The sequence below is a fragment of the Mesoplodon mirus genome (assembly GCF_964341445.2).
Source record: "Mesoplodon mirus genome assembly, chromosome: 2".
In the NCBI taxonomy this organism is placed as follows: Eukaryota; Metazoa; Chordata; class Mammalia; order Artiodactyla; family Ziphiidae; genus Mesoplodon; species Mesoplodon mirus.
Window position 1 is genome coordinate 41,560,194 of NC_138977.1, and position 72,089 is coordinate 41,632,282.

A 72,089-nucleotide genomic window follows, 5' to 3' on the forward strand; every position below is an offset into this window, starting at 1 on the left:
AAGATGTGTGAGTTTGTAATCCTCCATGACAGTGGATTTTTGCTAATCTGAGGAGTGAAAGAAAAAGATATCTTAGTATAGTTTTAATTTTGTCAGTATGAGTCAAACTGAGCATCTTTCATTTGTGTAAAAGCCTTTTCAGATACAAACTGTGTGTTCATATCCTTTGCTGATTTTCTCTTGGACTGATGATGATTTTCATTCAGAACAAGTACAATTAAATAAGTGTATATTCACTATTTCCTAACTTTGCTATGGGATAAGCATCTTTGTTAGGAGAAGGTGGTCATTCTTACCTCCTTTGTATTTGAAGCTATAGGTGGTTAGTTTCATCAAGCCCTAACGAACTCTGCATCTTTTCTCTCTGTTTTTAAGATTTGGCCAAAGTTGAATTTGAACAAATAGAAGCATAATTATCCCCAAAGTCCTTCTCTTTCTATTGCACTCCTCCACATGGTTGAAATCTGCTCAATATGTTTGAAAGAAACAACCATTTCAACTAAGACAAACTCCCAGTCTTTCTTCCTCTGTAAGTCATTTTAAAACCATTTCACCCGTTCTAACAATAAGAACTGGAAGAACTGATAATGTGAAAAGAAAAACAAACACGGAACTGTCTACAAAGAATGAATCTAATACTATCATTAAATGACTGCTTGCTCTTTTTTCCTCCCTTAGAAGTTTGGAAACCAATTTCTTTTCAATCGATTTACAGTTTTTAGAAACTTGGAAAAATAATGGCATGTTCTGATTTCTCTAAACATGCTGTAAAAGTAACCTATTGGCTTCCTAGTACACCACGTAGAAAACAAGGAAAAGCTGGAGTAAGAGAGGAGGATGAGGTGGCCTATGTGCTGAATATTCAGTGATTGATTGATTGATTGATTGAGCATGTATTATTGAGCATTAATTATGAGCCACCAGGCCTTCCACTGAACACTGCAAATATGTAAATAAGGAAGGTATGCCCCTTGCCTTCTCAGAGCTGGTGTCCTAAACCCGTCTCTCTTTACCCTGATTACAATGAGAATCATCTGGAACAGCTTTACAACAATACCAATGCCTGGGCCTGAGACAAGAAATGCCAGGGATGCAACTCAGGAAGAAATATTTCTTAAAATTCCCCAGATGATTCTAAGTGAAGCCGGAGTTGAAAACCACTGGTCTAACCATACCCCCAGAGGTAGCTACGAAACCACAAAATATTTTGAAGAGGAAGTGGTCATGGAAATTTTGCTGTGATGTAATATGAACTACGTAGCATTGACTTTGAAGCATTCTTGCCATGTTTAACTTAAAAACAAAGCTTTAAGACCCGCTTTCCAATTTATGGATAACTTAGAGAATAGAAGGACAAGTTAAATGACACCTTGAGGAAAAATATCAGACAATTCCAGAAAGTAGTTCTTTCCCTGTGACAAATTGATTGGTTTCTTCACAAAAGGCAAGGTCAAGAAAAGCAGAAAGGGCTGGGAGTGGGGTGGGGACTGGTACAGATTAAAAGAGAATAAAGAAACAGCAACCAAATACAACACTTTGATTATATCCTGGTTCAAAGAATTCTTGGGGATAATTTTGAGGGACAATTTAGGAAATTTAAATTATATACTAGAAATTAGATGATATTAATTAATATTTCTGATTTTTCTTAGGAGTTTAGATATATCAATATTTATGCCAAGAATGTCCTTATATTTAAGAGATGCATAGTGAAGTATTTAAGAGTGTCAGTAACTTTCAAATGGTTCTTCAACAACCCAAAATGGAATCACACATACAGATAAAAAAATATAGTCATATCTTTTTAAGAAGTTTGGAAGAGCCTGAGGTGTTACAGATGAAAGAGGCTGCTGTATAGTGATGATAATTATATTCAATTAACTACTTTTTATTGACTTCTCTGTTCTAGATACTGTATTAATGACTTTATACGTATGGTATTATTTCATTTTTAAAGCAAGCATTATTTTTTAAATTTCACAAATGAGAAAACTGAAGGTTGAATAAACAGCTTGTTCAAGTTCACACTGAGCCAGATTTGGAACCAAGCTCTTCCTGTTTCCACTGCGGGTGATCTTGATCTTTACGCAGCATTGCTCCGCCCCCAAACTGCACCATAACCACTTATGTGGTAAAGGAGAGTGCACGCGCTTTGTATTTACTTCCGTGACAGCACTGACTAAAATGCAAGCAAACCCACCTAATACTTATGTGTCTACCCTATAGACTCTGTCCTCCTTGTCATACAAAGACCATGATCTTTGGAGTCAGGCCCACCTGGATCCAAATCTTGGCTCTGTCATTTATTAGATGTTTGTTCTCAGGCAATTTTTAAAAATTTCTCTCAGTTTTGGTTTCCTCTTCTATGAATATGGACATAATATTAAGTGCCTTATAGGATTGTTATGCAGATTAAATAAATATCTAGAGAAAGCACTTAGCACAGTCCTGGCATGTAGTAAATGCTCACTAAATGTCTCCCCTGTGGCCTCTCCTGCTGCGGAGCACAGGCTCCGGATGCAGCCCACGGGCCCAGCCGCTTTGTGGCATGTGGGATCCTCCCAGACCGGGGCACGAACCCGCGTCCCCTGCATCAGCAGCATCAGCAGGCGGACTCTCAACCACTGCGCCACCAGGGAAGCCCCTCCCCTCTCCCCACCTTTAAAAAAATTTAATTTAGATGGCCACAAAGGACTTCTGCTTATACAGAGAAACCCCTGATGCTCCATGATTGCCAATGCTGGATCCTGCAATTGTATCCATTACCTATCAACTTGGCATCAGGGTCCATGGCTTTGAATCCCTAAAACCTACAACAGAACTCAACTAGTGTTAAACAAAATGTGTTTGTTAGTATTAAATTATCAGTATGATAGCCATTGTGACTTTATTAGGTTGTGTCAGGTATTAAAAGTTCCCTCTAGGAACTTAAGATTAAGATATTTTCAATGGGTTTCTAAAATTCAGGCAGAAACAGTTATTTGTAATATATTTGGGGACTATTAAAGTTCAAATGGAACTTTCAGGTAAATGGAACAGTGTGAGAAAAATCATAGAAATGGGAAAATGAAAAATTTTTTTCCAGAGATAGGCAGTGAACTCAATTGGATCCTATGTATATAAAAGCATAAATAAGAGGTAAGATTGTTGGGAGATTGGATTGACATGTATACACTAATATGTATAAAATAGATAACTAATAAGAACCTGCTATATAAAAAAATAAATAAAATTAAATTTAAAAAGAGGTAAGATTGGAAAGTTTGGTTGAAAGCCTTCATGCTTCAATATAGCAAACCACCATCAGTTTTGGAGCAAGTGAACAACTCAAGTTCCTGAGAGACCACATATCAGGGCTAGTCTAATCTAGAAGTATATTGTATGTGTATCTGTATGTGTCTTGTTGGGCAGATGCAAGGGTGGCAGTCAAGTAGGTGGTCATTTCTCTAATCTCTGAATGCAATGGGACTGGAAATGGCAAGGGAAAACAAGGGAAATTTGGGGGGTACAAAAACAACAGGATATAGCCGCTGACTGGATATAGGCAACAAGCCTGGATAAAGAGGCCAAGCTGGCCTTGAGGTCTCAAGCCTGAGTAACTGGGAAAATAAAGGTACCATGATCAGAAGTGAGAGAGTCGTTAACAGTGAGCTGTTTCAAGGGATGTGAGAAATGTCCTAATGGAAAAGGTGAGTTTGCTAGACCTCTGCTTTCTTTTAATTAGTACCACCACAACCCACCGATAGAAGCAGGTCATCATAAAGCTGAAGCCTTAAAACTTGAGATGAGACCTCTCTCTCCTTAACTTAGGTAGCAAAACACCTAACATCCTATGAGCTGATACCTCGGCACAGAGCAAAGGAAAGGGCTTGAAAAGTCTCTCTTGGAGCCAGTAGGCACAGACTGGCTTAGAATAGCCCTAGCCTGAAGCTTATGGGTGTTTCCATAGGATCTATATCTCCATCTGCTTTATGGACTGTCTGGTTGAGAAAAAGGATATAATTGGGGGAAAGTAAGTTTCAGGGAGCTACATTGTAGATCGAAATATTTCACTCCTTTATTTATTCAATAGACATTGAACACCTACTAAATACCAAGTATTGTGAATACTGTTGGCATTATAGATTGGGTCTTTGCTCGAGTGCATTTTATAGTTTAATTATTCTATTAGCATTTGTATGCTAAATCTAATTCTAATAATAAGCACATAAATAGATAAATAAGATAATTTTAGAGAGTGATAATATTCCCCTAAGGTTTTCTTGAAGTGCCTCTTCATTCTTAGAAATGACCTAGAACTTACCTGTCCTGCCAATACTCATGACTGACTCCGAATCCTTCAGGGCTTACTTAAGAGGAATCTTCCCTGACTCCTCTAAGCAGAGCCCCACAGCTCTTCTCCATCCCAGGACTGATCATCATCTGTAGTGATTGGTTATTATTTATTCCCTTGTTTAACGTCTGTCTTGCCCACATGGATGGTAGCCCCATGATGATAGGAATCTTGTCTGTTTCCCTTTCTTTGGGTTTCCTTTTTCCAGGGCCTGGCCCATAGAAGGTCGTCAGTAAATATCTGTGGAATTAGGGTGAGCAACCATGCCAGTTTGCCAGGAGCTGAGGGTTTGCCCAAAACATAGGATTTTCTGGGCTAAAACCAGGTTAGCCCCGGGCAAATTGAGATGGTTGGTCACCCTATATGGAATGCATATCCATTGGATAAGAAATTAGTCCCCAAAATTTATCACAGACTTTCCATCACTGAAGCTGAATATCAAGTCTTATTAAACCAGACCCAGAGCAGAGGTATCACTATGCCATGGGATGTTTAGTTGCAGTTATTGCCTCTAATGTAGGCCGAGCCTTAGGGGAAAGTGAAAGCAGATCCCTAGGGACTCTTTCAAGCATCATAATCAGTATAATAAGACAGACATTGAACTCCAGGGAAAGATAGCCCATAACCATGACCATAAGCATAACCAAGTCAGTGGAGTTGGGTCAAGTCCATCACTTCTGGGCCATCTCAAGCCTCTTGGCCGGCTGCTGAGGTATCCAGATGGAACCAGTCTAAAAGCTGACAATTAAAAACAGTCTTAATATGAAGTAGCATTTGCCAGCTAGAAAACACCTCTGAAATCATATCTCCAATCCCCTCCTTTTACAGTTGAGGAAACTAAGAATCTGAGATGTTAACTTCACCAACAGAGAACCAAGTTCTATAGGATCCTTGTTATTTGTTCCTACACTGACCAGGGTCCCTTTGAAAGAATGGTCACTGCTTTCACTCTACAGGTGAGAAAATGAGTCACTTCCATTGCTTGCTCTCAACAGGCTGTCCTGCTTTGCATTTTCTTCCTCATTTTGTGTGCTCTGGAACAAGTTCTGCTAGCCTTTTTGCAAATGACTTATTGCAATATACTGGTTGGTTGTCCCTAAAATAACTGTCTAACAGGTTCAAACATTACCTTTTTGTTGAATCATGGGTTGGTTACTCTGAGATTTAGAGTAAAAAATTTCACCACTATGTAAATTGCAGAGAAAGAAAGAAAGAGAGAGAGAGAGAGAGGGAGGGAGGGATGGGGAGGAAGGGAGGGAGGGAGGGAGAGGAAGGAGGAAGGAAGGAAGGGAGCAGGGGGAGGGAAATAAAGAAAAAGAAGAGAAAATAAAAGGAAAGAAAGTCTAAAAACTCCAATATAAATTTGTGAAGCCTAATATAGGCACCTCATCAGGCTAGATGTTCCTGGATTTTATGTCACTGTGACATACTTTAAAGTCTTGGTTCTGGCAATATATATGGGTTTTCTCCTCACCAATGGAAAGGCACAGTCCAAAATTCACATTCATTTTTATTTTGTTCTATGTTCTGAATCAAAAAATGACAATTGTCTACATTAGCCTTAATGCAAGAGCAGGGGCAGGGCTAACCAAAATCGCATCTATTTAGAAGTATTTTCAAAACAGTATGTCCTAGTTCAACTATTTTGGGTGGAAAAGTACAGCTTGTTAGTATCTTGGAAGTTAGAAAGTTTGGGCTCACAACTGCCTTTCGTAACAGCTGGTGTTTGACTTTTAACTTAGGAAGGCAGGGCGTTTCAAAGAGAGTTTGTATGAGTTCTTACTGAAGACAATTGTTTTATTTATCTGGGGAACTCTATCCAGACTAAGACATTTTATTTGAGCTTCCGTTATGAATTTCTTGCTGTGAGAGGTGTTAAATTTATACCTCCACAGAGAAGGCCTTGGTCTTTCTTTGGCTTATTTCCTTACTTGCTTTTCCTTCAGAGATAATCTCTTTAAAGTCACAGAGCAACACAGTCTGGGCCAGAAAATTCCCATTTCTTCCAGTTCTTTCCAAACTGCACCTCTACAGGCAGCAGACATGTCTTTCCACCTCATTTACTCATCCAAACACATCTCATAAGCATACACCCTGACTCTCAACAGACCTGAAGTAAGTGGACTATTCCACTAATAGGGATATATTTCCATATATTCAACCTCCATTTTCCTTTAGTTCTTTTTTTTTAAATTAATTTATTTATTTGTTTTTATTTTTGGCTGTGTTGGGTCTTCGTTGCTGTGTGCGGGCTTTCTCTAGTTGTGGCGGGCAGGGGCTACTCTTAGTTGCGGTGTGTGGGCTTCTCATTGCGGTGGCTCCTCTTGTTGCAGGGCACGGGCTCTAGGCGCGTGGTCTTCAGTAGTTGTGGCATGCAGACTCAGTAGTTGTGGCTCGCGGACTCTAGAGCACAGGCTCAGTAGTTGTGGCTCATGGGCTTAGTTGCTCTGCGGCATGTGGGATCTTCCCAGACCAGGGCTCGAACCCGTGTTCCCTGCATTGGCAGGCGGATTCTAAACTACTGTGCCACCAGGGAAGCCCTTTCCTTTAGTTCTTGTCCACTCTTCAGTGATAGCTAATTGGAGATAATTATGTAGGTAATTGTAGATTCCAAAATGATCACTAGTTAATTCCAAGCCCTAGAAATATTAGTCATACACTAATGGTGTTAGGCCGTGCAAGATTTGACTTTAGGCTTCCCTGGTGGCGCAGTGGTTGAGAATCTGCCTGCCAATGCAGGGGACACGGTTTTGAGCCCTGGTCTGGGAAGATCCCACATGCCGTGGAGCAAGTAGGCCCGTGAGCCACAACTACTGAGCCTGTGTGTCTGCAGCCTGTGCCTCGAAACAAGAGAGGCCACGACAGTGAAAGGCCCGCGCACCACGATGAAGAGTGGCCCCTGCTTGCCGCAGCTAGAGAAAGCCCTCGCACAGAAACGAAGACCCAACACAGCCACAAATAAAAATAAATAAATAAAAATTTAAAAAAAGATTTGACTTTAAAGCAGTTTTCAGTCAAAAATCAAAGCTCTTTTGTGTGTTTACTCATAATACACATCACAGTCTGAGAGAGTATACACAGCATCACATCAAAAAGCAAGAGGAGGCTAATTTTGGGCTTCCCTGGTGGCACAGTGGTTGAGAGTCCGCCTGCCGATGCAGGGGACACGGGTTCATGCCCCGGTCTGGGAAGATCCCACATGCCACGGAGCGGCTGGGCCCATGAGCCATGGCCGCTGAGCCTGCGCGTCCGGAGCCTGTGCTCCACAATGGGAGAGGTCACAACAGTGAGAGGCCCGCGTACCACACACACACAAAAAAAGCGGAGGCTAATTTTGATAAACTGTGAGATGCATAACATTTTTCAACAAACTTTCCACATATTATACTTTTGTATAGTAGGACAAAATCAAATTCTCCGGACTTCTGATGAACAGTCATACTTTATAACTGTGATTTAATCAGTGAGCAGGAAAAGGTAAAACAATAACTTTGCCAGTATATATTGCCTTAAAATGTAAGCTTTAAATATAGAAGTTTAAGGTTGTATAATATAGTTAAATGACAACATCCAATTTTGACCAGAAAAATCTTTTGGTTTTTTTGGAGAAATTCCCCCCCACCAAAAAAAAGTAATGACACCTGTGTACCCACCACTTACAAATGATAATGTTGAACATTTTGTCATGTCTGCTTTATGTCTTTCTTTATGAAAGAAACAAACACTACACATAAAGTTGGAGTCCCCTTTGTCTCCCATCCCCAATCCCACCCGGACCCCTTCCCAGAGACGGATGTTCTAATTCAGTGAAATAGTTAAACTATGTGATCTGCTCCATTTGTTTTTGTGCAGAAAAATATACTTAGCATTATGTTTATCCACAGCAATATCTACATATATTGTACCGAAATGTTGATTTTACTATGAAAACAATGATTAACCATGAATCAAAGTGTTTGGACATTTTACAAAATTAAACTTCACAGAATTATCTAGAAGTCACAACAATGCTATAATATTTATAAAAGATGATACAGTCTTATGAAAGTCAATTATTTTATTACATTAAACAGAAAATACCTTAGGTATATGTTTTCATGATGACAACAGCAAATACTGTTTTTGATCAACATAATTTCTTTTGGGCCTCTCACTGTTGTGGTTTCTCCCGTTGAGGAGCACAGGCTCTGGACACGCAGGCTCAGCGGTCATGGCTCATGGACCCAGCCACTCCGCGGCATGTGGGATCTTCCCGGACCGGGGCACGATCCCGTGTCCCCTGCATCGGCAGGTGGACTCTCAACAACTGCGCCACAAGGGAAGCCCAACATAATTTCTTGAATATAGTTTATGAAGTCTGATTAATAGTCTAGACTATGGTTACTTTAATGATAAAGCAACCAAGATTTTACTATCTTGACTATTAAATAAAATAAATGATATTAGCAATATTTAGAGAATTCTAATAAAAGCTATTAACAACACCTAAAGAATTCTCCTTTATCATTTCATCAAGACGTATTTAGTAGAGAATATTTGTCATAAATATTTGAAAACAAATTGTACTTCTATAACGTCAAAGTAGCTCCATAAATTTCAGCCCTGCAGGAATAATTAGGATGCAAAATCATAGTTTTTGAAGTTTGGGGCTTATCATTCAGGCTCTTTGACTTGTGTAACTTTGCTGTTATCTTGCTGGATGGCCTTAGAGAGATCATTTAATCTCTCTAGGATTCAATTTCCTCACCTCAAAAATGCCTTGGTTGGTGGCATTGGGGTGGGGAAAGACGAAAAGAGATGATCATTAATATTTCTCTCAGCTCTAAAATTTTATTATTCTATTTTTCATTTTCTCCCTCCCACTCAGTGTTCTAGGACATAGATTGGTAATTAGTCAAAACTGAGAGGACCTTCTAGCAAAATAATCAGACTTAACATTGAAGGCTATAAGAATCTGAAACAGAAAAACCTTTTCTTAATTCATTATAAGATCAACTCACTCACAAGAAACCAGACAAAAACCGCTAGAAAGAGAAAGGAGAACTAGAGAAATATATGTGTATTTACTATTCCCTGTAAGGATTTTACAGGATAAAGAATATTTATACAAAGAAACTCACGTTTATAATTGAATTTCCACTCAAAAGAATGATACATTGTGGGCTTCCCTGGTGGCGCAGTGGTTGAGAGTCCGCCTGCCGAGGCAGGGGACACGGGTTTGTGCCCCGGTCCAGGAAGATCCCACATGCCGCGGAGCGGCTGGGCCCATGAGCCATGGCCGCTGAGCCTGTGCGTCCGGAGCCTGTGCCCCGCAACTGGAGAGGCCGCAACAGTGAGAGGCCCGCATACCGCAAAAAAAAAAAAAAAAAGAAAAAAAAAGAATGATACATTGCATCAAAATGTGTTTAAGGTTATGAAATATTTCTTTGTCCGTATAGAAAAAATAAGTCACTATGCATTATATAATCAATGATGATAAGACTGTCTCATAACCTTATGATCAGGCCAAGTACTATTACTTCTCAATATCAATATCCCTCCTGAGTTTATTACAACTAATTACTTTGTAAGAGTAATAAAAATTGGCAGATGAGCAAAACAACGATGCTTATAAAGGAAAAATAATAAATTTTCTGGTCAACAGTTCTTGTCTAGTATAAATGAGCATATGGTAACTTTGTACATCTTCTTAGGGGACGTTGAAAACCTACTATATCTGTTGTGGAATTTCCCATGCAGTTGTTACATTCTTTTGTACAGCTTTAAGATCTGGTAGACAAAAAGTGACAGTGAAAGAGGCTCACCTAGATGTGTGGAAGAAACTTCCCTGAAGTTATCTTTTCTAGTCAATTCCCTTCTATTTAGTGGTATCTTCTTAGCAAATCTAAATGAATGGTTCTCTGTAATATTTTTAGCGATCCCAAGAAAGGAAAATATATGCCTCTGTAAAGATTACCATTAGACTTGATTGACCCTCACAGACCCAATATTCTCCCTAAATGAGACAATGATGTGAAAGAACACTGTAAATGATAACAATTGTTAGGAATTATTATTGAGGAGACCATTCCAAGGCTGAGCCAATCATGTGTTTCATCACAAAAATTCCTCCTAAGTGGCAGGATTCATTTTGTATTTATGAAGGGCCCGGGACTCAGAATCTTGAATATCTAAATTTTCATGTCTGTTGTTCATCATCCTTCTTTCAAGTTCCAGGGAAAGGTATGAATAGAGGTCAATGTCAAACACATACATGCTTTATTACTATGAAATTCCAACATGGCCCCCTCATAAGCTAGGTTGGTGCATGGGCAGAATCCCTTTTACTCAGGCTAGAATGAGGAAGGGGGCATGAAACCAAAGCATGCCAAGCAGCTTCCTTCCCCCTTTCACTCTAGGCTCTCAGAGGATGAGGAAAGGGAAGTCAGGGAAAATCATGCTAAAAAGCAAGGTAATATAAGGAGTTTTCTCTAAGGTCTAGAGCCAGGCTGGTCTAACTGACCTGACTAACACCCCATCATACCATTGCAGCCATGTGGGAGAGAGAGTCCAAAGAGAGAGGATCCCAAGAAATGGAACCCAGATCCCAAGAAATGAGACCTCTGGCTCCAAAAAATCTTTGTCTCTACCTAGCCACACCACTACAGTATTTCCTCTTCCTCTGTGAAAGGGGTAGGGCTGGGGGGAGAATCATGTATTTTTTTTTCTTCATCTTCCTTTAAATCTATTCTCTGTGCAAAAGCAATTGCTTTTTTCATTCTTTTACATAAAATAAATACTTTGGTATCTGTGCAGTACTTAGGTATTATAGGGTTTATTTCTTACCTGTTTAAAAAAAATAATTGGGTTTGTGTGTTCCAGAGAAGCTGTGATTAGTTCAGAAATGCTAAAGGGCAAGTTAACCAGCTACAAAGTTATATTTACATACCTTGCTTAGGAATTGTTCAATGATTTTCTCAAAATTGCATCTGATCATTCTTCATGTTTTTGCTTTATGAAATTCTTGTAATCTTTTATTGAAATACACAAGAGGCAATATACATCATACTTATAAAAAATGGGTTTGTCTTCCTTGGCTTTGAAAGTGAGAAGTTTGAGGCTGCGGTCTAGATTGGCTGTTGATAACTAGTGTGACCAATGCCTTCATTTCCTGCCATTTATAAACTGGGGCTAAGATTCAGTATTCTTGGACTCTTCATCTTCATATTTCAGAGTGACACTAAGAAACTAAATGAAAGAGAATACATGGAAGTGTTTTGGAGAGTTACTTGGCCATTTCACAAGGCCCTTTATGATCCAGAGAGAAGGAACTCAATACGAGAAAAAGCTGCTATTCTACTTGGAGCATTGTTAATGTTTTTCTTACCCTGAAGCCTTGATCCATTCCCTTATACTTTTCCCTCTTTAGTCCTCTCTGGTGTTCTGGAGCCTCATTCCTCTTTGATAGGACAATTTTTAAATATTTGAAGGCCGTTACGCTTTGTGAGATTTTCATTTAAAGTTCTTGTGTCTTCAACTGCTGAGCTGGCACTCCACAACTACTAAGCCCATGCACCCTGGAGCCCAAATTCCCAGCAGGAGAAGCCACCGCAATGAGAAGCCCACCCACCGCAGCAAAGAGTAGCTCCCACTCACAGCAACTAGAGAAAAGCCCATGCGCAGCAATGAGACCCAATGCAGCCAATAAATAAATAAATAAATAAATAAATAAATTAAATTAAAAAGTTCACACTGACCTTTAAAAAAAGTCTACAACAATCTCTTAAAAAAAATAAAGTTCTTGTGTCTTAAGAAGATCATAAATCACAAATAATGATATTAAACTTGCATCTGAGACATAATAAATGCTGCTTTGCAATGACAAGAACTGATCTTGGTTTAAATACATATATCTACTAGTTTTAATAGCAATGAAAAGACTCTGGTTTAATTTAAATACACATATCTACTAGTTTTAACAGCAATATCTTGGACATATAAAATGACCAAGAGGTAGAGGATTTTTTTTCAGACATTATTTCGAAAATCTTACAGTAATTAAATCCATTTTGTAGAGTGAGAAGACGGGAACACTGGAATCAGAGAGATATGGATTTAATTCATGGCTTCTCCAGCTGAATGGCCTTGGCAGTTATTTACCTCCCTAAGCCTTATTCCCTTATCTCAGAAATGGAGAAAACAGTACCTATATCTCAGAGTTTTAGTGAGGATGAAAGAACATGTAAGCAAAAACCGTAACACAAATATGGTGAAATACTCAACAGTGAGTAAACGGAGCGAACAACATCAATATATGTCAACATGGGTGGACGATCAAAATCAAAAGTTAGAGAGAAAACAGTGAGAAACAGAATGAGACAGATTGCACAATAACATTTAGATAAGTATACTCTTGTGCTCACATAAAACAATACGCCATTGTTCATGAAAGGCGGATCGAAAAACTCACACTAAATACAGTGTGAAGGAGTAAGTGCCTTTGGGATGGTGAAAAGGATCTTAGATGGGAAATGAAAGAAAGTGAAATAAAAGGAAGAACGTTGGACATGGATCAGTCATGACAATTGTTCTAATTTTGTGAACCTCAGGTCCAAGAGGAAAGGAGAAGAAAAATAATATTCAGCACAAAGCCGGCCACATAGCAGAAGCTCAATACAAGTGGCTATTTTTATTACTGGAGTGAGGTCTTACTCAGCAGGGGTTTATTTGCATCTATTTGACCAGTATTACTGAGCTTACCAAGATTTACAGAGACAAGCGTTGAGCCAATGGAGTCAAAAGACCAGAAAGAAACTACGACAAGTAAAGAATGGACAGAATATATTTTCATGATAGAGAATACGTAATACATACTCATAACAGCTATTATTTACTGAGTGCTTACCATGTGCTAGGCATTAATTAATTAATTAAGTAATCCAACCAACATGTACTTATTGAATGTTTATTGTGTGTGAGACACTGTTCTAGACGTTGGAAATACAGCAGGAAGACAACAACTACAATGACAACGACAGACCCGGCTCTTCTGGAGTTTATATTCCAGTGAGGAGAGGGAGGAGGGAATGATCAGTAAAATAGACAGTATGTTAAATGGTGGTATAAGGCCCATGGAGGAAACAACACAGCAGGGAAGGGAATGACAAGATGGAGTGGGGATGATGAGATTGCTTTGTTAAGTAGGAAGGTCAGGGAAGGCTTCTCTGAGGGACACTGGTCCAAAGTCATTTCGTGTATTATCTCTTTTAATCTTCTTCTGTGAAGAATTTGCTTTTCTAAACCAGGACTGCTGTTTCTCAGATGAGTAAACGGGGGCCCAGAATCTGTCCGCGCATTGTCTAAGGTTTGATCGCTGGCTAAGTGATAGAGACAGAGTTAGGGTTTGAGCCACCTAACTCTGGAGCTGTCTCCGTATATATTATTTCTCATATAGGGAGATGGAAGGGGTCCTGGGGGATTGGCCAGAATGCGGAGCAGGAATGTGGTTTGGTAAAGCATTGAATGAACAGTCTCACTGTATCCATTTTATATTTTTGAGAAATTAAAATAAACATCTTTTCTTTTGGTGGGAAAAAAAACTTCAGAATGTAAAACTGGGCAAAATCTTCTGGGCTGGTGGGTGTAACCGGAGGTTACAAAGGATATGTCAGATATTTCCATTAAGAAATCATGATTTAGTCCAAGTCTTAATTTATTGCTACAGGATCTTCAAGATTGTCAATGACTTGCCCAACCTCATACGGCTTGTTTGTTGCAGAACCAGGGTGGAAAACTGAGCTTGAAAGACTAGCCAACCAGCACAACCACAACAGCTGGGCTGGGCCGGGCCACCCAAGCCTTGGTGCTTTACTCTGAACAGCTGGACCCGCCAAGCCTTCTTGGTCTTAGGGCTCCTTCTTCAAACTGCAGAGAAGCTCAGATAGGTGAGAGTAGACAACGGAGTCACAGGAGACCCATTTACAGAAGAGAAGGGGGGAGTATAATTAGGCAAAGAGAAGTGAGAGGAGGCACAGATGAAGAAAATAAGGGGAGGAATCAGCTAAGAATAGGCAAGGTGAACTTCATGCTGTTTCCAACCCTGCAAGGAGGAGGCGGGAGGGAAGATGACACAGGGACAAAAAGAGTTCCTCTATCTCAGTAATCTTAATTATAGCCCTATAGGATAGGTATGAAGAGTGTTTTACACATGGGAAAACTGAAGCTCAGAAAAGCTACTTTACTTACTCAAGGTCACATGGCAGGCAAGAGAGGCTCCTGATGATTTCAGATTTTGTTCTTTCCTTGCATCTCTTCCTTCCCTTATTTGTTTTCATCGTTTCTTCCCTCCAGCCTCTTTTTATTCGTACAAATTTTTATTAGAAAAAAAGCTTTACCGTTTTTCCTGAAATAGTTATCAAGTATCCAATGATAGAGCATGTGGTTACCATGACAGCACAGCCTTTACTGAGGTCAGACCTCCCCTCTTTGCCTCCAGAAACATATTTCACAGCAGTTCTCCTTTCTTTGTGGAACTTGTAACAGCCGCAATTTTACATTTTGTTTGGGTGACCATTTGCTTAACGTTTGTCCACCACTTAACTGTAGGCTTCCTAATGGCAGGGACCAGCCTGGAGTGTGCCCCCAGCGTTTGGCACAAAGCCTAGCACTCAGGTTTTCTGTAAATATTTGCTGAGCGAATGTTCTTGTCGTTTCTCTCAGCTCTCTTCTGAAAATTAGACGGACAGTAACCTCTAGCTCATAATTATGTTAATAGATACTGTATAACAGGTCAGGCCGGTATTTACAGGTAGCACACAGGTAAACGAACACACACAGGAATACACATGACTGCACAAACAGCCCCCGGCAGGTGCCCTCAGGAGGAAACGCACGCCGTCCGAGCGAGCCGAACCAACCTAGTTAAACACGCCTGCGCCGGGCTCCGCCGGCCTCCGCAGCGTGGGAGGACAACCGGCAGCCGCGCCACTGGAGTCCCGGGCCCCCGGGGACGCGTGGGCTGGCCGCGGGCGCCGGGGGCGGTGGCGGAGTGGGCGGTGAGCTGCGCCGTGATTGGTCCGCGGGGGCCGGCGGTGGGCGGGGCTGGCGGCGGGGGCGGACGCTCGAAGAGAAGGGGGTGTGCGCGGCTGCGGCGGCGGCGGTGGCTGCGGCGGCAGTAGTTTCAGTATAAACCAGGCACCCGACTGGTTGGACGGAATTTTTTGCGCGCTTTTGCTTCCTCTCCTTTGGTTGCGTTGGTGGGCACGCGGAAAACAGCCGGGAAGCCGAGGACCCCGGGTCCATCTGCAGGTGGGTTGTTCCCTGGTCAGCAGTTCTCACGGGAGAAACCGGAGCCCGGCAGCGGGAACGCGCCACCCTGCTACGCGCTGCGCTCTCCCAGGCGGCCCGGGAGCCGCGCGCGGAGCAGTCAGGATCTCTGACTGCGCCCCGGCTGCCGGTGCCCCTGGAGGCGGCGGGAGATTCTGGCCAGCGAGCGCTCGCTGGTGCAGAGCGTCCCGCAAAAGCGGGGGAAGTGGGGAGTCTTCCTGCCTGGCCGCTGAGGGCGTCTGGGGCCGCCCCGGGAGCGGACACGGTGCCAGCAGGTGCGGGCCCCAGCCACTGGGGCCCGGACGGGGACAGGCTTGGGTTTTGCTTTGCTTCTCTCGCCCCGATCCCGCAGCCAGGCCTTCTGTCTCGTGATCTTGGTAGTTTTTGAGGATTTGTCTGAGTTCTAGTCGCTTTCATCCTTTCTTCAACCTTTCTTCCCTTCCTGTGCACAGCTCGGTTGTTTCCTTCTACTTCTTGGCTAGTTTTCGTGAGTGTGTAGAGGGGTGGGTGGGCAGGTGGGGGTCCTGCTTATTTTTGGTGACGGAGCCTTATAATCTAAGGTCTGACTCTCAGGAAGAGACAAGGGAACAGAGGTCACGTGCTCGCCACTGACGAGGTGATATTCTTTCCTTTCTCCGTTCAGCTGGTAACTTGGGACACAACGTGTCGCCTTGCTCTTGCCTGAGCTCAGGTGAGTCGTCTCGGGTCACCTGGCCGGGCGATAATAACGTGAACTGTGTGTACCTGGGGGCCTCCCGGGCTGCTAGCGGGGGGAAGCTCCTCTCTCTAGGGGAACGGTGGAAACAACTTCAGTGCTGTACAAGCGGAACAGGGCGGAACAGGGGGGCTGGAGTGAAAGTGTGTGTGTCTGTCTGCGAACCACTAGAGTATTGATTCCCACCTCACCCCAACCTGATCCGCGCAGCTCAGGCGAAAGCAGCGTAGCTAGGTCCTCTGACAGTGCGGGGGGCGGCACAAGTGTAGTAAACCGCAGGAGGGGATCTCTAGGGAGCCACTTTCTCTTCTGAATGTAGATGTGTCCGTCTTCGCCGACGAATTTGGTGGGTATAGTGTGTATGGATGAATATGCACAGAAATTTGTGTATGTGTGTTTGGGCAGAAGGCGTCTCCAAGGAGTTCTTCGTCAGCAGCACCATGTGACGATGGCCAGGGACCGCTGGTGTGCGTAGATCTATATTTAGCCCTGGATGATCTCTAATGGCCGAGAGAGGGTCTCTGAACTGAGTGCATAAAGGGGAAGAGTTCAGGGATCAGGGTTTTGCACTCTTGAATAATGTCTGGTACAGTCAGACTCAGATGGGGTGAATAATTTTTCTTTCCTCCCGAAAACAGTAGCTAGAGCTTGGCATGTGATAGCTGTGTCTTAGTTTAAAACATGGACCATGGTGATAAGCCTGTGCTAAGAAACAAGGAGGTTACAGTTAACCAGAGTATATGCCTGATTGGAGATTTGGAAGGAAAACAACTAGTCAGGTGAGGTTTAGAGCAAATGTAGAATTGACTTCTAAAAGGAAAGAAAAATTCTTGGCTGTCGAGATTTTCATAGCAGATTAAAAAGTGTGGCAGCTTGTTAGGTCCTATCATTAATGTTTAGTTTATGGGGGGGGGCAATTGTTGGGCCAAGGAGGACCTAAGGCACTTGACAGAAGTCAGGGTTCACAAGCGGTGCTCTGTTATGCCTTTCAAGCAGGTTTTCTGGCAAAGTGGAGAAGATCGGCTACTGATTAGCAAGTATCTTGTTGGCATTCTTCCAGGACATGTGGGTCAATCCTTTGTTTTCCTAGAGGTGGCAATATTTCTGGCTACTAAGTGTAGTACTTTTCAGTGGTCTAATGGAGTGTTAAATTCTTAGAATTGATTTCTCCCCTGGTACATTTTCAGTCTTGCTCCATTTTATATGCTCCACTAGACATTTAATCTGATTCCTGAGATCATTCTGTCTTTTGGAACAGAAAATCACCATAAACTATTTATATTTACTGTTTTTTTAAATTTAATTTATTCTTAGGCATATATTGTTAAATATTTTAATTTTTTATTATTTATCATAATAATTCACATTTCTTATATTATTACTAACATTACATTCTTACAGTCTAACTACTGGCCAATAAACTACAATAGACCAAAAAAAAAAAATCAATTGAATAACACCTATCTAGGAAAAAGTAAGAAAATTGAAGGGGCAAAGCTAGGTGACTGTTTATGTTGGTAAGTTACCTAATATGGCACCGGAAGTGGTGGGATCAACTTTATCGATCTCCAGAGGTGGCCTGGAAGAATTAGACTTTGGAGGAGCATTTGGATGACCCCAAAGAGAGTACCTGCTTGGACAGGAGATGAGAAAATTAGGGTATCCTCCCTTACTTGGGAGAAGAATCTGGAATCCCTGAAGCAGGGACTTAGAATCTTGATTCTGGTGCCACAAATAATAAATGGAAAAACCATTATAACATTTTGTAAGGTCTTAAAGAGACAAATTGTACTGTTGAAAATACTGCTTAAGATTGATGGGATTTTTGTCTTTAGTGGTTGAATTCAGGTGTTACCCCCCCTTTAGTTGTCCTTTTTGGTTTTCCAGTTAAATCTATAAAAATTAGATTTGTGCAATGCTTGATTATCCTAGGATGACAGATGTAGCCTGGAGCTGTGGGCAGATTTCTGCCTTGGGAATAGAGCCTAGGGTTCTAATCAATCTGGAGCCCTAACAAGTCACTTACTCTCTCCCTATACCTGCAGGATCTGTGAAATTGACAAGGTGTTGAACTAGATGATTTATGAGGCTCTTTTAGCTCTGTGTTAACTGATTTATCTTGCTGTACTATCACCTCGTTCATTTGCACCCTTTATTAGCTGTGGAACAATGAAGGCTGAAGAATGGTCTGCAGTTAGATGTTCAGCTACTTGGTGTGTGGAAATGACGAGAGGAGAGTGAAATTTCTTCTTATTGGTGAAAATTATGTAGAGATTTATTATCTGCTTGAGCTGTTTTTTGCTCTTGTTTTTCTCCTACAAGTGTATTTAAAAATGCTATTTTCAAGAAGTTTGAGTCAGGAAAATTTTTTGGACTTTTTAAGTCAGTGTTACTATTTTGTCATTTTAAAACCAGTCTTTTGGGCTTCCCTGGTGGCACAGTGGTTGGGAGTCCGCCTGCCGATGCAGGGGACACGGGTTCATGCCCCGGTTCGGGAAGATCCCACATGCCGCGGAGCAGCTAGGCCCGTGAGCCATGGCTGTTGAGCCTGCACGTCCGGAGCGTGTGCTCCGCAACGGGAGAGGCCACAACAGTGAGAGGCCCACATACCACAAAACAAAACAAAACAAAACAACCCAGTCTTTTGACCAATCATTTTTTTCTCAGGTTTGTGTGTTTATTATTTCATTTCAAGGTACATTTATATCCGGAAGTCATTCAATTGATTCAAATTTTATTAGGAAGCCCTGGTATGAAAATGAGTTTAACACAGGGAGAGTACAAATTAGTCTTGTAAGAAAGGAAAGCACTTTATAGAATGCTAGTATCCTTCTATTTATCTAAAAGGGAAGAATGGAGGGGGGTGTGGGATAAGGGTAATTTTTCAAGAACTTGCAGCCAAAAAAATAAAATTCTCCCGGTAACCATGTTCCACAATAAATTGTAAATAGAAAATTCTACTTGTTTACTGAATGTCCTCACTAAGTATGCTGAGGTAAATGGGGTTTAGAAACATAAACCCTTTTAGTAAAGGATGCTCCCCATTTGATATCCTATAATTTGGCTTGAGATCTATCATGTATAAATGATTCAACTACTTATATCTGTGCTGTTCAAGGTAATGGCCAGTGATGTTCAGTAAATAGCCACATGGGGATATATGAACTTAAGTTTAACTAAATTAAAAAACGAAAATTGCCCTAGCCCCATTTAAGTGTTCAATAATAGCTACGTGTGGTGAATGGCTGCTGTATTGCACAGAAGAGGAACATTTCCAATATTCCAGAAAGTTCTTTTTTGACAGCACTTAATTAGATAATGGTGATTCTGATTTTCCAGAAGACCGCTTTTATTCCTCTGGGAAAATGACAATTATTCTCATCATAGACAGGCACCCAAGACATAAGGAAATAAGACTGGCTTTATATGTTTTCAACTGTATATCATGAGCAATGCCACTTTCCAAAGTTCAGTAATATTCCACGATCCCAAACACCAATTTCTCAAATTTTTCCCCCAGAACTCTAATTATCCTTTGACTTTTCTAAACCAGCACCTACTGTTACTGCTAGAAAGCACTAATCCTTTCAAAGACAAGGCACGTGGAGCCATCTACTGTTAAGCTCAGGAACTGCATGGCAGTTGTAGATTAAAAACGTTGCAGGAAGAATGTCAACATGTGCTGTGATCAGTTCGTACAAAAAAAAATTAGTAATGATTTATCTCATAGAAAAGTTTTAAATGATTCTTCAGGCCCATTTCTAGTTGCCACGTACTGAATTCTTGTTTTGTGTCTTAATAAACTGCTGACAAGATATTCCCAAGACAAAAGATGACAAATTTTAGCTTTGTTTTTCTTCCAGGGAAACCAAAGATGGTAATTATTTGAATCAGAATCCCTTTCATCCATTAATTAGGAATTAGTGAAGAAAAATTTAAGTAGCATCTAGGACAAATCAAGCAAAATGCACATTCATTTTTTAATGTGGAATCCTATAATAAATCAGGAAATACCACCATTTCATCACTGTAGAGAGAAATAGGACCTTCTTTCCTCAAAAATACTGACTATTTCCCCTTGACTGTGAAATCTACAAAGCATTTGGGGCTCAGTTCCAAAGAATGTACTTATCTGGGAGTTACTTACTTTTTGTTCACATGCCAAAGAAGTGAGTTGATTCTGAGTCGTCTACTCTGTTTTGTTTGTAATCGCAACACAATACCTCTTTTTTCAAGGAGGTTTGCAGAGGTGTTGCATTTCTAGTGTCCAGAGATGCTACTAGAAAGAAATGAGAAGATAATCTTTGAGACTTTTTTCAAGCTCAAAATAAGCATGTTTTATACAGTGTGGGAGACTTGACTTTTACTTTCCCCAACTTGAATCCATAGTTAGAGAAACACTCTCTGAGCTGACAGTCAGCACTTGTATTCTGAGATCCAGCCGTGCCAAAAGTAAAAGTACTTGAGATCCCAGCTGGAGTAAAGTTGAAATATGTGAACTCTTTCTCATTCCGATCTCTGGAGCCTTAAATGAAAAAAGGAAGAGGCTGCATCTCACCAAAGTGCAAAGTTCCTTTGGAATTTAGATGGGAATTTGGGAACCAGTCATTGCCGGATCTTAAATTAAGCCTCTCCTCCCTAAACAAATATGCTTTCAAAGTTCAACTGTGATAGGGAGGGCTTCCTCTACCTCGTTTGGACACATGCCCAGCATTTGAACAGAAGCGAAAGGATAGCAATCAATATAAAGACATTGGATTTATTAAATATTTCACTGAGGTGCTCTATGATGAAATAGGGGCTGAAATAAACCCTTTTTTTTTTCTTGGACTCCTACCTTTGCTATCTCATTCTCCTGAGTGTAAAGGAAATGCTGACTTGACATCCTGGCAGAGATTTACCAAACACCTAAAGCAGATGTTGAAGGATGGCTTTTGATTTAGTTCCCACACCCATCTTTTCCTGGCCCTCTTCCAATTTGAATTGTCACCTGAAACCACCTTAGACTGATGCACCTGCCTCCTCATAAATAACCTTGTGCAAAAGCAGTCACTAATTCAAACACAGTCTGTTGTTTCGAAAAAGGCAGCTTTTCATCTGGTGCTTTAGTTGGTTTGAAACCATTAGGCATGCCTTTCAAATCCATTCATCCCTTAAATCACCTAGAGCTTGCTTCCTTGCTGCTGGATCAATGTCATGCTGAACTTTTGCAGGGTCCTTGGAAGGACATGATATATCTTTGTGACTGAATTAGCTGCCCCCGTAAGATGTCTTGTCTGTCAACCAACTTTTCAGCTTCCCAAATTAAATTTAAGAAAGAACATTCATCTTGTATACGTGTGTTGGATATCTTTTACTTCCCCTTGGGAAGTTTTCCAGAAGAACCACCAAAATCTGTTTCCCATTGTCTCATTGCCTCCCCCTTATCCCAAAGTGCTCCCTCAATGTCTGTGGGGGGGAGCTATTTAAATATCTCTACGCAAAAAAAAAATCTCTATGCAAACCAAAAGAACTGTCTTTTTCATTCTCTTCAACGCCACTGGATCAGTACTACTAGAAAATATTTACATGTATTGGTTGATTTCTAAGGAGCCAGTCTTCAATGTGTTAAACCAAGGTTCCCTTCAGAACCACTATGTTCTCCTTCTTTGAGGAAGTAGATAAATACGATCCAGGTTCTGTACAGGCCAGCACATGTGCTTCCTAATCTGGGGTCTGAACTCCCTGAAAGTATATACAAACCTGTTGGTCGATTTCTCTGGGGGCAGTGTGTGGAGAAGTTTGTGATCTTCCTAAAAAGTTAAGAGCTACCGGCCAAACAATACATTCTGAGTTTCCAGCAACTGGCTTACAAATGAAATTTTGCAAGGTGAGAATTGTTTGTGAGATTAACCTGTCCTCTGTCTTACCTTACTGGTAGTGATTTGAATAGAGTCAGCAGCTTTTTCAAGCGTCTCATATAAATCTCACCTTTTCCAAAGGAGTTAGCTACTTTGAAGTTTGACTTAACAGCAAATTAAGGCCAGTACTGAATGTTGTCACATATTCTCATTTTGGAAATAGTCGTTTTTCCTAAACCAGAGTTTTGGTCAGCAGGTCCCCATAGCAGGTACACTGGGTTGGGCAAAATTTGTGCTAAAGAAGGATGGCAGACAGTGGAGAAGTTGGTGTTGAGATTATGTTGGAAAGGGTAGAGAAGAGTAAATTGAGAGTTTACAGAACCCGACAGGCAGAAAATAGTAATTGTGAGAGCTGTAAAGAGAAGGTTTGCTGCAGATAAGAAGTCAGAGCTACGTTGAGATTAAAGAAAATAAATGGAAGCTGTAGGGTAGGAACCGCCTTACACTTAGCCCTTCTTCCACCGGGGAAGCTTTAGCAAATGGTTCCTGGAGTTAATAGCATCCGGGGCTAAATGCTTCTCTGGATTCTCATGTGCAGCACTTGGATATTCTATGAATTTGTTTTCTTAAACAAGAACCAAGCCAATATTTAATATTCTGAACTTCACTTCCTTTTATTTCAGAACTGAAGCAGGTAGAACTAAAGTCTTGGATGTCAAATTTGAGTAATGCTGAACAAACAGTGGTTCTTGATGTGGGTAATAATAAGAAGAAATCTACTATGTTTATCTGCTTAGGTGCTTAAAAATCCACTCCACAAGCAGTACTTTCTGTGCCATTCTGCTGACCTTTCCCCTCGTTTATCAAATGCATCTATTACACAAGGCAGTTGATCTTTCTTGAAAATGGTTAGACTGGCCATTTGCTAGAGATTGTCCAGAAATTAGTTACATGTACCATGATCTCTCTTTTGGTCATTTGTCTCATCAGATCTTTTTTACTGGAAATCTGTAAAGTACGTACAAGCAAGTATTACTGTATATCGTTGAATCTAAGATGGCATCCATTGTAAGATGCTCTTTTATTTTATATATTGCTAAAAAAAAGACTGTCAATTAAACAGGTTTTCCTATCACTCAACTATTTATGTGCATCCCAATTTCAAAGAAAATAAAATATGAAGAAGTGTATATTAGAATTTCTGAAGTCTCTTTCTAGATAGGACTATGCTTTGATTGCAAAGGTCAGTAGCTTAAATACTTTTGTTGATAGTGTTGCTTTTTAATAAGAGTAATTAATGACGTTCGTACATCTTTGGGGCAAGGATTTATGTAGAACATGTAAATTTTTCTAATAGCATGCAATTTGGGACAGACTGACAGGCTTTTCATTTTATGGTTAAACATTAAAAGTTCAAAGAAGACCATTTGCAGTATAACATGATGTAGTGTAATAAATTTTGAACCTGGAATCGGAAGACCAGGTTTGAAACCCTGCCTGTTTGTCCCTTATCCGATGTGTAACCCCAGCTGAGTAATGAAGTTTTTCTGAACCTGTGCTTATGCAGTCAAACAGAGTAAGGATCCCTGCCAAACAAGGTAGATATAATATCCGAAAAGGTGTTTGTAGGCAGTAAACCTTACACAGACGGGAGCTGCTGACATTCTCAGAGCCTTGCATACCGTGCATCTAGGCATTTCTCAGGGGAGCAGCCTTGAGCAAGAATCAAAGGGCTGTGAACTGTGGAGACCTTTTCCAGCACACAGGATCCCATAGTGTAAGGATGCACACTGAGGAAGGTGGAGGCCTAAGGAGTTGACAGTATATGGCAAGGTGGGAAAATAGGACCATTGTGCATGTAAGTGAGGGGCTGGGTCTCTTGGAGTGACTTAAATCTCAGCCATTGGTTGTTGCTCTACGCAAGTTCAACAGTCAAGTTTGTTTGTGGTCAACCAGCTGATTGGCAACAGAACTTTGGGCTAATTAGAAGGCAGAAAACAACCTATGATAGATTCTCTTCTTAAATTTGATTTTTAAGTATAATAAACTATAACCTCAATTAACTTGTCTCGGTTTGGTGTCCATTGCTATTTGTGGTATTTTCTTGTGGTGCCTGGTTGGAGGGGTTTTTTTTGTTGTTGTTGATATTTTGTGCGTCCTCAAAGAAATCCTGTGACACATTTCCAAGGAACAATACAAAGCCTTTTGCCATTGCTCTAAAAATGCTCTAACTTCGCTGTAAAGAAAATTGGTAGTTTTGTTATCATCTAGAATTTCGGAAGGAGTGAGCAAATTGGAAATAATTTTCCAGATGAAAAACATACCTGGGGGTAGGGGCTGAGTAAGTGACTTTCCGAAGTTTTCACAGCTCTTAAGCCCTAGATTAGGGCTTCATTAAATCTGGGCCCTTGTCCAGATCTGAGTCCTTGTCCACTTTATGGGAGTAAATAGTTATAAGTACATATATTTGGTGGCTTTTGGTGCTGATTCTTTGAAAGGGAACTCTGAGTGACTTGTGACTATTTTGTGGCTAGGGCCTCCTGTCAGTCAATCAAAGGCAGCAGGGGTGCAAGATTTAGAGGAGTGCCGTAGGGCTCACGTGGTGCTGTAGCCACGTGGCTGTGTGGTCCTAGCCTGGTCACTTCACCTCACTGCCCAAGGTCTCAGTTTGCAAACTGATGGACAGAGGAGAGTGGACCTGATTGTCATGACTCTTGGGCCTTGGCTTCTTCTGTGACTGTTTTGCAGTCATTGCTAATCCCTTAGCACACATTCCCCACCCGGTTACAGGCTTTGCATCCTCACTCTTCATCCGGCCTTTTGGCAACCACTTTGGATTGATTGCCGTTAGGAAGTGAAATGAAATCTATTTTCCATCTTCGACCATTTGATTTCTATGGTCCTTTTGAACTTTTAACATTTTCTGATTTTTCTGAAATTCCCAAATCCTGGCCAACCTTCTCCCCAAAGCACTTAATATTAGGACGGTTTCAGTAGTCATGAGTAAGTGGAGAAATCAAGGAAAATTCATGGTTCTTGGCAGAAAAAAAAAAGAAAAACAACTTCAAGGGCATGAATAGAGTGAGTTCCACTTGTCATCCTAGATACCAAGGATATTGTATAGTTTTAACCATCTAACACTTTTTTAAAGCCAGAGGCAGGAAAACCACATCCAGAGGGAAGGTTCCTTCCAGGCTGGAAGAAGTAATTTTCAGGTGTTTCTCATCTCAGATCCTGGCGTCCCAGTTTAGGACATTTTGAGTTTCTCAGGGCAAAGGTAGACAGGCTCTTGTTTTTCTTCCCACCAGGGACAACCCATTTGCAAAGATGATATTGCACATGAAACATACTCATAGAAAACTGGCAATTTGAAGAGGATAGAAATATACTTTGTCCGTTGCCTGATAAAATGTTACCATTGAGTTATTCATCTAACCATGATTCCTATGTGTGAGGTCTTACCAACTGAGTGGGGAGCATTTCTGTTAACATTTACATCCTCAGTTCCTGCTCCTTTGGCCATTATGACCATGTCCTTCCCAAGCGAGAGGGATGGCAATGATGACTCTGGTAGTGACAAGTCTCCCCAGACAGAGTGATTCTCAGTTCTCACTTTCTTCCCATTTGTAGCTATTTTTTGAAGTATAGTTGGTTTACAATGTTGTGTTAGTTTCAGGTGTACAGCAAAATGTTTCGGTTATACATATATCTATTCTTTTTTGGATTCTTTTCCATTATAGGTTATTAGAAGATAGTGTATATAGTTCCCTGTGCTATAGAGCAGGTCCTTGTTGTTTATCTATTTTATATATAGTAGTGTGCATCTGTTAATCCCAAATTCCTAATTTATCGCCCCCACCTCCGCTGCCACTTTCCCCGTTGGTAAACCCAAAGCATTGTTTTCTATGTCTGTGAGTCTGTTTCTGTTTTGTAAATAAATTCAATTGTATCATTTTTTTAAGATTCCACATATCAGTGATATCATATGATGTTTGTCTTTCCTTCTCTGTGCTGGATCCTTTTATGTTCTCCCTCAGCATTGGTTTGTGGATGGGACAGGGCACAAAATACTGAAGCTTTTTTTAAATTCTACTTCTCTTTCCTGATGCTTCTTTCCCTAAATGCCACTTTCACCTGCCAAGTCGCCTTATAATGGACGTTGTTTTTTCCCAGCACCCCACCCCTGGCCACCCCCTGCCCAGGCGTGCGCACACATTGTGATGCTGTGGCCCCCATTAGTGGGAACCGGAACAGATGCACTTGGAGTAATGGATGTGCCTCCTCAGACAGGCCCCACGCCCCTCCCCCTTTCAGATGCAGATATCTTTCAGCATCTTGAAAAGAAGGATTAGCCCAGGTTGTGTCCTCCTGCAGCTTCTGCACACCCTGTCCCCGTCAGTCCAAGCCCTGGAGTTTGGCTTCCCCTCATTGTTTGCCACTGAAGCCCCCACTCTCTGCAGCTTCTGAATTCTCTCCATTGTCCAGACATGCTGCCAGAAACTGGAGTCTGTTTTTGGGGCCGGGAGCTCTGTCCCTAGGAATCCAAGTAATAACTTAATAGCCTTTGGCCTCTACCAAGCATCCTCTGACAAGGGCTTTGTGAGTTGCAGAGCACACAGATGAAGGCAGTGCCCCTTGTTCCCAAAATCAGGTGTTTTCTCAGCCTGTGTGTTTACTGAGAATTGAGGCTTTATAGAGCTCTCCACCCCAAAAGAATTTGACACAAAGGAGTAAAAATCAATAGCATCCAATCTTCCAGTGAAAGCTGGGGAGTCAGCATTAAATCTCTTGATATATGCGTGCATCTATACACACACACACACACACACACACACACACACGCATACTTCAGTCCTACACCTCTTTTACAATTTCATTTTTTCAACTTCTGTTTTGGTTATCTCCTCCTCATACACCCAGTGCTAGTCTGGTTTTTTTTTTTTTTTTTTTTTTGCTGTACGTGGGCCTCTCACTGTTGTGGCCTCTTCTGTTGCGGAGCACAGGCTCTGGAGGCGCAGGCTCAGCGGCCATAGCTCACGGGCCCAGCCGTTCCATGGCATGTGGGATCTTCCCGGACCGGGGCACAAACCCGTGTCCCCTGCATCGGCAGGCGGACTCTCAACCACTGCGCCACCAGGGAAGCCCCCATAGTCTGGTATTTCTTAAGTGTTATGTAATTCTTCCCATCCAACTTTCAAGGCCTACACATTTCCACCTTAGGTTAATACTTGATTCAGGGGATTAAAGCAACTTAAAGCTCAGTTCCCCTCCCTGACTTCATAACCGAATGTGAAGGAATGATATCTAAACACGGCAGCCAGAGACTTGAATTTAAGTACAGATTGGAGCCTTTGATCCAAGTGTTTTATGGTTTATTGGATGACATTGATACTCAAAAATATACATACATGTGTTTTTCAAAGAGCAATTTGCTTCTTGATGGGTTCTCAGATTGTATCAGAACCTAACCTATTTTAAAAATTGCCTGTTTCCTCGTGATTATGAAAGCCTAATGCCTATTAAAGTTTACTTTCACTTTGCATATTACTGACACTGTTTTCTCCTTTTTTATTCATTTTAGGAAAGCATGCCTCAAACTCCTCCCTTTTCAGCAATGTTTGACAGCAGTGGTTACAACCGAAACCTCTATCAGTCTGCAGAGGACAGCTGTGGAGGGTTGTATTACCATGACAACAACCTCCTCTCCGGATCTCTGGAAGCACTCATCCAGCACTTAGTACCTAATGTGGATTACTATCCGGATGTAGGTATCCATGTGCCCCTGAAACACGTCCTCGGTATCCAGCAGAATTTACAATAGAATAGACAGGGACCCTAGATGCTTCAGAATTCTATCTGGATTACTAAGAATTTTTCTAATAAGAAATTGCATATTGATTATTGAGTGCTTTGAGATCAGATTGAACCTGGATATGATATGTCTGTGTATCAGTTTTCCTTTCAGGGTTAGTATCACATTATAGTCAGTCAGAGACCATCTAAATGAAATACCTGTAAGGTTTGACTCATGCATATACCTTGGTCCTTAAATAGAAATGCCAGAGAGCATTAGATGCTCCTAGAATGGTTAGTGCCTTTTTGTCTTCCAAAACTATGCTGAGAAAAGTGAAGTTACACAGGGAAACTTCACAGAAAAGAGAACAGGAGTTACATTCAAGATGCAATTCTTTATAGATTCGACATCAGATGACAGGTTAGCTTGTTTATGTTTTACTTTGATAACTGACATTTGTATGGATAATCCTTTCTAATTTAAGGAATTCGTTTACATTTTCTCAGTCTTTACAGCAATTCCAAGAGGCTAGAGAGGAAGAAATTGAAATTCAGAATGTTGAGGAATTTGCACATGGTCTCACTCCCAGCATCAACATTCAAACCGAGGTTTTCTATTTCTGGGGCACGTGATGTTTCTTCCCCCTGCCCTTGTGCTACGGCTGCCCCTGTTATGCAACAGCTGCTTGTTGATAAAGATTTCATGAACATATCCAGACAGTAGATTCGAATGTTTTTATAAATATAATAATGACCTTGGTGTGCAGAGGGTAGTTTGTGCTTGCCACTGTAGTTCACCATAATGTTTCTTATTGAGTTATCTCTGTGTGTGTGTGGTTTGTTACGTAGCATTTTCAAATATGTTGCCACACAGGGAAAACTTCTAATCAAAGGAAAAGGCATCCCTTGTTCAGCCCTGTAAGTGTTTATGAGCTACAAAAGGCACCTAAGGGGGAGAAAAACCCATGGAATTTTTCTTCTTATTGGGAGTATGAAACTATTATAACAAATAAGCTTTACTTCATTACTGGCTTCTGGGAAGACATTGTGGTTAAAGAAAAGTATATAGCATGATATTATGTTTTATTAAATTGCTTAGCCTTTGAGCAAGTAAATAGATTACTTGAAAGTCTCTCTTTGAATGTTCTGACACAAGCACACAAATGCTCCAGTGTGTCATACTGGACCCACTGGAGATTTCTTGAGCTGATGTGGGTTGGGTGATTTTTTGGTTTCCATTGAGTTACCATAATATTTGGACACAGAACAAGATTCTGTACGGGTGGTATATTTAAGTTAGATTGATCTCCCTGGGCTGAATTTCATTCTTTACTAGACTGTTATATGCCCTGGTATCCTGGCTCCCAGAGGATGGATGTAAAAATGTACTGTAAATAATTTAGTAGCTAAACTTACCCTGTACTTCTGTTATTTTTAGTATGGTTTAAGGGAAAATATATATCACAAAGTAAAGGAGAAATCCATCTTAGGTTGTTTTACTACTAGTAAGCATCACTTTTGAAACTGTAGCATTTTAACTTTGCTAAAGAGAACTTAGTGATATGTATATTATATGTATATAGTGATATGTATATTATATGTATAATATATAGGAAAGATACTAGTTTCAGAGAGAATATGACCATGATGACTTTTTTTTTCTCTTGCCACAGAGAACGTACATATTTACCTTCCTACTGAGTTCTCGGTTATTTATGCATCCGTATGAGCTAATGGCCAAAGTTTGCCACTTATGTGTTGAGCACCAGAGACTAAGTGATCCTAGTGGTGATAAGGTAATGATACCTTATTTGAACTTAACGTTTTTTTCCATTAAGTTTGGTAGCTTTATGGCTTAGATTTTGTGAAGTTGGTTTCCTTCAGTAACCATAGCTTTTCCCCAGGCTGAGGTCCATAAATGGTACCATGGCTATGCAGAGGGAATTGGAAAGGTATAAAGAACAAATATAAATCTAGAGCCATGGAAGATCCCTCCGTCCTGCCTTAAGTTGGTAGCACTTGACATTGACTTGGGAAAGGGGGACAAGAGTCTTCTTTAACCCCAAAGACCAGAGTCTTCTTTAACCCCAAAGACTTTGCACTAGAAGTTTACCATTAACCCTGTTTGTACTGATTTATTTGATAGATATCACTGAATTTGATTTGCTTTTTCTCCCTAGAATCAGATAAGAAAAATTGCACCCAAAATTCTTCAACTCCTGACAGAATGGACAGAAACATTTCCTTATGATTTTCGGGATGAAAGAATGATGAGAAACTTAAAAGATCTGGCTCACCGAATAGCCAGTGGCGAGGAGGTTGGTAACCTGAATTTAGTACAATTACTCGAATTTCCAGGCAGGGTCTTGGTGAGAAGTGGTGCTAAATTATGCATCGGCATCTCTACTGTTTCTTTTCTGTTGTTGCCTTTGGGAAAGTCCTCTCCATAGCATACTGGTCTGTTTAGTGTGTCAAAGGGGGATGATTATACAATCCCACTTCAAAGGGATGTGATCTAGAGTTTTATGTGAGTAATTTGGGGGTATGTTCATGTCAACTCAAGCACAGGATTCATGATGCAAATGTGTTTTCATTTTATTTTATTTATAACTTCCTTCCTTCCAAAAAGTTTTGACCTAGCAAGTTAGATTATAAATATCACATTAGGAAATATAAACACTAATACATGTAAAATAACATTTATATATTAACAGGTAATAAGTAATATATTAATAAATCAGAAATAGAGAGTTTGTATCATGGAAGGGAGAAAACAAATGTGCTAATACTGAGAATCAGTAGAGTAGGACAAGATTGCTGTATTTTAACTGTAAGCTCCAGGTAAAAGGGAAATACAGTTGGTTATGTAATTTTCACTGTCAGAAAAGAAAAAGCATAGTAATCCTTCAAAGCATTAAATTAAGTGAAATTTGTAAAAAAATTTCCTGCAAGAACTTTGTGAATGAGATCATGGATACTTCTCTGTATAGTGTTTATAACAAATGCTCCTTGATAAAAACTGAGGCTATAAGATTAGTATATAAATTAGCAAAGGTAATTCTTTAGGAGTGGAGAAGACAAAGAAAAAAGGATCCAAGTCTTGTGCCTGGAAGTTGATTCAAGGCTTAGCACCTAGACTTAGGTGGAGATGGAAAGTAAGTCTGCTAGATAATCTTTCATAAATATCACTTCCCTCAATTGAGCTACCTAGCTGTGACAAATTCAAGGTTATCCTCTTTGAAGCAGGCCTGGAAGGCTGTTACTCTGTTTTGAGGCTTGTTGGGCAAGGATATCTTTGTTTCTGAACTTAGGCACAGATACAGTGTTAGAAAAAGGTAGATGAAGCATTTGGCAAAGGCTGTGATGTCTTGTTTCATCCATCTTAAAATGCATTTTCCCATTATGAATAACCTACCTGGAGAAATCATTCTTACAGTGCTGTGCTGTCAAGATCATGGAACAAGACACCTATCTAGTCTGTCTACTTCTGGTGAAAACATTTTAATACTGTTTCCCCTAACTTTAAAAAAAATCAGACAAATTATATAAGATTAGCACTTGAAAAATATGCACTTGCTTCCCACATTATGTTTTCATGAAAATGGAATTAACCCTTTTACACTTCCCCTATGACATTATATTGAAACTGGTGCTCAAGAGAGCCATTACTTCTGCAAGCCTGAATGAGTGGTTCCCTGAGTCCTTCTGCAAGTTATGAGTATTCTTATCATTTTGCTAGTTTGCGTGTAACAGGTTCTAGCAAGGTATTGGTAGGTCCGTCACTCACAAAGGCAAAAGTTAAGCATCACAGTTTTGTAGTAAATCTTTTCTTAGAGGGGAAGCTGTTGTGTTGCTTGGCAGGGTCAATGCTGGCTCTGTGACCTAAGTTTATGGCAAGCTGCTCAAAAGATTAGTGGCATCATAAGGGCTTTTCCTTGTGTGGAGGCTGAGCTCTGAGTCAGGCAGTGCTTCACTTCAGTTAAGTTCTGTTTCTGTACTTAACTTGATGTGGCAGTCAGCTTCCCTTCCTTCTGTTGCCTTTTTAAAAGGTAGAAATGACGACTTGTTTTTCCCAAAAGGAACACCTTAAAAATCTTTTTCAGATACAATGCCACATGGATGGCTTTTTGTCCTTCTTGTCATGGGAGTCCATGGGGGGGGGGGTCACTTCTATCTGTGTTGGCCAGATTGGTTCCGATCTCTTTCTAACAGGATCAAGCCACTCAAGAATTGGATGGAACCAAGCATGGGGACCAAATAGCCTTGTGCCTGGGCTTCTTATCAGCCATCCTGTGTTAATAACAAATCCTTGATAAACCTGAGATCTTCAGACGGTTTTGAGTGTGAAAAGAGATGAGAAGATAAGCCTAGGGCTTGAGTGGAGAGATGTCACCTGCCGTGATCAGGTTGGGTTTTCCAGTGAGATTGTATTCCTTTAGTCACTTCTAGACAGTATTCAGAATCAGGTCCACGTTTGGCAGTGGTTGATTTGAGTGCTTTGGCAAGTCCCCTAAAGTCTCTGCTCCTTCTTCATTTCTACATCATAGAGGTAACCTCCCTGTAGTAATGTCCCTTTCAGCCCTAAAGTTTTGTGGTGGATGCTCTTTTCCTCAGCTCTGTGCTTGGGAGGCCACTTATCTGCCATGTGCTTAAGTGTCTTTCCTTGCAGACACCTTCCCTGGCCTCCCCAGCCATGGTCATCCCCCATTCTTGGCTTTCATCACGCTTTCCTTCAGAGCACTCTGGGATTAGTAATTACTTTCTTTATGACTTGTTTTTCCTGACTGTGCTCCTTTTGTTCAGATAGCATCCTTAACTCCTAGCCCAGTATCTGGCAGTTAATAGGCACTCAGGAGTGTTTGAATAAATGAATGAATGAACGAATGAGTGAACAAACTAATCGGTTACTGGAATAGGAAAAAAATATTTCCCTCCACTGAAAAGTTATCTCCCTCCATGGGAAGGAGTGTGCACTTGGGTTGGGACTTGCTGCTTCTTGCCTGGGACTTTAGGGATTTTCTTTGGCAGTCAGTGGATCCAGGTGTGCCCTCTATATAATTTAGTTGAGTTCTTCTGAATCTGCTAGGACAGTTCCACATAGTATGGCTTAATATGTTTCCCCCTCCCTAAGGATTTGCCCAAAATGAAGAGGTTTATTAGGACTTAACAGCAAGAAACCCGAAATGAAACTGATGATTCAATTACATGACAAATGACTGTAGTGGGTACAATGAAATTTTCTCTTCCGTACGGGGCCTGTCTTTATTCTGTCTTTATTTGCCAGGTAATTACTGTCACTGGCATTTGAAGTTATAAAAAAGAATAAGTACATATTTGGCAATCCATGATTCAGTAAAAAAGCATGCTTAACAACACGAACCTTTGGTTTCTCGAATGGAATCAAATGGCAGCCGCAAACTTTTTAAAGAGGTCACACACATATTCTCTCTCTCTCTGTCTCTCACACACACACACACTCACGTTCTTTGTTATTTGAATAGCTTTTCCCCTATACCCTATTGCATACATGTTCTCATATTTTGCTGCATTTTGCTCACTAGCTGAATCCTCCACTATACATTACTCTACCTCTTTCCCTAAAAAGCATTTTTTAAAATGTAGAATAAGAGTCTTTTACCAGATATGCTTTGCTGCATGTCAGAATTACCCAGGGAGCATTTATTATGACATTTGGGACAGAAGACTGAAGAAACCATTTTAAGTTCATCGATTTTTATGTAACTCAAGATTATGAATGTAGAAGAAGCAAAGGAAATAGGGATGCAGGTTTTATTTTATTTTTATTAATTTATTTTTATTGAGGTACAATTGATATGTAACATTCTATTAGTTTTAGGTATACAGCATAATGATTCAGTATTTGTGTATATTGCAAAATGATCACCACAATAAGTCTAGTTAACAGGTCACCTTACATAATTAACAACATTTTTTTCTTGTGATGAGAACTTTTAAGATCTACTCTCTCAGCAACTTTCAAATATTCAATACAATGTTATTAACTATAGTCACCATCTTGTACATTATATCTCCATGACTTACTTATTTTATACCTGGAAGTTTCTACCTTTTGACCCTCCTCACCCATTTTCCTCACCCCCAGCGAGGGATTTAAAACAGCCCTCAATTTGGCCTTAACTGCTTCGAATTCCAAAGAAAGAGGCATTTTCTTTGAATGACAACCATATTACCAAATAGATACCATCTTCTAAACTGATAACCTTAATGCTGTGTGGAAGATAGGTTCTTTGAAGGCTCAATTTTTTAAACACTTAGGTATTTCATTAGTGACTTCAGGGTGGTCTGTGAATGTAGAGGGGAAAAAGGTCATCTAATGGACCAGTTTAATGGACCAGTATATGTCTGGCATATACACCAGACAAGTAGAGAAGAAGAAAAGAAAGAAGGTTGTGTGTGCCTTTTTGCCTTGACTATATGAGAATTGATCATTTCCTCCTGTTTTTAATTTTCCTTGGCTTAAGTATGCAAATATCGATTCATTTAAAGTTTTATAATATGCTCTGGTAAACCAAATTACTTCTGTAAAAAAAAGATGGTTCTTAGACTTGTAGGTAAGATGCCATTTAATTTTCAGATAATTAATCTCAGAAAATGATACTGTGGTACCTTTTTAAAAGGAGCTGATTAGTTAGTAAAGCATGGACATAGAGCTTTCATCTGTAAATTCACTAGGACTGTCCTCCTTTGGAGCTGTTAACCTAAGGACCACGTTAACATTGAAGCAGCCTGTGTGCCTTTCTTTGATAACAGGCGTCACAGTTTACCCAGAAGGATAAGTGTTAGTTTGGCAATTTTTGCCTGAAAAAGGAAGAATAAAAGAATACCCTAACTTACACATGTAACTCTACCTTAGGAATTGGTTGATTGTGGAGCTCTTTCTTGGACTTAACAACTATTTTAAAAGTCAAGAGGTTGACATTTATCTATAATACACGCATTGCTTTAAAACCAATTTCTCTTAAGTATTGTGGCGGTAGCATGATGTAGTAACAAACAAGGTGTCACCTGGTAGTAGCATTATGGGTAGAATTGCCATGTGGAAGAGTTCGGTGGTGAACCTTAGCACTGACTCATGAATGCAGAAGAAATGGACATGAACCAACTGGAAGTCAGATACCAAAAAGGAATATCCACTGCTTTTTTTCGGTGGTAACTCATGTTATATGTGGAAGTCAGGAAGGTGGTTGGGGGCTGAGTGGGAAGTGATGGTGTATTTTTGTTAAGTAGCTGTCTGTACCCTTAGACTAATGAGATTGGGAATGCTAGAAGGAGACAAATCTAGAAGGGGACCCTAAAGAAAAAGAATTAGGAAAAGGATGCTCTGACTTGAGATCAACACATTTTAACCTAATAAAAGAAAACCAGTACATTCCTATGCCAGCCCAGAGAATATTAGTTATATGTGGTTCTTATTATATTGGATTCCCTCAGTAGCTCATCTAAATCATCCTCGTAGTGTTTTCATGACCCAACTTGAATTGTATTCTCAAGAGCAGCCTGAGAAAAGAACTAAGTCTTACAAGTCTGAAAAGACACCTTATGTGTATGTGTCTCTTTTAAACTATTAGAGTGAAGCTGAATCCTCTAACTGCCCTCAACCAAAGTGGTTGTCCAACGTGAAGGTAAAAGCATTGAAGTACAGAGTCTCTGAGTTTGCGTAGTGGTGAAAATAGACAAGCAGTGCAAGGAGGTAATCCTTTGCTTGTTTCCTGGCAGACATATAGGAAGAATGTCCAGCAGATGATCCAGTGTCTAATCCGCAAACTTGCCGCGCTCAGCCAGTATGAGGAAGTCCTGGCAAAAATCAGCTCCACGTCAACAGATCGGCTCACAGTTCTCAAGACCAAGCCACAGTCCATACAAAGGGACATTATTACTGTCTGCAGTGACCCTTACACGTTGGCCCAGCAGCTGACTCACATAGAGCTGGTAAGGCCATTGTCATCCTTGTCCTTTATAACCCACACTTGATTTGCTTTGACAACCAGACAGTGTGTTCGTCAGCAGTAATGTCAAGGGAGAGGTTAGAATAATCCAAATGGGAAATAATCTGTGAAATAGCTGGAACGTGTTTTGTTTAGACATTTGAATATGACTATTTCTGATATGTTGGGAGTTCACTTTAAAATAAATACTAAGCAAGATTGAAGAGCAAAGAGTTTATTGACCTTCGTCATGTTCCCCCTCTAATTAATTTTTCCATAACTCGCTCAGTCTTTTACTCTCTAGTGTAGCACTGACCCAAGCAGAAAACTGCCTCTGCTCAGACCTTGAAGATGATGACAATTTTGAGGGTTAAACGGCTTATTTCACAAGCTACATTAAAAGATGAGGGTAGTGTTAAAAGTCAGTAGACAGAAGGGAAAGACCATTTCTTCTCCTTTTGTTTAATACTGTTGACCTGCTGGGTTTGTGTTTCAGGAGAGGCTCAATTATATTGGCCCAGAAGAATTTGTTCAGGCATTTGTGCAGAAGGACCCTTTGGACAATGACAAGGTAATTGGTCTACCCAGAGGTCAGCCCTGAAATTGGCAATTGAATTCTTTAGTCTATGATAGTGGGTATAAGAGACAGAAATTGGAACAATTTTGTTTTAGGTTTTAAAAAAAAGTTTTTTGTTTTTCATTAGCCATATCTGATTCATTGCATTTTTTTCTTGAGCCTGGTCTCTAAGTGCCTTCACAATATTCTTACCCTACCACCAACTTTTAACCTCTCTTCCTCCTTATTGGGAAATTTAATAAGCGAGTAGGTGCGGGCATTTGTGGTGGTGAAGGTAGGAGATAAAAGGGTAATGGTTTTAGCAGATTAAGCCAGAAGGAAAATACAAAAGGATGCTCTGCTCATGATTCAACAATAGCAGGGGCTATAAAGACAGGATGCACATCCAGTGTGCTAGGATGGGTCTTTACTGCCTTCTTGTTTTAAGGTGAATCCCTCATGACAGGTTTGTTGCCTGATGCAGCCCATATGGAAAGAAACTGACACTAGGCATGGGCTGTAAAACCAGTATACACACACATAAGAAATTTTTCCCCCAGTGACCTCCAGGAAGTATTTCAAATTGTTAAGCAAAGACTGCATCACCCACTAATGAAAGCCCCCCTTTGGGAGTAGGGGCAGCAGCTGTTTTCCTCCCTTAGAATAGTTTTGCTCAGTACAGGAAGTGAAGATTCGGTTTTGCAATAGGAGGCTAGTGGACTTTTTTGAAATTTGTTTGTTTCATTTGGAAGGAAGGAAAGAGGGGTGTAATTAACCCGTTCAAGTTTGGCCTTGAACTCTGAGATGAGCTTAACTTCTTTTTGTTTTTGAACAATATGTCACTCACCCTACTAAAGACCAGGATGATGTAGGCTTCCCTTTATCTACCTTGGAAGATATTTAGTTTCTTGCTACACAAAGTTACAAAATTCTCTCCTAGACTTAATTTTAAGAGAAAATTTTCTAGTCTTCTGCGCTCTCAGCTTCTCCATGCTGTGCAGACAGCAATTGGTATTCATACCCCATTAATTAGTCAAGATTGTTTTAGAATGCAGCCAAGACCCGTTTTTTTGTTTTTGAATTGTGTTTCTGAGGACAGTTCCCCCTGAGAGTAACTTAGCTTCCTGGAAGAGAAGGCACTGTCATGAATGCAGCAGAATAGATTTCTAGACCTTTGGGTTTTCACTGGACTATACTAAGAGATTTGATATTTCTGTAAGGAGAGTCAAGAATGTTAGTGGTTCCCTCACTCTCTTTCCCCTCCCAACCCCCGCTCTCATCCTAGAAAGCCTTCCTAATTCACACACTGAGAATAAAGGCCCACATCTGAAAAAAATGAGAGCCGAATACACTCTTTTTTTCTCAACTCACCTGCTCACTTTCCTTTCTCTATAGAGTTGCTACAGTGAACGGAAGAAAACACGAAACTTAGAAGCTTACGTGGAATGGTTTAATCGTCTCAGCTACTTGGTTGCTACAGAAATCTGCATGGTGAGAAAATGAATTTTCTCTTTCTTCTAGCCCTCTATATTATCTTTTCATACTTATTTTACATCTGTTGGGTCTACATGTTGGATAACTGCCCTCTTTTTTCTCTTTCTATACAGCCTGTAAAGAAGAAGCACCGAGCAAGGATGATTGAGTATTTCATTGACGTAGCTCGGGAGTGTTTTAACATTGGCAACTTTAATTCCTTGATGGCAATAATCTGTGAGTGTTTTCTGAGAGATATGAGTCCTTTATTTTTATAGATCCTGTGAAATGTATCCACTGAAAATTTGTAGATAGTACAGTTTTGTTAATGAAAACTGTATTGTTTAATCTAGACTTGTTTCAGAACGTCCAGAATGCTTTAAATATCCAAATTGGTACAAGTATGTATAATCTTTTTTAAGTATATAAGAATTCATGGAATACATTTAGTCAGTTTATCCTCATCTGAATATTTATGTATAAAGGCTTATACGTGAGATATGTGCCTAAATTAAGGATTTTAGAAAGTGTTTGAGTAGCTTGTGTATCAAGCATTATAGAAATATATGATCTGGGACTAAATCAAATGATTCCATCAGCAAGATAAGAGGACAGCCTGAGAAACTGGAACATTTTCTGACTACCCAAGTCACTAGTACTTATCATCCTCTGACCTTATTAGCCTGGCGTATAAACTTTGCTCCTCCCCTAAATCATGGGGATTTTAATGCCAGTGACTGTTCATTCTATAAACATAGGGCAGGGGGTAACACTGTGTCTTGGTTTTCCCAATTTATACCTGTTTTCTTGCCACAATTATGGTTAATGACTCTTGTTAAAAAATATTCTAATTTATATGATAAATGATATGGCTATGCTACACATTTTAGGTACTCAGTAAATATTTGAATATTTGCCTGACTCTTCAGAGTCAGGGTCAGTTTGAAGCCAGAGAATCTACCAAATATAATTCAATAATTTTGATTCTAATAAATCCCTCTCACCAATTCTTTTTTCCATTAAAAAGATTCTTTTTCCCCTTTATCTCCCCCATAAAAATACTGGCCAAGCTTCAGGTCTCTATCTGGCTTACTCCATGAAAATAGTGAACAGATGTTCATCTACATCAAAGACCTGAAAGATCCACAGTCTAGGTAATAGAAGATTATTTAATTCCCTTCTTGTACTGTTAAGAAAATATCAAGGCAATCCATTTCACGGGAGAAAGTATTTGTAATACATCTAGCTAAAAAAGAACTTGTACTCAGAATCTATAAAGGACCCTACAAAGCAATACTAAGTAGACAAATAACCCAATGATAAAAAGGGCAAAATACTTGGACACTTCACAAAAGAAGATATACTGTTGGCTGGAAAGTATATGAAAAGATGCTCTACATCATTAGTCATCAGAGAAACACAAATTAAAATGAAAATCACAGTGAAATAGCATTTCACACATGGGAGTGACTGAAATTAAGAAGACTAGTTGAACCAAATATTGTGAGGATGTGGACCAAGTAGAATTCTCAGACATGGGTGGTGGTATGAGATGGGACCACTACTCTGGAAAATCGTTTGGCAGGTTTTTTGAATAAAGTTAACTTCCTTCCACTTAGTAATGAACACTTTTTCAGAACATAGGTTAGAATGACCTCTCTTATTTCTCTATTTCCACCTTCTTTTTCTCCCCCTCCATTTTAAATTGGAAGCTGGCATGAATATGAGCCCAGTCTCTCGACTGAAAAAAACTTGGGCCAAAGTGAAGACAGCCAAGTTTGACGTTCTTGAGGTATGTGGAGCTGCTGTTTTGCTGTTACGTAACATTTTGCGCCTGAATTATTTGGGATTTTCTATGTGGTGTTAAAAGTAAAGTCTCGTAAACTTTCTGCAGGTGAGAAGTATGTAGTTAATACTCTCCTCTCTTTTGTCTTCAGCATCAGATGGACCCTTCAAGCAATTTCTACAATTATCGAACAGCTCTTCGTGGGGCGGCACAAAGGTCTTTAACTGCTCATAGCAGCAGAGAGAAGGTACGGGTTTAAAGGAGTTTTATTTATAGTAGAGTTGCCATGTGTTGCACTGAAATGTGAACTACTGTACCGAGCTTCTTTTAGTTTAGATCTAAGAAAGCAAGGCCGCGTGCTGTAGACATTTTTATCACTTGCCGCAGAGGGAAAGGGAGTGCTAAAGGAAGGGTGGAAGGAGGAGAGGGAAAGGGAACTTGGTGGAGAAATTTGCAAATATTATTATTGCATTATTTAAATGACTATTTTGTAATGTGTCATAGTTGCGTTTCAAGCGGTAAATATTAAGTCCTATGTTAAGATGACTAATAGCATTGGAGAGTAATTTGATTAAATGGAAAACAGACATTTACACTCTGCACAAAGTGGCTGACTTAATGTAACCTTTTCTCTTAAAGAATTAGCTTACCTCCTATGGTTAAGTCGTTTATGTTCAGAAAGTAGGTTAGTTGCTGTAGCATTAGGCCTGCTGTTACTAATTGGATATGTGGGTGGCAGAAAGTACAGCGATGATGTCTGAGAGATGAATGATCCTCACTCTATCTGCCCTGCCCTTAAACAATTTCACATTATCTTGGATCAACTGTACTTCTGACTCAGAGGGTCCTTCACTGGCACATTTCATACATGGGAAGGATAAGTCATTTTGACATTTGGAGATCATGTTATTTGAAAAGTAAATACCTGGTTGCAGTAAATGGGCTGATGAAGGTTGCTTGATGAAAGCTATTTTCTGCTTAGATTCTGTCCATCTTCTAACTTAAACTATATCTTCAACAAATAAACAAAAATGAGGGTAAAATATTTCAGGGCCTCTCAATCACTTCCCCCAAAAAGCTTCAGCCACCATGATCTAAAATAAAAACAAACACAAAAAGAAACCCCACCTTTTAAACATGCTAAATTGCTTCTCAACAAAATCCAAAATATCAGTTCTGATATGTTTGAGAGATATTGTAAATACATTTTTTTTTTTTTTTGATAAAGAAACAAGGTCAGAGAAGGGATGAAGCAGAGATAACTATCTCAATTTAGCCTGAGGGTGTTTACCAGCTTTTAAAGCTTACCTGCCCAGGACTTCCCTGGTGGTCCAGTGGGTAAGAGTAAGACTCCGAGCTCCCAATGCAGGGGGCCCAGGTTCAATCCCTGGTTGGGGAACTAGATCCCGCATGCAGGCCGCAGCTAAGAGTTCACACGCTACAGCTAAAAAAATCCCTCATGCTGCAAGGAAGATCCCGCGTGCCACAACTAAGACCCATTGCAGCCAAAATATAAATAAAATTTAAAAAGAAGGTTAAAGCTCTTTGAGAAAGAACAAGTATGAGGAGGATGAAAAAGAAAAAAATAAAGTTTATTTGCCCACATCCCAGTAATCCTGTGACCACTTTGAGAAAAATCTAATCAGAAGTTTTTCAAGCTTTGGGAAATGATCACATGCATGGGAGGATCCCAGTACCCTGAAGTGTGAAGACCTGTGGGAGGCTGTCTGCAGCCTTTTCTTCACCTCTCCGTGTTGGAAGCAAGGCTTTCTCTGCAGGACCTCCATGAGTTAGAGGGCCTCTGCCTTAGCGAGGAAGAGGCTGTAGAATCATCTCTCTTGGTCAGGAGCTGCAGCACTAGCCTAAGTAATTCTGAAGTCCAGCCCTCCCACAAAGATCTCACTGAATGTTGTACTCGTGGGACTCTAATAGCTTTTTCCAGCATTTACCCTTCCCATCATTTACTAAATTCTGTCTGCTTTAGTTTTGTTGTTTTTTAACCAGTTTTGTGTGAGTGTATGGATTGTGTTCTCTAGTTCGTAAAACAAAAGATCCCACCACCAATTTAAAGCAATACACCATTTCTTTTTCACAACTGGTCTCAAAGGCTATGAATGAAAACATTTGGGGATAAAAATTCATCTCTTATTCAAGAGAATTGGGATTCTGTTTTCTTTTTTGAAGTGAGGGTAGACTCTCTTTATTCCTAAGTCAGTTCCTATTTTAAAGTCTTCCTGGCAGCGTGAATAAAGTTATATAATCTTTGATATTCTTTGAATTATGTTTAGGTGGCCAATGTGGCACATCTCTAGGTACCATATAGAAAAAAATCTATCTTTCACATCGGGGCCATTAAATGATCTTTATTTTTTATTTTTTTTCCTTTTTGCGGTACGCGGGCTTCTCACCGTCGTGGCCTCTCCCGTTGCGGAGCACAGGCTCCGGACGCGCAGGCCCAGCGGCCATGGCTCACGGGCCCAGCCGCTCCGCGGCATGTGGGATCCTCCCGGTCCGGGGCACGAACCCGTGTGCCCTGCAACAGCAGGCGGACTCTCAACCACTGCGCCACCAGGGAAGCCCTAAATGATCTTTAAATTGCTGTTTTTTTCTGTGAGTCCTTGTGTCTTCTGGTTTTTAACCACTTCTCGTACAAGTGCATGGTTTTCAGTCCTTTCACCATTCCGTTTCTGATCATCAGCATTCATTTCTAGTTGTGGAAGTGAAAATGCCTTTAAGGTGTAGTTGCCAAGAATATTGTGAAAGGGAATTAGAACACATTACTACTTGAGACGTTCTCCCACTAAAGCCTTCATTGAAAGACCTCTCAGAAAGCAAACTTTTGCTCCTGTAGTAGCCTGTACATCCACCTTCACTCTGGAGGTCCGAAGCCCTTATAGTCTCCCGATTTTTACAGTGGTAGATTTATGTAGGGGCTGCACATCTGAAGGAACCATCCATGAGGAAATGACAAGTTGAAGAAGACTGGGAGACTTCTGTCTGGCATATGGGCATAAGGAACAGCACAGGAATTATCATAAGGGAGATTGTTTCTATCACTGTGTTCTTGGAAGAGTGGTTCAGACAATTAATAGTGGATCAATCCAGTAATCCCACTTCTGGGTATTTATCCGCGGAAAACAAAAACACTACATATTTAGAAAAGATACATGTACCCCCTTGTTCATTGCAGCATTATTTACAAAGCCAAATATAAAAACAACCTAAATGTCCATTGATGGATGAACGGAAGAAGAAATTGTACCCTGTGTGTGTGTGTGTGTGTGTGTGTATATTTATATATACACACATATATATACATATATATAGTATATATACGTACAAGTATATATACTACAGTTTCTTTTTTTTTTTTTTTTTGTTGCGGTATGCGGGCCTCTCACTGCTGTGGCCTCTTCCGTTGCGGAGCACAGGCTCCGGACGCACAGGCTCAGCGGCCATGGCTCACGGGCCCAGCCATTCCGCAGCATGTGGGATCTTCCCGGACCGGGGTATGAACCTGTGTCCCCTGCATCGGCAGGCGGACTCTCAACCACTGCGCCACCAGGGAAGCCCTACAGTTTCTTTATTCCATTATATATATATATACATATGTATATAAAATGATTCATGTGATCAGCACCATGTAGCCCAGAACTACAGAACAGAGCACAGAAGTAAAGTTCTTCCTTAAAAGCTGTTACACTAGGCAGATATTGCATCTTGATAATAATTCAGCCCTCATTTTCCTTATGATGATACATCAGTAATACTTGTCCCCTTGTATGGGGCCCATTGGTTTTGGGGGAATGCTTAATTGAGGTCAAACCTGTGTTGTTGAATTTAATCCTCACCACAAGTCAGTGAGGTACTGTTCCCATTTTAAGGTGAGGAAACAGGCTTTCTTAGCCTTATACCAGGGGTTGGCGAACTCTTTCTCTTAGGGGCCAGATCCTAAATATTTTAGGCATTGTAAACCATACGGTTTCTGTTGCAACTACTCAGCTCAGATGTGGTGGCACGAGAGCAGATAAAGACGGTACGCAGGTGAGTGGATGAGCATGCTTGTTTTCCAGTAAAGCTGTCTGAACACTGGAATTTTAACTTCATTTAATTTCATGCTCATGAAAGACTATTCTTTTGATATTTTCCCAACCATTTAAAAATGCAAAATGTATGGCTTCTAGGCCATTCCAAAACAGTTGGTGAGGTGGGCTGGCCCTCGGGCCACAGGTGGCGGACTCCTGGCTTGTACGTCCAGTCAGTTGTGGAGCCGCATTTTAAACTGAGGTCTAGCAGAGCCAAAGCCCAGCACCCCCCAGTGACAAGTGGTCTTGCAAAGAAGTGAAGTTCGGGTGTGCTTTTATCCTTGTTACCATGGCTGTTTAGTTCTAAAATAATAGAGATATAGTCAGTAATATCTGAAGGAGAAGGTAATGAGGGGATCTTTACGAATTCAGTTTAGAGACTTCCAGACAATAGCAAATGATTAAAAGTATATTCAAAAGGGTTGTCGAAATTGAAGATTCCTTTTGGCTCTTTTCAGATATCAATGAAACAAAAAATAATCAAAACCTATCTCTTTTTAAATGACTTTAGGGGAAAATCTGAATTTCCCCCTAGAAGTGAAAATTGATACTTAATGTTTTTAAGTATGAGCCAAAATGTATGTTTTCCAGACCTGTCATTCATCTAGTATAGGTGTACCACATGAGTCATAAGCTGAGGGAACCTTCAAAAACCTGCTCTTGGGTAAACAACATAGGTCCACGATTTGTGTCTGCAGCATTATTTACATTGTAGCACATTTAGAATCTTCAAAAGCACGTTGGCGTTTGAGAGAAAGTGGAAGTTACAAAGTGGAAGAACAAAGAGCTTTGTTCTTAGTTCATTCTGGGCTTCCTAGAATTTAGAGTACTCTCTTAGAGATTATTATTTTAGATTAATTAATTAAATACCACCATATCAAACCAAAGATGTGAGGCAGGAAAGTCTTACTAAAGAAGGCTCATTGTTTTTTACACAACCATTAATTTTAATTTACACATTTATATTCCTCCTTCACCTGGGCCTGCCTCACAGCATATTGTGCAAATCACTTCGGTGATTTCCCATGAGAACAGGTGCTTACTTGCTCTGTCACAAGAAGGCCAGTTTTACTCAACAGGAAGTTTGTAGCAACTATTACCCAAAACCCTGTGCTCTCACGTTATCTTGAGCAGTATCTTCAAGGGAAAAGAAAATGTTCCTCTAAGAAAAAGTTCATCTAAAATGTCGATGTCTAAATGATAAAAACAGTGTACAGCTTCTCACAGAGAGATGGGTCACACATCTTAAGCTCTCAGTACCTGCAGTGGCAGGTATTCTATTAATATTTTGCTCTAACTAAATGAAAAGTAAGAGTTCTTTTAGATGTTTTTTCTTTGATTATAGCTAGAACTCTCAGATTGGATCATATGCTATTGCCCTGAGAAAAATGGGGGAAACTAGCAACAATGTGAAGCCAATCTGCCTCCCAGTGCCACCCGTCTTTGCTGCATTTTGGTTATTAACAGCATTTTCATGTTATGCAAAACTATATAAAGAAGGAAACTGCTCTCATGGGAGGCAAAGAAAACACTGTACCTGTCTTAATTAATTATAGCCTACTCTGTAATCCAGAGTCAATGCTGTTCATTAACTTCTTATATTATTTGATGAGAGTCTAAATGTTTATTTGCCCAAAACAGACCAGAGCTTTTTGTTTTCTCTAGATTGTGATACCATTCTTCAGTCTTTTAATCAAAGATATTTATTTCCTCAATGAGGGGTGTGCCAACCGCCTTCCCAACGGCCATGTCAACTTTGAGGTAAGGCTGCAAGATCTGAGCCCAGAGAAGGACTAGCTTCTCCAGCAACTGTAGAGAGCCCAGGCCATCTAAGCTGCTTCTGAAGTTCTCGAGCCAAGTTTTCTCTTTCCCTACTAATTTGTAAGAAGATAACAATGCTGACTAGAATAAATTAGCTGCACCATTATTATAAATTATTGTCCAGAGGTACTTGAGTAAATTTTTACCTCTACGTAACAAATATCTATTGCTAATTTTTCTTAAATTAAGAAAATTATGGAGTTCAGAAGATTAGAAGCCAGAGGAGAACATTAAATGAAGTGGTCTCATCCATGCTCATGATTTTTGATAACTGCCTTTAACTTCAACTTTCATTTTATTCTTTTCTAGAAATTTTGGGAACTGGCCAAACAAGTGAGTGAATTCATGACATGGAAGCAAGTGGAGTGTCCATTTGAGAGAGACCGGAAGATCTTACAGTACTTGCTCACAGTACCAGTCTTTAGTGAAGATGGTGGGTAGCCTGTTCAGCCAGGGCCGCCACCAGCATCCACAGACCCTACGATCAGGAAATCAGCATATAAATGCTTGATGCCTGGTTCCTCATGTAGTATGAGGCCTGTCTTCTGACTTATTCCATCTTTAGAATTTTCTGTTGCACAGAAAACCGTATGGTTTATCCCTAAAATATTTGAGTCAGGCACTCACTATTCACCGATAAGCAGTACATTTCTGTGTTTAAACATTCTTTATAATATTAGATCTGCAGAGCTTTGGGCACAAATGGAAAGTTATTGAAGGATTACTTGCCCTTGTTTAGGCTTGTTTTAATGGAGAAAAAAGGTGTTTCATGATATGTTGACATTCAAGGTAATTTGAAGAACAAAACAATCGCTAGCCCCTGCTGTTTGTCAAAACAAACAGTGGAAAGTCTTAACCTGTTAAAACATTAGGGAATTTGAGGCAGAAACAGTGATTGTGTACCAAAAAAATTGACCAGAAATTTAAAGTTTGTAAAAGACTTGGGGATTGATTATATTAATCTGTTATATCCTAATATTACAGAAATCAATAGCATTATTAACTATTTCTCATAGTAGATTGGTAGTGTTTGTGATAATGACTAAAGAACATCTTGAATTAATATGACCCATTCCAGAGGGGACTTGATTATTATTAGCCTCTACAAACAGGATTAATAACAAGCTTTTAAATCTTTGGAATTCTTTTTGACTTAGTATTAAAGAGAAAGACATTAGAAGAGTGAAAAACTGGCCTAGAAAACCTGACTTTTTACCTGCTAAAATGTCTTTTAAAAAGCTAACAGGAAAGGCTCCCCTTCCCATCCCTCTTCTTTGTAAAGAACATAAATGTGAGTGTATGATCGCATCCTGTGGCTTGTCTTTTTAAGCTTTTTTTGCCTCATAAATTGTCTTAGTTAACCAAGTGCCTTTTTGGCCTAAGAGGCCCTTGGGGTTATGTTGAGATGGTCAGTCAGGGGCAAAGTGTGGTATTCTGTGTTCTTAAAGCTCCCCAGTTGTAATTTGATATTTTAAAGAGTGTGTTTTGCTGTAGGGTTTGGTTCAGGTTGAATGGGGGATGGATGGAGGTGGGTAATGTATCAGGAAAAGACTTCAGCGTTAATGCATTCGTACTTTTGGTTCATTGTAGCTCTCTACTTGGCTTCCTATGAGAGTGAAGGACCTGAAAACCATATAGAGAAAGACAGATGGAAGTCCTTAAGGTGGGTCTCATTGCTTCTCATTGCTATACAGATCTAATAAAGACGTTGCCCTTAAGTGAAGAAAGCCACGTGCTTGTCATAGGGAGTCCCTGCCTGCATGTTCCAAGTCCTCTCTGTAGCTTATCTCCTGTTAACTGAATCTTTGTGGCTTGGAATCCTCATCACCATCCTTCAGTTTTATTGTCTTTTTTTTTTTTTTTTTTTTTTTTTTAGTACTGGCAGATATATAGTGACTCTGTTCTTCTTTCTCCCATTATTTTATGGAATGAGGAACTGAAATTACCCTTTGGTATGTTAAAAAGGGCACTGACACATTTTCTTCATCTAAAAGATAAGAAGTTCAGACTGTATTTCTGAATAGTTCTAACAGTAAAATCTTATTTCACCTGAGATCAAAGAGACCCAAGTACCAGCTGGTTCAGTAAATTGGAGTGTGTCACTTATCGACTAGATCTTGGTCCCCTCTTTGGTTTGGGAGAGAGTTGGGACTTTAAATGTAATACAGAATCTCTCCAAATTAAAAAATGTTGTTAATCTAGTAGTATTTTCAAACAAAACTAGGATGGGTGGGTTTGTATTTTAACCATCTGAGATGCTTTAATGGGCAAAAGTAGCCCAGGATATAGTATTACTATAACCAAAATTGCTGTATGTGTATTTCTACTAAGAGACTCTGGGAATATGTGCCTCTTTTTTTTTTAAATATTTATTTATTTATTTGGTTGCACTGGGTCTTAGTTGAGTCAGGAGGGCCCCTTAGTTGTGACTCACGGACTTCTTAGTTGTGGCATGTGAGCTCTTAGTTGCAGCATGCATGTGGGATCTAGTTCCCTGACCAGGGATCGAACCCAGGCCCCCCGCATTGGGAGCGTGGAGTCCTATCCACTGTGCCACCAGGGAAGTCCCATGTGCCTTTTTGTACCAGGTTGACAAGCCCATTTTCTTTTCTTCCCATAGTCACTTGGGAGCCTTCATTAACTTGATCTTGGGCTAAGTTTCATGAGCCAGGGTATCTAAGATGTATTTGGTTTTATGTGATTTTATTTGTTTCAAAGGAAAATTTAGGCCTTCTTTGAACCTTTCATTGAGGAGGGATGAGGTACAGAGGCATTGGAATTATTATGCGTACAACAGGTCATGGTGATAGGCAAAGGATTGGAGATGTTTCTTCTTTTCCCTACTGCTGTGTGAGCCCTTGAGCGGGAGCACAGGGTCTTCCCTCACATGTGCCGCAGCTCTGGACCTGCGCCTGTGCTGTTGAGGAAGGACGTTGGATTACAGCAGGTGTTGGCTGAGGCCGAGCATCCCCAAAGAGGATAAAAAAGAAGTACGCTGTGATCCTTTGCAAAAGGATCTACCCACATATGCTAAGTGGATAGGTACTAAGGCTCATTATTCTAGAATGATAGTACCTGCCTGAAAACGTGTACACACATTAGCTTTGCAGGCAGTAGGATATTTTTACATAGATGCTTCTCCTGCTGGTCCAAGAGTCACTCATTCAGACACTTGGGTTCAGCAGTGGCAATGACAAATACACCTGTGAGGGAAGACACCTTTCTTGTCGCTTGATATTTAAATGCTCTCAGTGGGCACCGAATGTGAACTCGTTCAGATTTACTAAGTATCCCATCTGCCATGAGACCAGTATGGTTCTAAAAGCTTTTTATCATTAATGACCTTTGTGTGTGTGTGTGTGTGTGTGTGTGTGTGTGTGTGTGTGTGTTAATATAAAGCCACTCAAGGTATAGATTTACCTGTAAACAAAGTTTTGGCCATCTCCACTAATGTATATTTATTTTAAGTGACTAGCAGTTCTCCCAGAAAACCTGAAGGACTTCAATGCTTAATATTTTTCTGTCCTTCTTTAAAATGTTTTTTAAATTAATTTATTTTTTATTAAAGTATAGTTGATTTATAGTGTTTTAATTTCAGGTGTACAGCAAAGTGATTCAGTTATATATATATTCTTTTTCAGATTCTTTTCCCTTATAGGTTATTACAAAATATTGAGTATATTTCTTTGTTGTTTATCTACTTTATATATTGTAGTGTGTTTATGTTATTCCCAAAATCCTAATTTATCCTTCCTCTCACCTTTCCTCTTTGGTAACCAGCAGTTTGTTTTCTACGTCTGTGAGTCTGTTTCTGTTTTGTAAATCAGTTCATTTGTATCATTTTTTTAGATTCCACATACAGGTGATACCATATGATATTTGTCTTTGTCTGACTTACTTTAAACTATGTAAAATCAAACTTCAAACATGGGAAAGATAAAACTAGTATTAGGTGAGGATTTTCATCCTCATTCAGATCATTTGCCACCTTCCTTCTTATCTTATCTTCTTTATTATTCAGGTCCAGCCTCCTGGGCAGAGTTTAACACACGGGATGCTGGCTGCTGCTAGCTGCTGCGTTCAAGCAGATCATCGAGGGGCTGGCCTTTGTTTTCGGGCATCTAGTGCCACAAAAAATCATGAAGTCCCTGCAAGCACGCTCCCTCAAGAGCAGATGGGGACCTTATTCCCCACAGCTGACAGATTGACTCAAATTTTGTGAGCCTGAAATGTTCACTGGGGACACTTGAGAAAGAATCCTCTAAAGATCCCAGCTCTGCAATGATTCATCTCCTGGAATTTCCATGTGAATCACAGCTCTGCATCTGGATGGAGCTTTCTTTTGTGTGTGTGTGTGTGTGTTTTTTAATTTGGTTCAACATTTGCTGCTAATGGGACTTGCCCAGCTGAGTGCTGGCTCTTAGGAAGCCCATGTTTCTTTGTTAACTTAAAAGAAAAAGGGAGAAGAAGGAGGGGAAACAAGCCCTCCATTTAGATCCCAAACTGCAGCTCAGTGGTATTGCCGGGAGGGGCCAGGCTGGCTGGATGCCAACTGCGGACTTTGTTTCCCTGAGCGTGGGCTGTGTTGTGAATTCCCCGCCTCCCTCTTCCTACAAGGTTTTGAGTTGGCTGCTGGTTAGCAAACTCCTTTTTACCCATATAAGTTATTTAATATAATAATGAAGCTAACACTGTGGTAGGAAAATAGCCACTAGAAAAAAAAGCAGAGTTTGTCATTGGACTGTGTAACATTCTAGAAGGACCTTCTGTTTTCTTTACCCTTCTGAGCTGTTTACAACTGACCACTGTGTTCTACAGATGTGTTTTTCAGTAGTTTTTTTTGTTACTTAGTTTTCCATGATGCCTATTTTTTTTTTCCTCTTGTAAATTTAAATTATCTGACTTTAAGGGTCTTGGGAAAAAACCCATGGCCTAATTACAGTTTAATTTTTTAAACAGACTTATTTTTCACTACCTTTCGTAGTCTGTTGGCGACTAAACATGTGAACAGAGAACAGATTGGAAAAGATAACCCCCGCCCATGAGAACAGTGAACAAAACAAATGAAAAACATCTTGCTGTTGACTCAGAGGTCGAACTAATTGTGAAATAGTTCACCTTGTTAAACATCTAAATAAATCGGTAGTGGCTCTGCGACAGCCATTATATTTATTTACTCTAGGAGAAACTGTAGTGGTAAACTGTGCAAATGAAAAAAAAAACCATCATGTTCAAAACAGAGATGTATTTGCAAACTTAATGACATGGTTTCAGAAAAACAGAGCATGTCTGTATGCTGCATGTCATCTCAGCAGACGTAAAATGTCTCCAAGCTGTCCCTTTACAACCGTCAATACATTTGACACTCTGCAGCCAGGAGTTGTGGTGTCTTTGTTTTCTTTAATGGATGGGATTGGTGGGAGGTATTGGGGGAGCTGCAATCTCAGTCGTTCAACTCAAGTGACTGGCTGAAAATGTGTCTGTCCTTGGGGAAGTGGCCTTTAGGAGTATGTGCGTGGGCCTTGATTTTTTGAAAGTCAATCATAGTAAACAGTTAATAAGCATCACTTGCCAGGCACTTCTAAGTGTTCGGCATGGATCATCATCTTCGCCTTTTAGGCGCGGAAACAGGCATATTAATAATAATAATAATTTGTCCGTGGCCATATAACTAATGAGAGACACAAAGATTTGAACTAGACCTTTAATTCCAGAGCCCAGCCTTGGGATCACACTGCCAAGCCTTCTGAGACTTCAGTATAACCTTCAAGCTTGCAAGGAAGCTGGGGATCTCGCTGACCTGCAGATGTGGATTCTGTAGGTCTGGGGTGGGACCCAGGCAATGCTGATGCTGCTTGTCCTGGGACCCTCGGAGTAGGGCTCCCTGCAGCACTGCCGCCTAGTCCCTGCCTTGCCTTTCCCTGAACTCTGCACCCTGCATGTGTTGCCATGACAGCAACAGTGTCCACCTTTCAGCCTTCTATGTCAGGGGGTCTTCAAATGATGGGCTGCTGGCCAAGTCTACCCCTTTTGTTTGAGCCACAAGGTGGCAATTGTTGAAAAAAATGGAAAGAAGAGTATTTCATGATACATGAAAATTACATGAAATGCATATTTCCATGTCCATATATGAAGTGTTTGGAACACAGACACATTCATTTGCTTACACACTTCCTCATGGCTGCTTTCTGCTACAGATCAGAGTCTTGTAGTTGCAGCAGAGACTGGATGGCCCACAAAGCTTCAGATATTTACTCTCTGCCCTTTACAGAAAGAAAGTTTGCTGACCTCTACTCTCTAAGTGGTTGTTCTGAGCATTACAATGAGTTTGCAAAAATGCTCTAAGGTCTCTGTTAAGGCATTAGATACATAAATGTGGCTACTGAGAAATTTTTTCCTAAAGTGGGATTAGGCTTAACAAATTAGGGATTCTTAGAGATTCTAAGGCTATTTAAACAAATAGTCTTCACAGAAAGAGTTACCATTCTCATACCTGTCTCTCGTTTTCATGTCCAGATAAGCCAGTGGTTTAAACCAGGTACTAACTTATCTGTGGAAATCAGTCACCATTCTCCTCTGTGCACTGTCTGTGGGTTTGGGTCTAGGTGCGTAGATCATTTCTGTGGCCGGGTGGAAGCCTGGGTAAACACAAGCATAAGCAGCATCACATGATGTCAGCCCCTAGATGTGGATTCAGGAAGAGTTCTGACCAGGTATGCCCTGAATTCCTAAGCAGCAGGCTTTGAGCTGAGGCTGGAGGGAGCCTCACAACCATCTGGGTTGGGTGGGGAAGGCAGAGAGCTCCTTTCACAATTTGAAGTGTTCCTTGTTTCTGGGGACACAGGCCCGAGTTCCCCAGCTGTGGCCCGCCTTTCATCTAACAAAGAAAATCATTGGAAAAGGGTTGACTTGCCTCTCTCTTTGAAGGTTTTCAGCTTTCCCTCTCCACTGGACCGGGCTCTGACATCCCTGCTATTTCCTCACCCCTCCTGTACCTTTAACACACTTTTGCTTCTTTCTGTACTTTCTTTTTCCAATTTCTGCCCATCTGCCTCCTGCACTTAGGATCCCAAGAAAGCACAGCCCAGCACTGGAAGCTGAGTTGCTAAACTGTACAGGAATGTTCAACTGTAGATGATTGACATGCTCTGCCTTCCACTTCAGTGCATTCTGTTTACCCTGTGGCCCATCTCAACAAAAGCCTCTGCCTCTATTCCAAACGTGTCTTGATATTCTGATGGAGAGCACACAACCAAGGATAGAAAAGAGTGTTAGGCTAATTTTTTTTTTGGAGCTAAGGGTACAAAGGAATTCCTGAATTTGCTTCCTGGAGAAAAATGTGCTTAGTGACCTGGAAACTAACTAAACATATCAAACTCAGAGATTCTGATGGTGACTCTATTAATTTTACCCTTAAGACATTTTAAAAGGAAAGACTTTTGTCAGACCTGGGCTTCCAGAGTTTTAAGAGAAAATTGGGGCAATTCCTGGATAGGTCAAGCCAAAATTTTTTTCTGGGTTTGAATGGTTAGATAATTGCCTCAGTTCTCTGCTTCATGTAATCAAGATCACTTGACTCTACACAAGGTTAACAGAGAGATGCTGTGGTTTGAGGTGTATGTATCCAAACCTTGCAGATTAAGGACCTGTCATTCAAAACTAGCAAATAAGGCCAGCTCCATGCAAAATAGACCCTAATTCAAAATATGCCTTAAGGGCTTTCCTGGTGGCGCAGTGGTTGAGAATCTGCCTGCTAATGCAGGGACACGGGTTCGAGCCCTGGTCTGGGAGGATCCCATATGCCGCGGAGCAACTAGGCCCGTGAGCCACAACTACTGAGCCTGCGCATCTGGAGCCTGTGCTCCGCAACAAGAGAGGCCACGATAGTGAGAGGCCCGCGCACCGCGATGAAGAGTGGCCCCCGCTTGCCACAACTGGAGAAAGCCCTTGCACAGAAACGAAGACCCAACACAGCAAAAATAAATTAATTAATTAATAAACTCCTACCTCCAACGTCTAAAAAAAAAAAAAAACTATAAAAAAAAATGCCTTAATTCTGTACTTAAGAATCAACTCGTCTTAAAGGATGCATTTTTTTTTCTTTACTTAATGCAATGAGGAAATTCCCAGGTAGCCAATTCCCTCTTTAGTGCTAGCAGCCTTCAGCAGGCTTAAACCCCACTCCACAAGGCTAAAACCCTGCTTCATTTCTCTGAGCTTCGATCTAAATAAGAAATGAAACATCCCAATGTGTACTCACATTCTAGGCAGCACGAGGCAGCTGTCTTAGAATAGTTAGTTGTTAGCGTTCTTAAGTTTAAACGTGCACAACATCCAGCATTTTAGGACTTCTAGGTAATGGTTCACGGAACACAATTTAGAGCATTAAAGGAGGGAACTAATATTTCTCAGAATAAGCAAGACAATTATGTGTTCCTTGAAGAGTGCCAAACCATTGGGTTTTCTACCATGAAACCAAGTTTGCTTTCCTTCCCTCTTTCCACCTACGCTGCTTGGGGAAAATGAAAGTTAGCATGAAATCATCTTTCTCTGGATGAATCACTGTGGGAAAGTCAGTTCAACAGTGTGTTGTTAACTTGGTTGAGACACAGCAGCTGGAGGACCATAGGCATTGTTCATTTTTTTGCAATGTGATTATGGATCCTCGTAAGTGCAGGTGAGCCATGTGGGGAGTTCATGTGTGTTCAGTACATATATGCTGAACCCATGAGCAAGCCATTTATCAGTCTTGGTACTGGAGCTTCACAGGTTTTTGCTTAACTGGAGTTGAATAAATCTCACATGTCCCCCTACAATACCTGGACTTTGGAAATGCGCATAAATTCAAGTGATTCTGATCCATTCTCATGGGTGGTACTATCCTCAGAGATCAGCAAAGGAAATCCAAAGCACTGAGGGCTTTGTCTTTATTTTCATTATTAATTAGATTAACACACTTCTGTGTTTATTAGTATACAGCTAATAATCATGACAAGAACTCCATCTTTAAAAACAATATAAAAATCCATCATTAAAAGAAAAACTGGGACTGACTGTTTAAGGTCATGGGATAAGTCTGAAATACAGTCTGTAAGGGTATTAGTTGAGGAATGGGAGGACTGTGGGCTAAACCTCACCCTCCCTACATTTCTGGGGATTTGGGGGAAGTCTCCCCACCTTTTAGACCTCAGTGTCTTCATCAGGAAGTAATGGGTCTGGACTAATTGACGAGGACTGGCCGGTCCGGATCTGAGAGTCTGTGGTTTGGGAAAGCACTTTCCCAGCTTGCTGGACAGAAAGGTGAATTAGCAAGTAAATACAGCATCCTGCATTTGTGCTTCAAACTTCCCTTCCTCCTGCCTGGCAATTTTGTGTTTTGTTTGTTGTGTTTGAAGAGGGAAGGGATAAGAGGTTAATTGCTATTTGATTGGAGACAAAGAAGTGATAAAGGCTCAGCTACCCCATCCAATCCCGTGCCACACAACTGGATAGAGTTCTTTATAGTAAAGAGAGATTGCTACCCAGACAAGAAACCAGAAAATACCCTCTGTGCAAAACCAGTTGTATGATTTCAAAGGTGCTAGATGAAGAAAGCATAGTTTCCAAAGACTACAAAAATACTTTGTTGTGTAGGACACATCTTTGCCATGGCAGCTGTTGCAATTATGCTGGCTTATGTAGATAAAATCATATATAAAGTGCCTGTTCACACCTAGTCATTCACAAATGAATCACTATTTGGCTTAAAATATCAAGACCCAGACACGTGATGATCAGAGTCCACTTCTGCATTTTGTCAAATTTCATTTCTTGAAAATGGGGACCTTCTCTGAAGACTGTCCAGACAGTGGTAAACTCCTGAATTTGACATACCTTTTACAGGAAGTCCTACATGGAGGGAAACCAGCAAGGGCATGGATCATTCTTGTGAGGATGGATACCTTCTTTCCTTGGGCTACAAATGCTCCATGAATCCTAATCCAGGAAGACCTCCGCAAAAGAGAAAAGATCAGAGAAGAAAAAGGCAAACAACTCAGAAGAGGGAGAAAACTGTAGAGGGATATGTAAATAACAAATCTTTGGCAAGCGGGAGAGTTTAAGAAGAGGTGTGACATTAGCAGTGTTGGAGCTTCTGTAATACTCAAACATTTAAGATCTAATAAGAAACAATGAAGTAAGAAATTCTGTTCTCTTGGGAAACTACAAACTATTAGCTGTTAAAATAAGTATTAGGTAAATGGATAGAACTAGATAACTAGGAGGATTTTTTTTTTTTTTTTTTTTTTTGCGGTACACGGGCCTCTCACTGTTGTGGCCTCTCCCGTTGCGGAGCACAGGCTCCGGACGCGCAGGCTCAGTGGCCATGGCTCACGGGCCCAGCCGCTCCGCGGCATGTGGGATCTTCCCGGACCGGGGCACGAACCTGTGTCCCCTGCATCGGCAGGCGGACTCTCAACCACTGTGCCACCAGGGAAGACCCTAGGAGGATTTTTAAAAATTAATTAACTTATTTTTGGCTGGGTCAGGTCTTTGTTGCTGCGCACGGGCTTTCTCTAGTTGCAGCGAGTGGCGGCTACTATTCATTGTGGAGTGCAGGCTTCTCATTGGCTTCTCTTGTTGTGGAGCATGGGCTCTGGGACCGCAGGCTTAAGTAGTTGTGGCGCGCAGGCTCAGTAGTTGTGGCGCATGGGTTTAGTTGCTCCGCGTCAACGTGGAATCTTCCCGGACCGGGGCTCAAACCCATGTCCCCGGCATTGGCAGGCAGATTCTTAACCACTGTGCCACTAGTGAAATCCCAGAGGATTATTTTTAATTACAGTAATTTCCTGAACCGACTCCATAAAATAAAGTTCGTAAAATTCTGGAAAATAATAGGCATCACCAACCCTTCTCCATGTATTCAAAAATGATCAAGGCCTTTGGACAGGGCAGAGAAGAGCTAGCAGGGCAGCTTGCTTTCTCAGACAGTTTAAACTTAGATGAGAAATAAGGCTAACCCACAGGGTTCTTAGGTGTCCCCACAGAGACTCAGGATTTGTAAAATGCTTTTTTTTCCTTCAGAGCATTCTCTTGGCTTACAGATAAATCCAGCCCTGCTGCGACGGGATCCCTTAGCTCTGCCCTTAAATTTTATAAGGAGATGGGGGTGCAGGCCTATTACCAAGATAATCTTACAAATAGAACTTCCTCTATTCAGAGAGTTCAGAGTATGATGCAAACTGTGCTTGGTTTTCCTTGCGTTAATTTTTCAGCCTGTCCTCTGTCCATCTGGAAAGAACCGGAAGGGAGTTTTACTCTGCCCTCATGGAAGGCATGAAGGAAGAGAGTTTTATTACCGCCAGGATTGGCCCCTTCTTTCAGCACAATTCCTAGGTGCTATAGTATCTATAGGATCTCTTTTCTTTGCCTTAACAAAGAGCCCTATCAATTATCCTTGCTTGGAATGGGCCTGGGCCCCAGGAGGTCAGCAGTCATGTGCCCTAGATGATAGGGGATGAATGGAGGAAACTCAACCTTGTCAATAACAGACAACACTATTCCCAGTAAGGCTGGCCCAATCCCAGCTCCAATCCTCCCACCTTCACATGGTCTGTGCCCTGGAGCTTCCCCTCACTCCTCTCTCCAAATCAAGATGTACATTTCTTCCGGGACTGTTGATTTTAACTAGCAATTTGAAGGTTTAAATTTATCAATCTAACTCATATGATTGTGTGATTGACTGAGAATCATTTCATGTTCACTTTCTAGCTGGTGGAATTTTAGGGCATATAGTAGAGAAAATTTTTTAAATTTAGGCAGCGAGGGGAGAAATGTGGACAAGAGAACCTTATAAAACCACAAAATAGAAGAGCTTTAAAGGTTTTACCAAGTGATTGATTCCTCTAGCCATCAAGCTGCTTGGTAAATGGCCTGGGACCAGAACCACAATCTAGGACGGCTCCCTGGCACTAAGCAGCTTCCCTCCAGAGCAGGCCAGCCTGCGTGGGACTTTGCCCAGGTTCTCACCATCAGCAACTTGTGGTGTTTTCAGCTATTCCAGCACTTTTGAATTCACAGATTCTCTACTTGTCAAGAAAAAAATGGAAAAATCTCATTTGAGATGTACTGAGTATGCTACACACTGTACTAAGTACTGACATAGTGGGGTGTGACTAAGACCCAGCACCTAGGTTGAAGGAGCTCACCTTCTGCTGAGGAAACCACCTTGCAGTGCAACAGGTATTGGGAGTCGGTCCTGCCTTGATGTTCCCACAGAATCCTCTATTCTTTAGCTAATCGGCTTGGGAGATCAGAGAGATTTTCCTGGCAGATGCAAACCTGAGATCTTATGAATGTTTGCCTGGGGAATTCCTACTGCATGTGTGTACAGGGCCGGGAAGCCATATATGGTTATATTATTTAGTTCTGTACTGGAGTAGAAGGAGAAGGACTGGGCACTGAAATCCAGCCCCAAGCTGCTTATGAACTTATACGGAGGCCGCCTCCAACAGGAGGAAGGGGGACTTTATTGTAATTCATCCTCCCTGATGGGGTACCTTTTCCCACTTGACACAGACTCTTTTTTTTTTTTTCTCCCGGTACGTGGGCCTCTCACTGTTGTGGCCTCTTCCGTTGCGGAGCACAGGCTCCAGACGCGCAGGCCCAGCGGCCATGGCTCACAGGCCCAGCCGCTCCGCAGCATGTGGGATCTTCCCGGACCAGGGCACAAACCCGTGTCCCTGCATCGGCAGGCGGACTCTCAACCACTGCGCCACCAGGGAAGCCCGACACAGAGGCTCTTGATATGCAGGGAGCAACCTTCCTATAGGGCACAAACAAAATGCACTATTCAAAGAACCACCTCGTGTTTGTTACGGCTGAGTTAGGGTTCAAGCTGAGGCTTGAGACGTAGTCAGGATCTAGAGGAGAGGTTGGAGATCTGTGCTGAGAAATTGCACTTTATCCAAAAGGTCTGTGTGAAGCCACTGAGGGATTTTAGCAGTGAGGTGACAAGGTCAGAGGTGCATTTTAGCAAGAAAACACTGGCTGCTCAGCAGAGGATGAATTGGTGCTGGGGGGAGGGAGTGGGGGGGGATGGAGAGTTGGGGCTGAGGTAAGGGTGATCATAAGAATAACGTAGAGGAACTGGGTAGGAAATTCTTGTCTTAGACCAGACAACAAATTAGGAGGGTCTGAGCCGAAACAGGGAAGATAGAGAGGAGGAAATAGATTCATAAAAGGTTAAGAAGGCAGAGATAAAAGCCCTGGGGGAAGAAGACTCACAGTGTGGGTGTCCTTGAGGATGAAGAGGAACTGAGGCTGGGGGCAGCAGTTGTTTGTGTTATGGGCCAAATTGTGTCCCCCCCCTAAAAAGATGTGTTGGAATCCTGGCACCTAGAATTGGTACCTACATGCTACTCCTAGTCTCAGTACCTCAGAATGTGACCGTATTTGGAGAGGGGGTCTTCTCAGAGGTAATCAAGTTAAAGTGAGGTTATTAGTGTGGGCCTTAAAACAATACAACTGGTATCCTTCAAAAGGGGGAAATGTGAAGACAGACATACCCAGGGAGAATGTCATGTAAAGATGGGGTTACACTGCCACTAGCCAAGGAACCAACAGAAGGTAGGAGAAAGGCCTTCCCTTGTGTCTTCAGAGGGATCATAGCCCTGCTGACACCTGTATCTCAGACTTCTGGCCTCTAGAGCCCAGAGATAATATGTTTCTGTTTAAGCCACTCAGTTTGTGGCACTTTGCTACAGCAGCCCTAGAAAACTGTCTGTCTCTTTTATGATTAAATTACGTGTTAGTTGGAGTCTGCAGTTAATTAGATCCCTCTAATAAAGAGGTTTAGGGCTTCCCTGGTGGCGCAGTGGTTGAGAGTCCGTCTGCCGGTGCAGGGGACACGGGTTCATGCCCCGGTCCGGGAAGATCCCACATGCCGCAGAGCGGCTGGGCCCGTGAGCCATGGCCGCTGAGCCTGTGCGTCCAGAGCCTGTGCTCCGCAATGGGAGAGGCCACAACAGTGAGAGGTCCGCGTACCACAAAAAAAAAAAAAAGAGGAGGTTTATAAAGGGATTAGGTAAATACAGTTTACCTTGAACTCTGCAACTACAATCATTCCATTTTATTGCCAAACAGCCTTTTAAGGTTCCATACTTTACTTATTACCTTCAAGTGCATCACTCTTAATCAACGTAAAATGAATAGGGAACTTGAAATGTTTACACAAATCAGTGAATGCTATTAAATACATATCATGAAAATTGATGTGATCCAGTCCTGAGTTCCAACCCATGGTGACATGGAATATGTGGGCAAAATGGCAGAGTCATAAAGGACTCTGGAGAAAATAATATATCCCTCATTTTATAGATGCATATATTAAGGTCCAGAGGATTTATGTGACCCGGAGCTAGTGAATTAATAAATTGGTGACAAGGCTAGAAGTTAAGATTTTATCTCTCGACCTGTAGTTTATTATTTCTCCTTATACTGCTGGTTAAATGCTGAATTTCTCTTTGAACTGGATTGGTCTGAGGCCACCCCAGGTTTTTGAATGCAGGTGTGAAAAGTCAAATGATCCAGGACTCTCCATTTTGCAGTAGTTCAAGAAAAGAGATGTAATAAAAATAAATAAATAGCAGCGTATAAGGGAGCAAGCACAAAGTCCATGTAAATAGAAAAAAATTTTTTGTTATCAAATCTATCTCATTGGCTACTTCTCAGTTTCCTTTGCTGATTGCTTCTTTTTTTTTTTTTGCGGTATGCGGGCCTCTCACTGTTGCGGCCTCTCCCGTTGCGGAGCACAGGCTCACGGACGCGCAGGCTCAGTGGCCATGGCTCACGGGCCCAGCTGCTCAGCGGCATGTGGGATCCTCCCGGACCGGGGCACGAACCCGTGTGTCCCCTTAATCGGCAGGCAGACTCTCAACCACTGCGCCACCAGGGAAGCCCTGCTGATTGCTTCTTAATCTCAAAACACTGGATTACCCCAGGGATCAGGGACTCCTTTATTTATCATCACTACATACTTCATTCAGTCCCATTGCTTTAAAATCCTCTGTTACCCAGTGACTGTTACCGGGTGACTCCCCATTTGCAGTGCTAGGCCTTCTTCTCAGAGATGGATTCACTTCGAAGCTTGCATAGCTTAACCTTTAGGACCTCTCGCTTGTACAACCCCTTGTAAGATGCTGTACCTAATTTTGAATTGAGTCTTTAATTCGTTGTCTTTTTTTTTTTAATTGAAGTATAGTTGATTTACAGTGTTGCATTAGTTTCAGATATACAGCAAAGTAATTCAGTTATACACGTATACGTATTCTTTTTCGCATTCTTTTCCATTATAGGTTATTATAAGCTATTGAATATAGTTCCCTGTGCTATATGGTAGGTCCTTGTTGTTACTCTATTTTATACATAGTATTGTGTATCTGGTTGTTTTCTGAGGGGGGGAGACACATACTGTTTTTTTATACCTTTATTGGAGTATAATTGCTTTACAATGTTGTGTTAGTTTCTGTTGTACAACAAAGTGAATCAGCTATATGCATACATATATTCCCATATCCCCTCCCTCTTGCATCTCCTTTCCACCCTCCCTATCCCACCCCTCTAGGTGGTCACAAAACATTGAGCTGATCTCCCTGTGCTATGCAGCAGCTTCCCACTAGCCATCCATTTTACATTTGGTAGTGTATATATTAATTCCCAGCTCCTAATTTATCCCTCCCCCTTGAATTCTTTAACTTAGAAAAACTTCCCCTAGAATTATATAACTCTTGGTTCCACAAGCTAGGGTCCACCCCTTACTGTCCCCTGGGCCTCATACTTGTGCACTACACCTCCACTTGGATGGCTGTGTCCAAAAACCAAAAACAAAAAACCTCCTGATTTTCTCTTCAGCGGTAGTCATTGGTACTAGTCACCAAATATTTCCACCTCTCGGATTCCCAGGCATGTGGTAGGGTTGCATTTCCCATCATCTTCTTTGAAGTTAGGCAGAGCTCTGTGGTGGCTTTATCTGATGAAATGTGAGGGAAAGTGACTTCACTTCCCAGCAGGAGCTTGAGAAGCCAGAGTACAATTCACTAGGTTCCCTAGGGCCTCAGTCCCCCTGGGTCCCCAAATTAATAATCAGAGAAGAGCTCCCTGCCATGGCAGTAGACATGCACTATGAGTGACAGAGAGAATTCTGTGGGTTAATAGAGTGAAACTTGGGGGTCTGTTTGTTACCACAGCATAACCTGATGGATACACTTCCCCAATCTGTGCCTCTTCTCATCGTTCCACTCAATAAATACCATTCAATCTTCTGGTTTGCTCAGGACGAATCACTTGGCCTCACCCTGGACCCCTCTCTCTTTCACTGTAGGTCAATAGTTCTGTAGACAGCACCGTCAAATACATCTAGAGACTGAATACTTCTCTCCACCTCCAACATTTCCCCCGTCAAGATGCTATCATGTTTTGCTGGATTATTGTAAGAGTCCCAAACCCTTGCCTTCCTATGGCCTCTATGCCACATACCAGCTAGGATGGTGGTTTAGAGCACAGGTCCCCTTATGCCACCCATCCCATCATTCACATTCCTATAGTGCTTTCACATTTCACTCAAAGTGAAATCCGAGGTCCTGTAAGAAAGACATAACTGCCTCTCCCCCACCATCTTCCCCCTTGTTCATTCAGATCCAGTCACGCTCACCTTGCTAGTCCTCACACACACTAAGACTTGTCCTAACCATTCCCTTGGCCTGGAGCACTCTTCCCCAGACAGCCCCATGGCTCAGTCCCTCTTCATCATCAGCTCGGCTCAGATGTCTCCTTCTCAGTGAGGCCTTCTGATTGATCCTCCCCTGTGATACTGTGCTTTAGAGTAAGAACTACATATTTGGTCTTCGTCCCTGTTTCTGGCGCACAGCTCCTAAACTCTTAGGATTTCCTAAGTGATGAGAGTGATAAAGGTATCTTTTGTTGTATTAATGAGGTGACTTTTGGACCAAACTTAAGGATGGGTGCTGGTTGCCTGGAGAATCAACCATGAACCAATCATGGGATTAAAGGGTTGGATCTTTTAGTCCCACCCCCATCCCTTGACCCCAGGGAAGGGGAGAGGGCCTAGAAGTTGATTCAATCAGCAATGGCCAATGATCTGATCAATCATGCCTATGAAATAAATCCTCCATAAAAACCCAAAAGACGGTCTTCAGAGAACTTCCAGGCTGGTGAACACGTGGAGATTCACATGGGAAGAGTGGAGTGCTCAAAGAGGGCATGGAAGCTCCCTGCCCTTTCCCTGTACCTTACCCTTTGTATCTCTTCCATCTGGCTGTTCTCAAGTTATATCCTTTTATAACATACTGGTAGTCGAGTAAGTAAATATGTCTCTGAGTTCTTTGAGCCACTCTAGCAAATTAATCAAACCCGGGGCTTCCTTGGTGGTGCAGTGGTTGAGAATCTGACTGCTAATGCAGGGGACACGGGTTCGAGCCCTGGTCTGGGATGATCCCATATGCCGCGGAGGAACTAGGCCCGTGAGCCACAACTACTGAGTCTGCGCGTCTGGAGCCTGTGCTCCGCAACAAGAGAGGCCGCGACAGTGAGAGGCCCGTGCACCGCAATGAAGAGTGGTCCCCGCTTGCCACAACTAGAGAAAGCCCTTGCACAGAAACAAAGACCTAACACAGCAAAAATAAATAAATAAATAACTAAACTCCTACACCCAACATCTTAAAAAAAAAAAAAGTATAAAAAAAAAATTAATCAAACCCAAGGAGGAGGTTGTGGGAATTTTCAGAATATAGTCAACAGGTCAGAAATTCAGGTGACAGCCCGGACTTGCGATTGGCATCTGGAGAGGGGAAGGCAGGCAGCCTTGTAGGACTGCGCCCTTAGCCTGTGGGATCCGACTCAGAGTTCAGCCGAATTGTAGGAGCCCCAGTTGGTGTTGGAGAATTGCTTGGTAAGTGTGGGAAAACCCCCTCCACACACTGAATTGGTGACCAGAATTGCTTCCCATAAAGCAGCAAGCCCCTCCCCACTGCCCCCATTAGTTTGTAATAACATGTATTGAACTTACTGCTGTAGGTTAGGTTCTCTGTTAAACTCTTGATAGAGATAAACTCATTCACTTACAACTATCCTATGCAATAGAAACCATTCTTATTCTTACTGAAGGGGTAGAGAAGCTGTGGCATATAGATGTTAGAAACTTGTTTAATGTCACAAAAACTGAGCGCCACAACTCAGATTTATCTGTGTCAGACTCTAAATTCATGCTCTTAATTGCTCTGTAATTTCACTCCATAGATTAGGAAAATTTCGAAGTCATAAGAACACTTGATTTTTGCCAATTTTTAAGATAAGTATTCATTTTATTCTATTGGTGAACAAATTCAGGCTTTTCACAGCACAGAATTCAGAGCTTGCTGAACAATGGTGCCCACAGACTGTGGATGGTGGTCAGTGTAGCCTGGATACAGGTTTCGAATGGAGTGACAGCATTCTCACTCTGTCCTGGTCTGCTCTCATTTTTATCACTGACCAGCATGAAGACTGAAAAGGTCACAAAACTGATGTGGCATCAATATTAAAAAAATTTGAATAAAAACAAATCAGATGAAGCTTGACAGACTGTTAGGTTCAAAACTCACTCTTGTAAATTCAAGTGGATAAAATGGGTCTTACAAAAGTTCACGTAAAGGACCCTAGTGATTTAAATTGACCTGTCTCTCCACTGGACCAATAGTGCGACATCACACAGGTGCTTTTAGCAGCCATCTCAGTCTCACTAAGAAAAATCCTGCATCCAGATGGAGGAAGACTAGAGGTCTCTGGCCAACTGGGTTGCTAAACCGTATCTGTATTATTCCATCCTAACATTTTTTTCATCCTATTGTTTTCAGTTCTGAAGCTTTTAGAGGGATATTGATAAACTCCGGAGAGCCAAGAAGACAGTGATAAAGATAGTGAAGTTTTAGGAATCAAAGCCAGGTGAGACTTTGGCAGGACCCAGAGTTGTTGAGCCTGAAGGGAAGACCTGGTGAGAAATAACCACTGTCAGAAGGTTTTAGTCTATTGTGTAAAAGAGAAGAGTTAGGGTCCAAAAGTGAAGATTACAAGGAAGAAGATTTCAAGTCAATGGAAAGAATTTTCTAATGAACAAATATGTCCTGTGTCCCTAATGGTTACAGGAGATATTCTCATGGATAGTAATGTAACCATCCCCCTGCCTTCAAAGTGCTCACTGACCAATAAGAGAGACAGTTCGTTGACTTGTAAACATTGACTTGCTTAAATGCAAGCTTTGAAGTTGCTGGAGAAGTCAGCAGTGGCACAGGGGAAGGAGTGATTGATTCTCTCTCCCTAGGTGGTCAGGGACACTTCACAGAAGTGATAATTAAGCATAACTTAGAAGCACAGGTATGAGTTTTGCAGGGGGATACGTGCGAGGGAAGTGTTCCCAGGAGAAGCCAGTAAGGGAGTTCGGGGTACAATAAGTCTCCTACATACGAACAAGTTCTATTCTGAGAGCTCGTTCATAAGTCCAATCTGTTTTTGTTTTTAAGTCCAACAAAGTTAGTCTAGGTACCCAACTAACACAATCAGCTATATAGTACTGTACTGTAATAGGTTTATAATACTTTTCACACAAATAATACATAAAAAACAGACACAAAAAATAAAGAAGATACTTTTACTCTTAAAGTACAATAATAAGTACAACAGCTGGCATCCAGGGGCTGGCATCGAGTGAACAGGCAAGAAGAGTTACCGACTGGAGGAGGGAGGGGGGTGGGGGATGGTAGAGCTGGAGGATCGTCAGCAACAGGAGACAGAGGGCAAGCTGCAATTTCACTCACGCCTGACGTGGATGGCACAGGTTCTGGTTCCTTGCTGGATTCTATTCTATCTACTCTCTTGAGAAAACGACCCAGTGATGTCTGGGTAGTAGCTCTTTTATTCTCATCATAGATGACAAGGTAGCACTGGATTGCATTCTGAACGGCTGCTGCAACCTTCGTGTACCACTCTACATTCCCGTCCTGTGCCTCAAAAACTAACGGTACCTCCTCAAATAAAGAAAATCCCCTTGCCATTCCCTGCGTCGTGAATCTCTTCGGTTCTTCAGTTCCTTCTTCCTCTTGTCTCTCTTCGTCCTTTCTCTGGGCCTCCAATTCCTGGTGCTTCTTAGCAGTATCAGCTACATCACCGCTGCTTTTAAGCTTGCTTCCAGACATCCGGGCCTTGAAATAAAGATACTGTACTACTGTACTCTATACAGTACTGTACAGCAAAGTACACAAAAGCACAACCCCTTGTAGGGGATGGACGCATGGGACAATGTCTGTACGCCAGACACGTGAACTTACGTGTTTAGGCATGCAAACGCACGTTTGCATCTTTAAAAGTTCACAATTGAAGGTTCATATGCAGGGGACTTACTGTATCATATAAGGATGGGAAGAAGCTAAGCAAGAGTGCCATTTCACGTGAAGTCTCAGATTCACCCCGAGCTCTGGATCGTCAATGACACCTCAGTGTTTGTCCTCCTCGGAGTAAGAGAGCTGGGCTTCTCTACTTCCACACCAGTCTGTCACTGGTAATGGGCTACAATGATGGACGAGCAGAGGGAGGGGATGAAACTCCCAGGCATATCGGGAATAGGCAGGGCATCTTCAGGGTCCTGGGTGCCGGGAGGCAGCCACTAGCTGCAGAACAGGCAGAAGTCAGGGGAAGGGTGCCAGATATGGTTAAAGGACCACATATGGTTCCAGGGATCTGGGTGCACACCAACAAAGTCCTCTCTCAGAGTCATGAAAGGGAGGGCCTTCTAGCAAAAGGAAAAGCTGGGTGAAGGTATGAAAAATGATGTGTGCTTAGAAAAATAGACTCAGTGTTCCTCAACATAAAGGGCAAATAGAACATAAGGGACAACAGGCTAAAGAGCTATAGTGCGGTTAGACTTCTGTGGTGCCAAGGGGGAAAAATCCCAGCAGGCTTAGGAGAGGCAGGGATCTCAAGTAAGGCTAAGGAGAACTGCAGTATATGGACACGTGGTGGAGGCTGATTCTGGAAGGCGATTCAAGATTCGAGGATGCCCTGGGGATCTCACAGGCAGGAGTTAATGGATGAGTACTTTAGGTCTCTGACAGATTTTCTCAAACTTTCCTGGTTCAAAAATCCAGGGTTGAGAATCTCTTGGCCTAAATAAGCATCACTAACCTTGTCCGAGCAGAACTTTTTGTATCAGCACACTTCTGTATTTGCTGTAAAGCTTCGGGGAGGTACCTGACCCTGGTGCCCAGCAGCTGTCACCAGGAGTACAGGGCAATATGTCATAGGTCACAGCTATCCAGACACATGTCACAGGACACAGCAGGGAGATTAAAGGACTGGTGGCTGTGGTACGGGCTCTGTGATTGGTCAGAATAAACCTTCCAGGAGCCAGATGGAGAAGATCCTTGTATCATTATCCACGGCTGTGTAACCAACTACGCAGGTGAGGTGAGGGAGGTGAGTAAGGCATCTTCGGTACAAAATGTAAGGAGGCTCAAGTTCAGGGTCACAGAAATATGAGTGCAGCCCTGCTTACATTTTGCACCCTGGGTGCCTCACTTTCCTGGCCCTATTCCAATCTTCAGCCACCCGAAAACTGAGTGGTTTGGCTCACAAACCCGTGGGTCAGTAATCTGGTGTGAGCTGAGCTGGGCAGTTCTTCTTCTGGTCTAGGCTGGACTCGTCCAGGTGTCTGTGGTCAGCTGGGTTTGGCGGGTTGATGATGGCCTTGGCTGGAATGTCTAGGATGACTGGACCCTCCCTCCATGTGGTCTGTCATCCACTGACTTGCTCACGTGGATGTCTAAAAGTCTCAAAGGAAAGCATGAGAGGGCTTTTTCAATCTCGGCATGTGTCAACTTTGCTCTTGTCCCATCAGCCAAAGCAAATCACACGCCCAAGCCCAAGTTAAAGCGGTGGAGAAATAGACTCCCTCTCTTGACGGGAAAAACTGCAAAGTCAGTTTGCAAGGGTGCATACACACAGGGAAGGGAAAATTTCATTGCCACTTTTCAATTTACCAAAATCTCATGTGCAGAGGAAAGGAACATGGTTTCCATCCCATGACCAAGGGAGCCGTGGATGTCTTTTAAGCTAGGGAGTCATGATCAGATTGTGTGGCGACAAATGTCACTGTGGCAACTGCAAGAAAGAACAAAGACTGGCAGCGTGAGATGGGAGATGGGAGATGGGCAACAATCAGGTGCAGGTGAAAAGTGATGAAATCTTGTACCAAGAGAGCAGCAGTTAGGATGGAGAAGAGAGGGCAGGATCAGGAATGTTTAACAGAATGAACAGTCACGGATGATACAAATGGCTGGAAAAGAAAACTGTGGGAGTGCAGATTGAAGCCACTTCCAGGTCAGGGTTTCCGGATTTAGCTGGGCTCTCAATGATTCCCTCTTCCCGTGGTCGGTCCAGCCTTCACTTTTTTTTTTTTTTTTTTAACGGTATGCAGGCCTCTCACTGTTGTGGTCTCTCCCGTTGTGGAGCACAGGCTCCGGTCGCGCAGGCTCAGCGGCCATGGCTCACGGGCCCAGCCGCTCTGCGGCATGTGGGATCTTCCCGGACCGGGGCACGAACCCATGTGCCCTGCATTGGCAGGCGGACTCTCAACCACTGTGCCACCAGGGAAGCCCAGCCTTCACTTTTTTTTTTAAAGAAATGATGTTTAATGGTCTTTTCCATTACGCTTTATCACAGGACATTGAATATAGTTCCCTGTGCTGTACAGTTGGACCTTGTTGTTTATCTGTTCTATATATAATAGCTTGCATCTGCTAACCCCAAACTCCCACTCCATCCCTTCCCTGCCCCCCCAGCCTTCACTTTCAAAACCCCTTCCATCCTCAGTCCTATTCTCTCTCAGCTGACCATCTTGCCTCCTGATTCACCAAGAAAACTGAGGTCAACAGGGGACAATCAACCCAACTTCCATCTTCCTCCATCTACTCCTCACATCCCTTTTTAACTGGTTTGTGTTTGCACCCAGTGTGACTATTTCCCAGGGCTCTCCAAGGACAGTCTCTTCCCACTCAAGGTTAAGACCTCTTCCTGTGATCACCATCCCATCTTCTCTGCTCTCCTTGAATCTCACTTATCCCCTTTTACAAAAGGTTATTGTCCCTGTTATAAAGTTTGAGCATTATGGGGACAAAGACGTTAAATGTATTATAACATATTATAGAGGCACACTTGCAAAATTTCTGTTATGAGTACAGCTGGCAAAGAGTCAAGCACTTTGTCCAAAACCAGTTTGGACATTTTGTACAAATAAGGTGGCCACCATAATGAAGTTTCTTTGTTCCTGGTTCCAACTTTGGAAAAGGGTATGAAAAGGGTTAACCCGAGGCCGCACACCATAGTTTCCTTCTGGGTAACTCTGGTGATGTTTTACCTGAGACAATAAATCATCAGTGAGGTGCTCTGGGGCCCAAAAGAGATGGAAATACTGGAAGAAGATCAGAGAGTAAGGACAGACATGACTGAGGGAGTAGGAGGGATTCATTTATGTTGAAACATGAAAGCAGGACTAACTAGGCAGTGACTAATGATATGATAACTGTCTACAAACACCCGTGTGTATGATGTGAATGCCGAGAAGTCATTGCCTCATTCGGCATAAAGTTGCAGTCTGAGCGGTAACACGGTAGACGAAAAAAAAAAAGAAAAGAAAAAGAAAAATAGAGCATCCTTAATTACAGTCACAGAAGAAAAAAAAAAGAGTAGAGATTGACATGATTTCATGAAGATTACTTCCTTTCTCTAAGGACAACTCCTATTAATTAATTAATTCATTCATTTCTTTAACAAACTTGAAATGCTTCAGGAGCTATGAAGAAGACACCTCTTCAGTTTTCCCCATCCCATCTCAGAGGTCCCAGTCGCTAACCTTTCCTTCATTTCCTGAGTGGCTTCCTGAATCCTCTCCATTCAATGTTCAGCCAAGAAATTATTGCTAAAAAGGCCAAAGCAATAGCATCTTGATGTAAATTTAACTCATCTCAGGAAAAAAAAATCCACAGAAGGCTTGACCCTGCATTCAAGTTGCCTGTTGATCCTGGAAGCATGTCTTCCTAGAAGGATGAAGGTTCAGCCTGGGGGGTCACCACCACTGTAAAAGCCCACCAGGGTTTCTGTTACAGACTCCACATCAGCACACTGCTCAGTACTTCCCCGTCACGAACAAATTCTCCCCTTCTCCCGCGTGACATTGACTCGCCCCTACAATCATCATCTTCATGGATCACCAGGGCCAGTGCAAGGCCCATGTCAAAGCAGATGTAGTATTGACAGTGCGTCTCCTCTGGGGAAATTTATCATGAACATCACTGAAGCAAAGGAACTCGCAGTTTCACAGTGACCAGTTCATTCATTAAACCCACAGGGAGTGCAGACATCACACTAGGCTTTCTGCTGAAAGCTTAAAGCTGGTCTCACGAAGAACGCCCGAGACATGGTCTCAGCTTCAAGGAGCTGTCTGAGGGCTGCTTGCACCACTAGGTACAATGAGTTAGGAACTGCATTACACAGTGTCGGTGTCTAAGGCTGTGTGGAATGATGGTAATGGAGGGTCATGGGAGTTAGGTGTGTGGATGGCATAGGGCCAGACAAGAAGGAGTTGGAAATTCAGAAACAATTTGAAGGAGGAAGCCAAGAAGGCTTAGTTAATTGTGGAGGGATGCAGATTAGAGGTGGAAAATTACTAAATGTATTAGACCAAGCACAGAGAAAGTGTGAGTCTGAGAATCCTGTGCTAGCTCCCAAAGACAGCTCAGACAGAAGGGAAGTGCTTTGTGAAAGATCAGGCAACCTACTCACAGCATCTTGAACAGAATGAGACTGGGAAATGTGGATAAAGGCACAGACTGATGAACTTTTGGAACTGAATTACCACCTTTCTTTTTTTTAACTCCACTGATAACTTCAGGAACAATAAGAGTTTTTAAAAATGTATTTAATTGAAGTATGGTTAATTTACAATGTTGTTAGTTTCAGGTGTACAGTGAAGGGATTCAGATACACACACATATATATATATTCTTTTTTAGATTCTTTTTCATTATAGATTATTACAAGATATTGAATATAGTTCCCTATACTATACGGTAGGCCCTTGTTGTTCATCTATTTTATATACAGTAGTGTGCAGAATTACGAACTGTCAAAAAAGAAAATGGGCTTTAGATGTTAAACGGGTCTTTATCGCCATCAAGTGGTGGAACAAGGTAGCTGTAAAATAATCGGCTGTGAATTAATTTTTTTAAGCCACAGAGAGGCTGGAAGTTATTAAATTTGAAAGTAGAGTTTGAAAGTCTTTATTCCTTTAGCACACCATCACAATTTTGGAGCTTTTCCTCTTTTTATATGTTTTGTATTAGTTGTCCCCTGATTTCTACTTTTAGCTAGATCAGCGGATTCCTCTAGCTTTAGTTGCTGACGACTGTATGGTTGGAGAAATGCTGCCACCTTGTGGGCAATGTGAAAAGAAGCACTGAGGGCAAGAAAGAAAGGTTTAGCTTTGTGAGAGGGAAAATTGTGAGGCTGGCAGAACGAACCTTTGACATTTCTGTCTTCCTTTTTGTAGGGGAAGGACATACACTATTTTTGAATTGCAGTTTGGTCACTTCCGTGTGGCTATAGGTAAATGAATTTTTTAGCCTCACTTTCCTTGTCTGTAAAGTACACATAATGACACATATATAACACAATAAATATTATTTTCCTTATTTTTTGCCTTCTTTCTTACAAGAGCTTCTTGTCTTTTTCTATCCCCCAAATAGAAGCAAAGCGCCCTGTTTACATTAATTCTCCTAAAGTATGCATAATCGCTCTGCTGTTTTATAGTTATGGGAGTCCATGAAGTGCAGGGGTGCAAAAGTTAATCTTTATTTTTACAACTGAACATAATCTTCTAGACCTTGAATCTTCCCCACTCCTCTCTTTGGCAATTTCTAGCTTCTTGAGTTCCACTCGGTAGAATTCCAGTCAAAATGATGATTCAGTCCACTGGGTCCTTGTTTAAAGTCTCCATGGCCACTTCCTCCCACAGGTCACCTTGGGCCAGTCATCATTTACTCTGGTCTTTGTCCTGCACACACGGCAGATCCTGAGCTCAGGGGAGCCCACAGGACTCACAAGACACAGGTCTCCCAGAAAACAGTTCAAGGACATTGTCTAAATCCTATCTACTTAAGAACATGGAACCCCGGCTTATATATTCTTCTTCTTCCTGTTTCTTTACAGTGATAAAGGGAGAGATAGATAATAAAGCTGGAAAAATGCTTTTTAGGGAATCATTATTTTAAACAATGAATTAGAAACAGGGCCACTGATTTCCATTTTCCAAAATAAACACCTCGAAAGATGGGAACCT

At 41.4% G+C, this 72,089-nt stretch overlaps 1 protein-coding gene across 2 annotated transcripts; it reads left to right on the forward strand.

The window, feature by feature from the left end:
• Positions 1–15,514: 15,514 nt before the first annotated feature.
• RASGEF1B (RasGEF domain family member 1B) lies at positions 15,515–51,045 on the forward strand. 2 transcript variants are annotated; one of them, XM_082645082.1, is made up of 15 exons: positions 15,566–15,619; positions 16,281–16,328; positions 27,774–27,956; positions 29,659–29,781; positions 30,166–30,303; positions 35,744–35,956; positions 36,449–36,523; positions 37,904–37,999; positions 38,116–38,218; positions 39,694–39,773; positions 39,919–40,014; positions 45,518–45,613; positions 45,983–46,106; positions 47,264–47,336; positions 49,695–51,045. In XM_082645082.1, the coding sequence occupies exons 3-15, from the start codon at positions 27,780–27,782 to the stop codon at positions 49,717–49,719; spliced, it is 1,419 nt and encodes a 472-aa protein (XP_082501208.1). In that variant the 5' UTR covers positions 15,566–15,619; positions 16,281–16,328; positions 27,774–27,779; the 3' UTR covers positions 49,720–51,045. The 2 variants fall into 2 exon arrangements, with proteins under 2 accessions (XP_082501207.1, XP_082501208.1); XM_082645081.1 differs by lacking the exon at positions 16,281–16,328 and having other exon boundaries at positions 15,515–15,619.
• The last annotated feature ends 21,044 nt before the right edge of the window (positions 51,046–72,089 follow it).

Coding starts and splice junctions, on each gene's coding strand:
- RASGEF1B (XM_082645081.1), top strand. CDS start 27,780: ATGCCTCAAACTCCTCCCTTTTCAGCAATGTTTGACAGCAGTGGTTAC. Junction 35,957..36,448: donor AGCTGACTCACATAGAGCTG/GTAAGGCCATTG, acceptor TTTGTGTTTCAG/GAGAGGCTCAATTATATTGG. Junction 39,774..39,918: donor CCAAGTTTGACGTTCTTGAG/GTATGTGGAGCT, acceptor TTTTGTCTTCAG/CATCAGATGGACCCTTCAAG.